At 45.8% G+C, this 60202-nt stretch overlaps 1 long non-coding RNA gene across 1 annotated transcript; it reads left to right on the top strand.

Moving 5' to 3' along the window:
• Window positions 1-7225: 7225 nt before the first annotated feature.
• LOC115458407 lies at window positions 7226-29764 on the top strand. Its single transcript, XR_003940053.1, has 4 exons — window positions 7226-7297; window positions 7538-7540; window positions 12302-12314; window positions 29754-29764. It is a non-coding gene; the product is annotated as an uncharacterized LOC115458407 (long non-coding RNA).
• Window positions 29765-60202: the final 30438 nt, after the last annotated feature.

Raw genomic sequence — 60202 nt, 5'->3', positions numbered from 1 at the left:
TCTTCAAAAGAAATTGTACAATGTGACACCCGCCAACAAGCCTTCTCAGGAGTAGCTCCCAATAGTCTAAGCATGAGGTGATAAGAGTGTGGATGAGGGTTCTGGTACTGTGCTCAGAAAGGTAAGGGCGAATTTTGGTGATATTATAGAGAAAGAAACGACAGGTTTTAGCAGTCTGCTGAATATGTGCAGAGGAGGAGAGGGAGGAGTCGAAGATGACCCCAAGGTTAGGAGCAGATGAGACAGGAAGGATGAGAGTGTTATCCACAGAAATAGAGAATGGGGGAGGAGGAGAGGTTGGTGTAGGGGGAAAGATGAGAAGCTCAGTCTTGGTCATGTTTAGTTTCAGATGGTGGTGAGACATCCAGGCAGCAATGTCAGACAGGCAGGCTGATACTTTGGCCTAGATTTCGGCTGAGATTTCTGGTGTGGAGAGGTAGATCTGGGAGTCATCAGCGTAAAGATGATACTGAAAACCATGGGATGAGATCAGAGTACCAAGGGAAGAAGTACAGATGGAGAAAGAAGAGGTCCCAGGACAGGTCCCTGAGGTACACCAACTGACAGTGGGATAGAAGTAGAGAAGGATCCACTAGAGTATACACTGAAGGTACACTGAAGCCACAATCATCGGGACATCCCTGAGAAGGCTTGGGAGAAAAAATGGGTCTTTAATGCACTTCTGAAATGAAGATTTGAGGATTCTGCCCAGACAGACAAAGGGAGATCAAATTATTCCATAGTGTTGATGCAATCAGTAAAAAACACTATACCTTATTTATTTCGTTATGAACACTTGATATACTGCCAAAAGGCCTACACATAGGCAACTAAGTGGTTTACATAACCATAAAATATACAGAAAGGAAGGAAAAGAAAAGGCGGAGGGAGACAATCTACAATCAGAAAATGAAGAGTGGAAAAAAAAAAAGACAGGTCTTGAGGGCTTGTTTGAAGGCAGGGAGAGAGGGTTGATTCCCGATGTGCAAAGGTAGGTCATTCCAGAGTTTAGGTCCAACATAGCGGAAGGCTGTGTGGCGGGAGGTAGAGAGGGGAAGCTGATTAGGGGAGGGTAGAACCAGGAGATTATTGTTAGTGGAGTGAAGGCATCATTTGTAAACCATGAGAAGAACCTTAAACATGATAGGAGCAGATAAGCAGTCAGTGTTCAGACCAGAGAAGGGGAGTGGCCTGATCGAGCAATTTGACAGCTGTGGATTGGACTAACTGAAGAGGTTTCAGGGAAAAAAGGTGAAGGCCAGTGTACCGAGAATTACAATAGTCAAGATGGGAAATAACAAGCCCTGATTCAAGTTGAGACTCGTAGGCTGAAGGAATTACAAGGTGATGTTCCTGAAGGGAACAGAGAGCTCAAGATGGGTGTAAAACATGCACAGAAATACCCCTCCCTATTTCTGTAAGACTTTATGAGACAATGTTTTATGAGGATGTCATTGCTTTGTCGGCTGATGAATCACATTGCTTGATTTCTCTCAACCAACTTGGAAAAGGTGCAGCGAAGGGCGACTAAAATGATAGCGGGGATGGGACGACTTCCCTATGAAGAAAGACTAAGGAGGCTGGGGCTTTTCAGCTTGGAGAAGAGACGGCTGAGGGGAGACATGATAGAGGTATATAAAATAGAGAGTGGAGTGGAACAGGTGGATGTGAAGCGTCTGTTCACGCTTTCCAAAAATACTAGGACTAGGGGGCATGCGATGAAACTACAGTGTAGTAAATTTAAAACAAATCGGAGAAAATTTTTCTTCACCCAACGTGTAATTAAACTCTGGAATTCGTTGCCGGAGAAAGTGGTGAAGGCGGTTAGCTTAGCAGAGTTTAAAAAGGGGTTGGACGGTTTCCTAAAGGACAAGTCCATAAACCGCTACTAAACAGACTTGGAAAAATCCAAAATTCCAGGAATAACATGTATAGAATGTTTGTACGTTTGGGAAGCTTGCCAGGTGCCCTTGGCCTGGATTGGCCGCTGTCGTGGACAGGATGCTGGGCTCGATGGACCCTTGGTCTTTTCCCAGTATGGCATTACTTATGTAACTTATAAAGTGTTGGTATGCCATAGAGAGAAAGTAAAAGGCATTGCTTCTGATTTCCTTCACCCTCATCTCCTTCACAGGACCAGTGCAAGGACATTAAGCATCCAAGGGAAATCTTCAGTCTCCCCCTCCCAACAATCAGGATATCCCTAACTCTAGCACTTCCGTAATAACCTGGGTAAATGGGCTATTTGAAAACTACCCACCCTCCTTGCTCGTAAAAGTGCCTCAAGTTTCTCTGAGGTTGTGTGGTGGTCTGGAGCTATTTTTGCTTTGACTGCAGCTTCACTTTTGAAGCCCCTAAGAGCTTCTGTCCTAGGCAACTGCCCAGCCTTGCCTAATGAAGGGCCAGACCCGCTCCTCCATTGAAGATGGTCTCAGTTTAGAGAAAATAGAAGAATGATAAAAGGCTGTAGGAAGAGAGTTTATACGCAGTTTTCCCCCCGGCTGTTAAATGTGTTTGATCATCTGTGAAGCTTCTGCCAAACCAACTGGACAACATTTCTGAGTACAGGAAGAGAAAGGGAGGGTGGAGGGCAGCGGAGGATTCCAGATGAGGGAAACCAGGCCAGGGTTTGAAGCTGCCAGTTAATTCTTGAGAACTTACAGAGCTGAACCTTTTCCTTAACAATCACAGATGTGGGAAACATACCGGGATCAGACATTTGCCACCTGCATGGAGGAGGCAGAATCAGTACACCTCTGGTAGGTTCTAGCCTAATCCACAGCTTCTACCGCCTAGCAAGGGGAAAGCAGAGCGCTTTACCAAGATATAAAGAATCTAAGAGAGGGGTGATCCTTGGGGTAGGTTGATCAGAGCTCTTTCATTCATGAAGCAGGTTTTTTGGTGAAGCATCCATCCCCTTTCCAAACTAGCAGTTCTGGAGATATTGCAGAACCCCCCCCCCACGCTTTCCCCAAATCACCTACAGCTTCTCCCAGTCCAACCTGCCACCTCAAGAGGCCAGTCACAGACAGGAGCAGAGAGCAGGGGATCTTAACTTAGATCCAGAAGGGTCCCTGAGCTTTCCATCTTGCTGCAGGCATTAAACACAGGACAAGCTCTTTCAGGACAAATACATCTCCCCTGTCAGGCTAAATATATTTGAAAGAATGGGAAGAGGCCATGTGTCTCTCCGTCTATGTGGTAAAAACGTTTTAAAATCAGCACTTAAATCCTTTCAGCTGGACACTTCAGGACACTTATTCAACCAGGAATCTCATTACTTTGGTCTGGAATTAATAAGTCAGTTTTGTTTTCCCCTTTCTTTTTTTGGTATCATGTCAGACATTTTTCCTGCGTTACTTCAGAAGGTTCTCCCTTTTGTCCACAGTCCTGGAACTTGTCCTGGCCTGCCAGACCCAGTAAAAAATCCCAGGCTGTCTGGCACAGACAAGGCTATCATGATGTCAGATTGAGTCAGGGAGGCAGAAAGGCGGAGTTGAAGACCAGCATGCCCCCCAAAAGGCGAGACCCGTCAGTCAACAGGTAGCCTCACACTCAAACCCAAGGGGCCACCAGCATCCATTCATCTGCCACCACAACCCTACTATTGGAATAAAGCCTGCAGAAAACCTGCAACTGGAAATGTGGAACAGGAAATTGATTTAGCAAAGACATATGCACAGTGCTTTGAGAACGCTGGAACGGCAGCCATTGATCAAAGAAACAGAGTTTCTGTTAGTTTCTTATTTTGCTCTGTCTTATCAATGTTTATTTTCCTTTCTTTTTAAAGTAATGTTTTCATTGTAAACTGCCTAGATAGTCTTCTTAGAGGTGGATATCAAATAAAACTGAAATCTGAATCTTGAAAGAAGCCTACACTGCACTGATAACACTGAAGGGAAGGGATTTGGGATTTAGCTCATGCCAGTTTACCAAAGGAATGAACACTGCACTGATAACCCTGAAAAGGAACTGATTTACCAACAGAGTGCACACTGCACTGATAACACTGAAGGGAAGGGATTTGGGATTTAGCTCATGCCAGTTTACCAAAGGAATGAACACTGCACTGATAACCCTGAAAAGGAACTGATTTACCAACAGAGTGCACACTGCACTGATAACACTGCATAGGGGCTGATTTACCTAAGTAAGTGGAGAAGTAGCCTAATAGTGCAGCAGACTGAGAACCTGGGGAACTGGGTTCAATTCCCACTGCAGCTCCTTGTGATTCTGGGCAACTCACTTAACCCTCCATTGCCCCTGGTACAAAATAAGTACCTGAATATATGTAAACCGTTTTGGCTGTAACCACAGAAAGGCAGTATATCATATCCGTCCCCTTTGCCTCGAGATAGATTTCATAGAAACATGACCGAAGCAGTACAAGACAGTGACCTGCAATGAGCAACTCCCGAACACTTGCCAGGTCAATCCCAAAAGGCTGATCCAGTCCTGTTTTTGTGATTCCCACATTTCTTAGGGACTGCAGGATTAAAGCCCCTGCATGCAGTGAGGAAACACTACACCCAATTCATCTTGTTCTCTGTGAGCGGAAGAGCCCCCACAAGCAGGTTTTGAGTTTTTCTCAGCTGAAGAACACACAGGAGCTGTTTGGAAACAGCTGAGTGAAAGATTAGGGGAGATGGAGCCCCCAAAACAAGGAAAGTCTCAGGAAGCTGCAGGTTTGAGCCTGACCTGAGCCACCTGCCTTCATTGGGCGCTGCTCCGAGGAGCAAATACATCAGCCAGGTTCCAAAACTAAAACAGGTGTCAAGCCTTGATTGTTAAGGATCCCACAAACTTCATCACTTGCAGATCAGTCTATTAATTATAGGCTGACTCACCCATGTAGCGTTTCAGGTAAGCTCTGCACAGTTCCACAGCCTTTGATCCACAGAAGATCTGTCCCTGTTAAGAAACAGCTGTCAAACAGCAGAGGGAGAGGTCAAAGCTGCTTTCCCTGACTCAAGGGTTCTCAAATTCTGTCAGGTATTCAGGATTTCCACAATGAATATGCATGAAATCTATTTCTGCACGCTGAAAACAGCTCTTGCAAACAGATCTCATATATATTCATGCAGAACTGCTGAAACTATGACTGGGGTGTAGACCTGGAGAAATGAGTTTGGGGTCCCCTTGTCCAGGGACTGATTTTCAGCAACTGCACAGCATGGACTACAGATCCCAGCATGCACTCGGGATGACCTTTCAGTAGGCAGGAAGTCGACTCCATGGAGACCTTTCAGCCCCTTTGCCCGTGCTAGAATTACTGTGGTTCCCCAGCTTGAGTTATCCAATGGAAAAGACCAGGTACCATGTTTTGGCAGAAATCAAAGATGCTTCTGACATTTTCATAACCCCATGTCACTAATTGGGAGATGGAAAATTGTTCTTTTGGCAGGCACCCAACCATTCAGCTGTCACCTGGATGCTCTATTACCTGGCACGTCTTACCTGGACACACACCCAAGGCCCTCAGCGATTACCTGAACGCCCAAAGGTGCTCTACCAAGACATGTATCACCTGGATACACCCTTTGTAATGGTGCTGAGTCTGCTTTTAGCCGTGAGCACTGGTCACTCCCTATTAGCCACAGCCTCAGGAGTCTTACTTGCTTTGGCAAACAGTCCCACGTTCCCGACCTTGTCTTGGTATTGCCCCAAGACACCTACAAACTTGTAATCCCATTTTTCTGGAGGGAATTTTGAACTCTAAATCCACAGAAGCCACTGAGTGAAAGCAGTTATGTCAGTCACTCGGGCTCAGGGGTCAGCCCTACATGATCGCTGCCCCTAGTAATAGTGGCCACCATGGCCTCTCAATTACCTTAGGATGCTTAGTCAGCCAAGTGGCATCCACAACAAAGAAAATGTTCCACTCAATGCGGAAACTCAGATGCGTGAAGCAATTCTTCCCGAGGGAAACATTTCACAAACTGATACAATCAGTGGTACTAAGCCACTTAGATTACTGCAATGGAATTTATGTGGGATGTAAAGAAAAAACCTTAAAGAAACTTCAGACCGCTCAAAACACGACAGCTAGGCTTATATTTGGTAAAACGCGATTTGAAAGCGCAAAACCCCTCCGCGAAAAACTACACTGGCTCCCAATCAAAGAACGCATCGCCTTCAAAATCTGCACCCTGGTTCACAAAATCATCTACGGAGAAGCCCCGAGTTACTTAACAGACTTGATCGACTTACCAATTAGAAATACATCCGAATCGACACGATCTTATCTAAATCTGCACTACCCAAGCTGCAAAGGACTTAAATACAAAACAACTTAGGCATCTAGTTTTTCCTACATAAGCACACAACTGTGGAATGCATTACCAAAAGCCTTGAAAACGACGTTCGACCACCTAAACGTCCGGAAATCACTAAAAACCAACCTGTTTAAAAAGGCATACCCTACCGATCCAACTTAAATGCCTGATCTCGGCAACACAACCAAAACTAAAGCACGTAATGGACATAACACAACTCTTCCGTTCTCCGATTCCCTAATGCGGCTGTGCCACATGAACTTGATCTTACCACAACATCACCCTGTATTTGTTCACACCGGAGCCTGCAAAGGCCTCTCCGGTACTACGTAAGCCACATTGAGCCTACAAATAGGTGGGAAAATGTGGGATACAAATGTAACAAATACAATGAATAAATAATCGACCAGTCCGCTTTTACCCCTCCTTACTAAACAATGCCAAGAGACAAATAATGTTGTTTGTGCAACGATCCCTAAAGTGCTTTAGTTATGACTAAACGCAGATCTCTGTCTCTCTTATAAACTGCAGTTAGGGTTGCCAGGTCAATCCAAAAAGGCTAATCCAGTCCTGGCTTTGCCATGGTGTATACTGGGAAATGTGGTTCCCACATTTCTTAGAGACAGCAAGATTAAAGCCCCTGCATGCAGTGAGGGAACACTAGCATCCGATTCATTAGGTGGCAGAGCGGGTGGTGGGAGGCGGGGCTGGTGGTTGGGAGGCGAGGATATGGCTGGGCAGACTTATACAGTCTGTGCCCTGAAAATGACAGATGCAAATCAAGGTCAGGTATACACAAAAAGTAGCACATATGAATTCATCTTGTTGGGCAGACTGGATGGACCATGCAGGTCTTTTTCTGCCGTCATCTACTATGTTATGTTTTTTTTTTTTGTTCAGGTTGTCCAGGAGAAATAGCAACTATTGTCCTGCATGGCAACGAGGTTCGAAGGATTCCCACAGGGACAGAAGCAGTTTTGCGGGGATCCCGTGGGGACGGAAACAGTACCTGCGGGGTTCCTGTGGAAGTGTATGCTGCACTTGCGTTAGCCTCTCACCTACCGAGTACCAAGTTCTTTCAGCGCTGTCTCCTCCTCCGTGCTTTAACAGCACAGATGCGGAACGTCTCCATTAAGGAGGTGGTAGAAACACAAATGGTGGCGGAATTCAAAAAGGCGTGGGATGAACACAGAGGATCTCTAATTAGAAAATGGAAGTTATGAAAAACCTGCATGTGTATGGATGTGTCGAGTGACGTTTAGATGGTGACTCCGGATGTGATGAACTAGGGCCGATACCAGACAGACTTGTATGGTCTGTGTCTCATATAAATAAATATACGGCAATCTGGTTTAGGATGGGCTGGAAAGGGTTTAGACAGCCACTTCAGTGGCTGAAACATGAGGACAGTGCTGGACAGACTTTTACGGTCTGTGTCCCACAAATGAGAAGATGAATAAGCTGGCGTGGGCTTCGAGGGCAACTCCAGCAGTTGGAACATAAGCAGGGCCGCCGAGAGCCGGAGCCGGGCCCGGGACAAGGCCGCCCCCCGGGCCCCCCCCCCACCCGAGGTCGCCGCCCACATGAGATCGCCGGGCCCCCCTTCACCCGCTATTGGGCAGGGCCCTCGGAACTAACCTTAAGCCTCCTTTCACTTCGCAGCAAGCAGCGGCAGGGCAGACCTCTCCTCCTTCCTTCCGTGCCCCGCCCTCGCAGGCGTTACGTCTGGCGAGGGCGGGACATGGAAGGAAGGAGTGGCCTGACCTGCTGCTGCTTGCTGCGAAGTGAAAGGAGGCTTAAGGTTAGTTCTGGGAGTGATGGAGGGTGGGCCAGGCGGCGACAGAGGGCGGGCCAGGCGGCGGCGGCGCCGGGCCCCCGTGGAGGCCCGGGCCCCGGGACTTTTGTCCCCCCCTCTCGGCGGCCCTGAACATAAGGATAGGGCCAGATAGACTTCTATGATCTATGTCCCAGGAATGCCAAAGAAAGACCACAATCAAGTCTATAATATCACGTTCAGTGTGTGAGTGTGACTGTTGGGCAGACTGGGTGGACAGTTCAGGTTTTTATCTGCTGTCACTTACAATTAATCCTCTGTGCTCCTGGGCTGATGCGCAGACCTCAGCTCTGACACAGGCACGAGCATCAGATGTCACCTGACCCTACTGGCATATGCATGTGGCAACCTCTTAGCACACAGTGCCACTGAATCAGAGACAAGTCTTACATGTGCACAGCACAGTATTCCAAGTTCCAACTTCCGTTCCTTCCTTGCCTTCCTCAGCGGCTCGAACCCAGAGAGAGACTGAGGGAGCCAACCAGAATTTTTTTTTGTAATGTACCATTAAATTCTTGCGGGACCGGGTGGGGACAGATTAAATTGTTGCGGGGGACAGGTGGGGACGGGTTAAATTCTTGCTGGGATGGGTGGAGAGGGGCAAGATTCCAGTGGGGATGGGTGGGGACGGGTAAGATTTCTGTCCCCATGCAACTCTCTAATAGCAATCTGATTTATACAATGGCCCCTCTGTGAACGGAGAGCCCCCCCCCACTCCCGGACCACTTGTTCCAGTGCTTAGCTGTACCCTCACTGTTGGAAAGCTCTTGCTAATATCACTAACCTGAACCTCCTCGCCTCAGCTGCTGTAATTTAATCAGGTCATCTTGTGCCCTGCTCCCAGCACATCAACCCCAGGCAGTCCTCATCATAACCTGGCTTTGTATATTTGAAGACTGCTCCCAAGTCACCCCTTCCCTCTTCTCTGTTCAAAGCTAAATAAACCAGCTCCCTCACTCTGTCCACACAAGTCAAATTATCGAGGCCTTTCATCATTTCTCTACCCTCCACATCCTTTCCAAATTGTTCCCCTCATCAAAGTCTTTAAACATCCAGCACCTCTGGCCTCTGGCAGTACAGTAGGGTCAAGGCCCTCTTAGCATTGTTAGAAGCCCTGAAGCAAACTGGCTGGAATTGCTTCAGGAGACCTTCAGGGACAAATGAGAAAGAGGGTGATGTGGGGATTAACCAGCTTTAAAAAAAGGCAATTAAACAAGATAAAGCCGGCACTGCCAGAGGAAACAGATTAGATTTGCCATTAGGAAAGGACTAAAACTGATCGTAAAAGATAGGGAATGTACACATCTGGAAGAAATATAGTTTTATTACGGGTTGTTTCCAAACTTCCACAGCCTGCTAAATTCTTTTGTCTTTTTCCCTTCTCTCTTGAAGCCAAGATGAATTTTAGGAGCCTGTTTACTAAGCCGCGCTATAGGCACGCTAAGGTTTTTAGCGCGTGCTAAATGCTAGAGACACCCATAGGAATAAATGGGTGGCTCTAGTGTTTCGCGCGCCTTAGTAAACAGGGGTCGTAGGTTTTTTTTTTTCAGTTTTATTTCTGTGTCTAGTTTGGTTGTAAAAAAAAATGGAACTGTTGATTTTCCAATCTCTTAACGCCAACTGGTCACTTAGGCTGTATCCTAAGATTTCTCTGTGGATACACAGACATCCCCCAGGACGAAGTGGTGGCACCTGCCCTGACACTACTACTACTATTTAGCATTTCTATAGCACTACAAGGCGTACGCAGCGCTGCACAAACATAGAAGAAAGACAGTCCCTGCTCAAAGAGCTTACAATCTAATAGACAAGAAATAAAGTAAGCAAATCAATTAATGTGAACAGGAAGGAAGAGAGGAGGGCAGGTGGAGGCGAGTGGTTACAAGTGGTTACGAGTCAAAAGCAAAGTTAAAGAGGTGGGCTTTCAGTCTAGATTTAAAGGTGGCCAAGGATGGGGCAAGATGTAGGGGCTCAGGAAGTTTATTCCAGGCGTAGGGTGCAGCGAGACAGAAGGCACGAAGTCTGGAGTTGGCAGTAGTGGAGAAGGGAACAGATAAGAAGGATTTATCCATGGAGCGGAGTGACCCTCTCGACCACCAACCCTCCCCCGCTGCCGCCTACCTTTGCTGGCGGGGAACCCCAACCCCCGCCAGCCGAGGTCCTCTTCTTCCGGCGCAAGGACGTCAGACTCACAGAAACAGAACGAAGCCTTGTGCCGGAAGAAGAGGACCTCGGCTGGCGGGGGTTGTGGTCCCCCGCCAGCAAAGGTAGCTCACAGCGACGGCGGTGGGGGGAGGGGGGTCCAGGGCCAACCGTAGCTACGCCATTGGTGTTTAGTATTGTGTTTAGTATGGCTTTACCAGGGTTTCAACACCGATCTTTTGATTGCTGTTTGATTTAGTATTACATGCAAAGATTGCTCCTAGGCCACCATCTTCTCTCTCATTCACAGTGGTAAAGTAGGCGGGGCAGGGGCACCAGTAGGCAAGTCCTGTAGGGGCACAGTTTTAGCTTGGTACAGTCTTGAAGACAACCACCCTAATCAATCAAGTAAATCTACTACAGAAATAGCTGAGCAGACGTTCCAACCTGAACCCTACCAGAATGTTGTGGCAAAACCTTATATTCTGCCAGTGTCGCTATGCTCATATTAGCCCTCTCCTCAAGTCACTTCACTGGCTTCCTATCCGTTTCCGTATACAGTTCAAACTCCTCTTATTGACCTATAAGTGCATTCACTCTGCAGCTCCTCAGTACCTCTCCACTCTCATCTCTCCCTACATTCCTCCCCGGGAACTCTGCTCACTGGGTAAATCTCTCTTATCTACACCCTTCTCCTCCACCGCTAACTCCAGACTCCATTCCTTTTATCTTGCTGCACCATATGCCTGGAATAGACTTCCTGAGCCAGTATGTCAAGCTCCATCTCTGGCCGTCTTCAAATCCAAGCTAAAAGCCCACCTTTTTGATGCTGCTTTTAACTCCTAACCCTTATTCACTTGTTCAGAACCCTTATTTTATCATCCTCACTTTAATATTTCCTTATCTCTTGTTTGTCCTGTTTGTCTGGCCTAATTAGATTGTAAGCTCTGTCGAGCAGGGACTGTCTCTTCATGTTCAAGTGTACAGCGCTGCGTACGTCTAGTAGCGCTATAGAAATTATAAGTAGTAGTAGTAGTCTTTGGGATTCGTAGTAAAACCTGAAGCAAATACTGCTTGCAAGGAGCCCTCGATTGTCACGAAGCTGAAACCATTCTGTATGGAAGAATCAGCCCAGCCGAAATTCCTCCAGGGCGATGTGGACTGATCCACAATTCCAGGAAATGTTCAGTTGAAGTTATTGCTGTTCATGGAGGTGCCCACCAGTTTCCAAATGAAGGGTTCACATAATTTTTTATACAAGGATACTTACTGTTGAAGTTTTGGGTTGAATATATACCTCTTTGAGTTCTTTATGGGGTTATTTTTCACTCAGCATTTAGATTAAGATCTAATCATTTTTTTGAGTATAAATCAGGGGCAGAGGAACTCCTTTTTGTTTGGGGGTGCCCAAACCCCACTCCCAGCTCCAACCCCACCCCCACCCCTTCTCTACCATGCCATAGTCATCCCCCCATGGCATCCAGCATCTATCTTTCCCACTCTTCCTCCCTCTCCCCCTAGTGTCCAGCATCTCCTTTCAATTCTCCCCTATTATCTCTTGTAACTCTGCCCTTCTTTCCATTCAACCCCCACCACCTTCACCACCATCACACTCTCCAGCATCTCTGTCTTCCCTCCCTTCCCCTGGTTTCCAAAATTTATTTTTTTCCCTCACTCGCAAGCCCCACATGATCTCCAGCATTTCTCTCTTCCCTCCCCACCCCCATGGCATTCAAGCATTCAGCATCTCCTTCCTTTCTTCTGTCCCCTCCCTCTGTCTTATGGTGTCCAGCATTCCCCCTCTTCAGCATCTCTCTCCTTCCCTTCTTTCTTTCCCTCTGCCCATGGTGCCCAGCATCCCCCTCCCTTTAAGCATATCTCTTTCCCTTCTTCCTTTCCCCTCCTGCCTATGGTGTCCAGCATTCCCATCTTCAGCATAACTCATTTTCTACCATCCTGTAATGCGCAGCCAGCCAGTGCGGGGCCTTGAGCATCTGCACATGCTCAAAGCCTGCTGGCTCCCACCCCCTCTGAACTTCCTGTTTTGGAGGGGATGGAAGCCGGTCAGCCTTGAGCATGCACAGATGTTCAAGGCCCCCCTCTTTCCTGACTGGCTGACCAAATGATGCCTCTTAGACAGAAGATAGAATTGCCACACCGGAAGAGTGAGGTAAGGAAGAGTAAATACCTTGCAGCGAGAGAGGCAAGGAAGAAACATTTTGGAGGTGCCACGGCACCTGTGGCTCCCCACTACCTGACACCTAATTGTGCTAAAATACAGAGCATCCTAGGGGGTTCAGAAACTTATTCTCAGTGCTGTGCATCACTGACCTATCCATCAGGGCCAGCAGGGTTTCATCACATCACACAGAATGTGACTGTCCCCCAATGTAAGAGTGAATCCTGCTTTAACGTGGGAAACATTACATTTCTCTTCCAAGGCGCTAGGGTCAGTCCTGGCTGCACTTGATTAGGCCTTAATTTCACTCCTGTGTTATTTTATGTTTTTGTATTTTTCTTGGCAAGATTTTAATAGTCCAAACTGCTGAATAGTGGAAGCATTATGACCTATCTAAAGAACAATATTTTATTATGGGAACTCTGCCCTCCCCCCCCCCCCCCACCCACGAGGTAGTCTCTCCAAGCTTCCCTTCCCCAGCTGACATGCAGTCTTAATACTGCATAAGACAGTGCTATGCTCTCTCCTTTCCCCTATTCCCCCCCATGCTGCCGCTGGATAACAGTGTGAAATTCTGGAGTGGAGGAAAACAGATGGAAAATCAACACTTATCCTTCCAGGACTGTGGTTGTCAACCCAGTCCTTGGGACACACCCAGCCAGTCAGATTTTCAGGATATCCACAAGGAATGTATACATGAGATACTTTTGCATGCTTTACTGCCATTGCATGCAAATCAATCTCATAAATATTCACTGTGAGTATCCTGAAAGAAGTGCAGTGGCGTACCAAGGGGGAGGCGGTCCGCCCCGGGTGCACACCGCTGGGGGGGGGGGGGTGCCGCGCACCTGTTGGCCGAGTCCGCTCATTCCCTCCCTGCTGCTCCCTCTGCGCGGAACAGGTTACTTCCTGTTCCGGGGCAGAGGGAGCAGCAGGGAACGAGCGGACTCGGAGCCGACAGGCGCGCGGCACCGCCCCCCAGCAGGTAAAAATGCACCCGGGGGAGGAGGGGGTAATTTCTCCGGGGGGGGCGCATCGGCGATCCACCCCGGGTGTCAGGCAGCCTAAGAACGCCACTGAAGAAGTGGCATAGCTAGGTAGGGCCCCCCAGATTTCATCTGGGCCCCTGGTTTTGCTAGTGGGGGTCCCCAACCCTCACCAGCTGCAGCCTTGTCCAGCACCGATCTCCTCAGCATGCTCAGTTTCACTTAAAGGAGTGTGCATGACATGAGGAGGAAGAGAGCGCAGGGCAAGGAACACGGAGGTGCCAGAGACCGGCGCTGGAGAAGGCTTCAGGTAGCGGGGGTTGCGGACCCCTGCCAGGCAAGGTATTTGCTGCTGTGGGGTGCGGTAGGGTGGCAGGGGGCCGGGGGGCGGTAGACTAAAATGTGCCCCACCGCCTCAGGCTCTGGCCCCCTCCTACCGCGAGGTCTTGCTACGCCCCTGCCTGAAAGCCTGACTGGTTAAATGTGCTCTGCTGCTGGTTTGAGAACCCCTGTTCTAGGGCACTAATATCCTTCCAGCTGCTTCTTCTACCTGTCCTGTCACTGGGGGTTTCTGGCCCACCACGTGCAAGGCATTTCCTTCGGGGTTATGCCAGTGGCAATCAATGATTATATCTCAGTTATCCGCCAGCCCTTTACCCAGAATACACAATGTGGTACAGCATGAACCCTCTTTTTAATACAATCACAGAATATTCTGTCAAAGGTACCCGCTGTCAAACCAGCTTCATGGTGGGAGAAAAGAACATAATCTCTCTCTTTTCTCCTTATCCATCTCAGTCTCTTTCCCTTCTTTCTCTCTCTCTCTCTCTCTTGTGTCTCTTTATTTCACTCTCTCTCCCTCCCCTTCTCTCTGTTTCCCAGAGAGACTTTCTTTTTCAGAGTGGAGCAGAGTTCTAACCTTGTCTGTTTAATCCCTTAATTAAACTCATCAAAGATCTGATTAAAAATGCTGGTATTTCTTAATGACTAAGCTGGGTGGGAGTTTGCTGGCACCAAAAGTTCATGTCATCGTGTCATCGCTGGGTTGGAAAATAGTAGTAATAATGAGACAATACAGAGAGCTACGCTGTTTTCGTTGCCTTTCAGGGCTCCCATGCTGTCTGGCCACCAGGAATAAGCTGCCCATCAATCCAGAGGCGGCTGTGTGCAGGGATTAAACTGGAAGCTTATCAGAGGAAGGGCTGGGCTCTCTCTGGATGCTGGGGATTTTTTGTTTTAATTATGTATTTTAGATCCTGCTTCCTACTGCAAGAACTGTACATGCTGGAGACCCCAGCAAAGTGAAGACTGTAGGGATTGGGGGGGGGGGGGGGTCCTGAGAGTGCTGGGGAAGATCAGCAAAAGCACAGAGAACATAGAATACAGAATGTAGTCTTTCCAGGGCAACATTCAGCTGCACAATTACCTACAACAAAAACTAGACTTCTGTTTCCTATCAGACACTTTGGCGAAATACCTTCCCAATGCTGACTCTGCAGTGACCTTCCCAACACAAGAAACCACTAACGGGCATGTATAGACTCTTAATAATCAAGGTGCAAGCATAAGGATGCAAAATACTTTATTTATTTATTTTGTTACATTTGTATCCCACATTTTCCCACCTATTTGTAGGCTCAATGTGGCTTACATAGTACCGGAGAGGCGTTTGCAGACTCCGATGTAAACAAATGCAAAGTGATATTGTGGTAAGATAAAGTTCATGTGGCACAGCCACATTACGGAATCGTACAACGGAAGAGTTGTGTTATGCCCATTACGTACTTTAGTTTTGTTGGGTTGGAGAGATCAGGCATTTGTGTTGGACTGGTAGGGTATGCCTTTTTGAACAGGTTAGTGATTTCCGGAAGCTTAGGTGATCGTACGTCGATTTCAAGGCAATGCGTTCCATAGTTGCGTGCTTATGTAGGAAAAGCTGGATGCGTAAGTTGATTTGTATTTAAGTCCTTTGCTGCTTGGGTAGTGCAGATTTAGATATGATCGTGTTGATTCTGATGTGTTTCTAGTTGGTAAGTCGATCAAGTGTGTCATGTATCCCGGGGCTTCACCGTAGATAATCTTGTGGACCAGGGTACAGATTTTGAAGGCAATGCGTTCTTTGATTGGGGAGCCAGTGCAGTTTATCACGGAGGGGTTTTGCGCTTTCAAATCGCGTTTTTCCGAATATAAGCCTAGCTGCCGTGTTTTGAGCGGTCTGGAGTTTCTTTAAGGTTTGTTCTTTGCATCCTGCATAAATTCCATTGCAGTAGTCTACGTGGCTTGGCACCATTGATTATATGAGGTTGCGGAATGTTTCCCTCGGGGAAGAATTGTTTCAGGCGTTTGAGTTTCCACATTGAGTAGAGCATTTTCTTTGTTGTGGATGCCGCTTGGCTCTCTAGTGTTAAGTTGCGGTCTATTGTAATGCCGAGGATTTTCAGGCTGTCTGATATAGGAAGGGTGTAGTTGTGCCTCTTTGATGACTGGCTATTTACCAACAGGACTGAACCCCACTGGGGTTGTGTGACGGTCAATGGCAAATGCCATATGTACAGTTTTGATTATCCAACCTTCAGTAACCCAACCATCTGGCATATCTGACAGACCCCCCCTCCCCGTGACATCATCACATTTATTTCTATTTAAAGTCTTTGTTTTAGAACAATTTTTGAAAATTGGGAACTCTTATGCATTGTTAGAGGGGTTTATACAGTATTTTCCGTATTATCCAACAACAGGTCTGTCCCGTTTACTACAGTCATCTCCCTCTAGTGGTAAGAGGAAAGAGCTGATACTAAGCAAGAACAGAGGAGCTTAGCCTGGTACAAAGCAAGGGCCTTCTTTGGTCCAGTGGTAGACCTTTTCAGGCACCCCCTCCCCGGTTCTTTATTTGTTTCATCGATTGCTGTGGTAAAATATGACCAAAGGTCCAACAAGTCCTTTAACGCAAATTCCATACCATTCTTGCAAAGAAAAGCTACGAGAATGGTATGGGATTTGCGTTACAAGACGTATGAGGAGAGACTTGCTGAACTAAACATGTATACTCTGGAGGAAAGGAGAAACAGGGGTGATATGATACAGACGTTCAAATATTTGAAAGGTATTAATCCGCAAATGAACCTTTTCCTTAGAACTGGAGGGCACGATACGAGATTGAAGGGGGGCAGACTCAAGAAAAATGTCAGGAAGTATTTTTTTCACGGAGAGAGTAGTGGATGCTTGGAATGCCCTCCCGCGGGAGGTGGTGGAAATGAAAACGGTAACGGAATTCAAACATGCGTGGGATAAGCATAAAGGAATCCTGTGCCGAAGGAATGGATCCTCAGGAGCTTAGTCAAGATCGGGAGGCGGGGCTGGTGGTTGGGAGGCGGGGATAGTGCTGGGCAGACTTATACGGTCTGTGCCAGAGCCGGTTGTTGGGAGGCGGGGCTGGTGGTTGGGAGGCGGGGATAGTGCTGGGCAGACTTGTACGGTCTGTGCCAGAGCCGGTGGTTGGGAGGCGGGGATAGTGCTGGGCAGACTTACACGGTCTGTGCCCTGAAGAGCACAGGTACAAATCAAAGTAGGGTATACACAAAAAGCAGCAAATATGAGTTATCTTGTTGGGCAGACTGGATGGACCGTGCAGGTCTTTTTCTGCCATCATCTACTATGTTACTAAGTCCAACCTTTGCTCAGTTACCTAAAAACACTCTCCACAGGGTTATCCAGGGGAAGGCTGGGCTACCTCTGAGTGGAGAAGTGGCCTAGTGGTTAGGGTGGTGGACTTTGGTCCTGGGGAACTGAGGAACTGAGTTCGATTCCCGGCACAGGCAGCTCCTTGTGACTCTGGGCAAGTCACTTAACCCGCCATTGCCTACCGCATTGAGCCTGCCATGAGTGGGAAAGCGCGGGGTACAAATGTAACAAAAAAAAAAAAAACCTGCAATAAAAGTCAGAGCTCAGTATCAAAATCTCCCTTATTAGAAAAGACCCTTCTACCATCTGCTCCCAGCCCAGTTCCCCCTAGGCACAGCTGCTTCCAATTTCCAATAACCTGTAAAAAGAATAAAACCCAACAACCCACTAACCCTTGAGGCTTTACAACCTGATCTGTAAATCTTCCCTTTTAATTGCAACAAAGAGGCCTAGAAACAAAGGCCCAAGCCCCCATCCCCGGCCTTCTCTGAGAGGAAGTTACTTTCAGCCACACTGTACTCTCTCTCTCCCTTTTGCAAAAATGAACAATTAATTCCTCTTTGTCTTATCCAGGACCATTTACTTTCTACGGTGATAGGCCTCTTACATACACACTGCAAGAATTTTCGGTTGCCCCCTCCATTAAGAAGGAGGCACATTTTTGGCTTAATAATTTGCCATGTTAGTGAAGCGTGAGGTCCCTTGTAATATGATGCCCTAGGTTGTAACTTGTCTAGTTTATAAGGAAATCCGGTCCTGACCCAGGGGATTCCAACCTTTCCAAAACACATCTAGCAGCCTACTGTTATCATAATTGCTTAGCCTTTCACGATTAAACAGCAAAGCAATTTACAATAGAATGACTTCCTTTTTTCAGAGTTTACAGTTGACATCGGATACGAATAAAAAGTGAAATATTGATTTGCTCATTTGACTCTTATACGATACAATACTAGTGCTTTTCTAAAACAATTAGAATGCTTAGGGTTCATTGAGGATTCACGATAAAGAATTTGTTTTTGATGAAACCTAATATAATTCGATTCAGATATAAATACGTTCCAAAGCTTCGCCACTTGGTTGGGGAAAAATAGTGGAAAACATTCTTTTATATTTTTTGCCGTGGGGAAAATTCAAGATGAATTGATACCTAGAACAAGATATTCGAACAAATTCTCCACACTACATAAAACATGGAAAAGAAAATAAGATGATACCTTTTTTATTGGACATAACTTAATACATTTCTTGATTAGCTTTCGAAGGTTGCCCTTCTTTGTCAGATCGGAAATAAGCAAATGTGCTAGCTGACAGTGTATATAAGTGAAAACATTCAAGCATTACTATGACAGTCTGACAGGGTGGGAGGATGTGGGTGGGTCGGAGGTATGCATGGGGACATCAAAGCATATCATTGATATTCTAACAGGATGGGTGTGGATAATTGAGGGGTGGGGTGATCAACAGAGAAATACAGCTTTATGGTTTATAATGGGCTAGGAACCCCAGGTCCTTGTTAAGTCCTTTCTGTTGGATGTTAAAATATTCAATCATTCTGACTTCAAAGATCTTACCTTCTTGTATGGTTTTAAAGTTACCTTTCAGGATTCTCACTGTGAAGTCACTGGTACAGTGTCCTGGTCCTGTAAAATGCTGACCAACAGGCGTGGGAGCCCTACTGGCAACCTTCGAAAGCTAATCAAGAAATGTATTAAGTTATGTCCAATAAAAAAGGTATCATCTTATTTTCTTTTCCATGTTTTATTTTGTTTGATTTCTATTGATAACCTTAAGAGTGGACTAACATGGCTACCACACTCCTCCACACTACATGAATCCCAATCAGGCTTCAGACCTGATCACAGCACTGAGACAGTGCTAATTATATTACTGCCAACTTCAAAAAGGAAATTTCAAATGGTAAAAAAAACATTCTTCTACTACAATTAAACATGGTCGACCATTTAATCCTCAAAAGAATACTTGATAAAATAGGCATTGGCGAGAAGGTGCTTGACTGGCTACTAGGCTTCTTCACTACAAGATGCTATCATGAAAACAAATTCTCTCTCTCCTCCATGGAAAGAGGAACGTGGGGCTCCCCAGGGCTTGCCACTATCACCAATGATATTCAACTTGATGATGGCCACTCCTTTCCTGAACACTATACAAACAAGGCTTCAACCCTTTTCAACATGAGAGTTTCTGCTCAGAAGGTGGGAAAGAGTAGGCCATGAATGTCAACCATTGTTTTTCTTCTTCAATTGTTAAGAAACTTTACAATTAAATATTATGGCAAAGAAAAACAGAGAGAATGCAGGCATTTTTCCTTTGAAGGTGAAAAGTTAAGTTTTTGCTATTGAAATCAACTGGGTCATGACCAGTGTTCTACCACCTCCCTCTCCTCTCCCCCCAACAACAGGACCTCAATGACAGGCCACAGTTCGCACTTCAATTTGCAAGTTCCTCCACTGCAATTTGAGTGTCCATCACACATAAGCTCCTCCCTTCTATCTAAACCCTGAAAGAGCTGGGCCGGAGGGGGAGAACCATCCACTGGATTCATTTCATTTCCAGGGCAGGCCAATCCAGTTCTGATTTGTACGTTTGGGTGCACAGTCCTCGGTCCTTTAATCCATGAGCTTTGCACCAGGTAGGGCTTCTTTTGAGGGGGTACTGAGTACCGGCACCTTTTCCATTGTCTGCTAAAATTGACCCATGGTCTCTGAGTTTTAATGAAAGAGCTCAGGCTCTACACACCAATTCTGCCTTGTCAATCCTGTGACTGGTTGCAGGGGGCCTGGCTATTGTGCGATGTGTCCCTCAGTGATCACTCCACCCCTGAAGGGTGGCCTAGCATTTGAGTACCGGCACCTTTTTTGCTAGAAAAAACGCACAGGTCTCAAGTTTATTGTTATTTACTATCCTGTCATGCGTAGGGTTACCATATGGCTCTAGAAAAAGGAGGACACATTGATCCAGTCTGGGTTCTGCTTCCATTGAAAGCAATGGCCGTAAAACCCAGACTGGCTCAATCTGTCCTCCTTTTTCATGCGGACACGCTATCTAGGCAGCTCACAATGTACAAAATAGGTGGAGAAAAATTACACAAGTAGTGTGGGAGAAGGGCAGAACTCCATTTAAGACAGAAAAGAGGGAGGTGGGGGGAACAAAAGGTGGGCTCTAATTCCTTCCCCAGAAGCCCCAGGCAGCATTCCGGTATATGGGTAGCATTAACAGTATGCATCATCGAAAAGAAGAGTTTTGAGATCAATTTTGAATTGGGTAAGGGAAGTTTGTGACCTCCAATGTGAAGGGCAACAAGTTCCATAATTGAGGGCCTTGTATAGAGAAAATGGATGATCTGGTGTGTTCATGTGCTCTTCATAAGTAGGTATGGAGAGCAGATTTTGATTAAGGGACCTAAGGGAACGTGAGGGCTGATATTGTATTAGGTGCCTGGAAAGATAGGTAGGTTCCCCTGAGGATAGAGTTATAAATACTAAGAGAAGCAATTTAAAAGAGATCCTATCACCCCTCTCCTCAAGTCACTTCACTGGCTTCCAATCAGATACCGCATTCTATTCAAGCTTCTCCTTACCTACAAATGCACTCAGTCTGCCGCCCCTCACTACCTTTTCTACCCTCATCTCACCTTACGTTCCCGCCCGTAACCTCCGTTCACAGGATAAATCCCTCCTCTCAGTACCCTTCTCCACCACCGCCAACTCCAGGCTCCACTCATTCTGCCTCGCCTCACCCTATGCTTGGAACAACCTTCCTGAGCCCTTACGCCAGGCCCCCTCCCTGCCCGTCTTCAAGTCTTTGCTTAAAGCCCACCTCTTCAATGCTGCGTTCGGCACCTAACTCTTACCGTTCAGTAAATCCAGACTGCCCCAATTTGACTGCCCCTTTCGGACTGACTGTTCACTTGTCTTTCAGATTGTAAGCTCCTTGAGCAGGGACTGTCCTCCTATGTTAAACTGTACAGCGCTGCGTAACCCTAGTAGCGCTTTAGAAATGTTAAGTAATAGTAGTAGTAAAAGAGACCCTATAGGGGGGTTGGGAAGCCAACCCCCCCCATTACTATTTAGTCTATTCCCACTGGGAATGGAGAAATGTCGGTCACAATTCTGTCTGAATATGGATAGCAAGTCACCATTCAGCCTTCTCTTTGGTGTAAGCTAAATTAATAGAGGTGTAATATGATCAAGTTTGCCAACCTGATTGATGACTCAGAATGCCGTATTCTGTACTAATTGAAGTCGATGAAGGTCTTCGATTCGGAGGCCCTTATATAATGAATTACAATAGTCTAATTGGGTAATTGCAAGCGAGTGAATGCGAATGTTTAATGCTGGAGGTTGTAGTAAGAGTTGAATGGATCTGATAAGACGGAGCCTGTAAAGAGCCACTTTTCCTTTGAACTGTGCAAAATTTTAAGCACTTGAGGAGTGAGCCATTTTCAAGAGATTTCTTCTTGAGTGAATCTGCATTTTTCCACATAGTCTCTAACACTTATCTTCAATGCTGCTCTTGGCTCCCTTGACCTGGATTGGCCACTGTCTGACAGGATGCTGGGCTAGATGGACCTTTGGTCTTTCCCAGTATGGCACTACTTATGTACTTATGTACTTATGTACTTTCAGGCTTATTTTCGAAAGAGAAGGGCGCCCATCTTTCGACACAAATCGAGACATGGGCGTCCTTCTCCCAGGGTCGCCCAAATTGTCATAATCGAAAGCCGATTTTGGGCGTCCTCAACTGCTTTCCATTGCGGGGATGACCAAAGTTCACGGGGGCGTGTCGGAAGCGCAGCGAAGGCGGGACTGGGGCATGCCTAACACATGGGCATCCTCGACCGATAATGGAAAAAAGAAGGGCGTCCCTGACGAGCACTTGGGCGACTTTACTTGGTCCATTTTTTCTTGCAACCCATCCTCAAAAAGGTGCCCGAATTGACCAGATGACCACCGGAGACAATCGGTAGTCACTAACCCCCTCCCACCCTCAAAAAAAAATTTTAAAATATTTTTTCCAGCCTCTATGCCAGCCTCAAATATCATACCCAGCTCCATGACAGCAGTATGCAGGTCCCTGGAGCAGTTTTAGTGGGTACTGCAGTGCACTTCAGGCAGGCGGACCCAGGCCCATCCCCCCCTATCTGTTACACTTGTGGTGGTAAATGTGAGCCCTCCAAAACCCACCACAAGCCCACTGTACCCACATGTAGGTGCCCCCCTCCATCCCTAAGGGCTATGGTAGTGGTGTACAGTTGTGGGGAGTGGGTTTTGGGGGGTTGGGGGGCTTAGCACACAAGGTAAGGGAGCTATGCACCTGGGAGCTTTTTCTGAAGTCCACTGCAGTGTCTCATAGGGTGCCCGGTTGGTGTCCTGGCATGTGAGGAGGCCAAGTGCACTATGAATGATGGCTCCTCCCACGACCAAATGGCTTGGATTTGGTCGTTTCTGAGATGGGCGTCCTCGTTTTCCATTATCGCCAAAAATCGGGGACAACCATCTCTAAGGTCGACCTAAATGTTGAGATTTGGGCGTCCCTGACCGTATTATCGAAACAAAAGATGGCCGCCCATCTTGTTTCGATAATACGGGTTTCCCGCCCCTTCGCGGGAACGTCTTGCGAGGACATCCTCAGGAAAACTTGGGCACCCCGTTCGATTATGCCCCTCCACGTGAATTATTTTTCTTCAATCTTTTCTTCTTTTTTTTTTTCTTAAAAATATAGAAATTGTGCAATGATTGAACATTTGAGGATGGAGAAATACCTTAGCGGTCGGTGTTAGTCCTTCGAGCGACATAAACATGCTATATACACACTTGTATATTACTGATTTGGTTGGACATTTGAATAATCTATCTGAGGGTGTTTAGAGACTATTGATTATAGACAATTTCCTTCAGAAATTTAAATATTCTGATCCTCTTGTGGTGGTATTTCCCCACATAAATGGCATTTGAAAGTTGTCCAGTTATGAATTTTTACAGCATTGTTCTGGGATGGGTAATGGGGGGGTCATCTTGATTGCTGAGTTGGATGGTGCATGCCCTCTGACTCAATCAAGGGGACTGGCAGAAATTCAAATGAAGGCCCCCAAGGAAAATATCAGAAAGGGCCTCCAGACTGGGTTGGGGGGGCAACCTCTACAGATATGGGAATGACTACAAGAGGGCCCCCCTTCTTCTCTTTGCCCCCCGAGTGAAATTGACATCACTTGGGAGACGGAGCTGGGATTAAGACTGAAGGTTTGCACTTGCCCTGTCTGTAGTGCAATGAGAGGTGCTCGGCACCACGGTTTTACAGTTCAGGCTGAGGCAGGGTCTGCAACACTCTCCCTGGGGAGTTTTCTGTTTCCTGGGTGAGAGATTTATTTATTTATTTGTTACATTTGTATCCCACATTTTCCCACCTAGACAATTTGTGCAGAATGTAAGACTGTAACACCTCCTCCCCAGACTGGTGGGTCCTGGGCTTCCTCTCAGTGAAAGACCTGACACAGTCCCTGTGCCCTATCAAGACTGTGGGCTGCCAAGGGGGTGGGGGTGGGGTGAGCAGAGAGCCCTAGTCCCCAGCGTGGCCTGGCCATAAATCAGCTCCCTTGGTGATATAAGAGTTGCTGCTGAGTCTGACCCCTGACTGACCTTTATTGTAACTCAGTAGGGGAAATAACAGAGCCCATAAGAACCTTTCCCTCTGGCCATCTCTCCCACCGCACACCCTCTCCCTGCTTCCAGCTCTTTCTGTGTCCTTTTCGCCCTTTGCCTCTTTTCCCAAGGGTTCTCCCTTTTCTACCTTACTCTCTCTCTCTTTTGTTGCCGTTTTGCTTCTCATACCATACAACAAGCTTATATTCCACTAATATCTTACAGTTCGAAGCGGGTAACAAAGCAAGGCAAAACCAGACTGAACCTCTGGGATAATGTTAGAAAGATAACAGAATCTACTTGAAATTAAACTGTAGAGTCTTAATCTTTCTCCTAAAGATCATATATGAGTGGGAAGAGGAGAATATCACAAGTTCTTTCCAGTACCAAGTGGCTTAAAATACCCTTTCTCTTTGCTCCCAATACTTTCACTTTTCTCACCCTCTGTCTCTTGCATTGCTTATTTTCTTCTCCTTTTCTCTACCTTCTTCTTTCTCTTTTCTCACCACTCTCTCTCTCTCTCTCTCTCTCTCTCTCTCTCTCTACCATTGGCTCTTTTCCCTTCAACCCTTTTTTTCTTCCCTTCATCTCTTTCTTTTCTTTCTCCCTTTCTCTTTCCACCTTCTCCTTACTCTCTCTCAGCCTCTCTCTTTTTCTCTGTTCTCTTTTCTCTGTATTCCCCTCTCTCTCTCTTCTGTTACCTCTTTTCTTCTCCCTTTCTCTTTGCTCCCTTTTCTTACTCTTTTCTCATCCTCTTCACTTCCATTGTCTCTGTTCTCCTCAGTTCTTTTTTTCCTCCCTTTTCTCCTCTTTCCCATTACCTCTTTTCATCTTTACTTTATCTTTTCTTATTCTATTCTCATTCTCTCTCACTTCCATTGTCTTTTCTCATCCGTTCTTTTTTTCTCCATATTCCCCTTTTGCCATCCTCTCTTTCCTGTCACCTCTTTTCATCTCCCTTTTCTTCCTTATTTCATGGTCTCTCTCATAACGTTGTCCCATCCCCCCTCTCTTTACATTTTCTCTGTCTCTCTTGCTTTCTCTTTCTTCCTCTATATTCCCCTGATTCTTTTACCAAACCTCTCTCTCTCTCTCTCAAAAAAAAAAAGCTGACTCATATTGAACCAGAGACCCAGGGGAGCAGGAGAAAAGTGCTGGGTCAAAGAAAGCTGGCAGAGGCTGTTGTAATCCTTGGCGTTTGTTAGAAGGGGTGCGTAAGAGACCAGAAACCGAATAATGGAAGCTGTGGTTGATTCGATTTTCCACTGAGTATAGAGTAGCAGAATTAAGGCGAGACATCTCAAAGTGGAGGGGTGAATAGAAAGGAAAATAACATCATTGGAAAGGAATACGTCACTTTTAAAGTATGTTCTGAAATGTCTGAAGCAGTCCCTCTGACGTTATTCCACACCCTAAGTCAGGAACACGCTGAGGCAGTCCCAGCTTTGTGGGTCTGATTTTCATAGGAAAATCGGAGGAGGAAATGCCAAACTCCAAATCCCTGAATGCACTGGGGCAAAAACCAGGAGTGGATTAACCTGTTCCCTATGCCACACAAGGAGGCAAGTGGCAACCCCAAGCCCTAATGAGCAGACACCTGGGTGAGAGTGAAATGGCATTTCACTTAAGAGACAGTACGTGTTATGAGAATTTTGCCTCTTCACAGACAGATAACTGTGCTTTAGTTTGAAGAAGTCCTAAGGAGGACAAGGATTGCAGGAGATGGGACAGAAGGAAAGAACAAGGGTGACAGCGTAAGTGCTGCCCTAAATGGGGAGCTATGCGCCCAATAGCATGCGGGGAGCGGGGTTAAGGGAAGTTCATTTTACTGGAGAGTTTACGTCTAAAAATTCATTCGGAATGAACTTTGGGGATTGGGATTGATCCGGGTTGGGCAAAGGGGCAGGGGAATGAGGGCTGATTTAAGGAGTGCCCCAAGAAGTGCAAAACCCTTAAGAGAGAAACTTCACTGGCTTCCACTGAAGGAATGCATTGCGTTCAAGATCTGCACGATCGTACACAAAATCATTCACGTAGACGCCCCAATCTACATGCTAAACCTCGTAGACCTACCTCCCAGAAATGCCACAAGATCATCCCGCAAATTTCTCAACCTGCACTACCCCAGTTGCAAAGGACTTAAATACAAGCTGATGCATGCCACTACCTTCTCCAACATGAGCACGCAGTTATGGAATGCATTACCTACAGACCTGAAAGCAATCAACGAAACAACTATCTTTCGCAAATCTCTGAAGACATACTTCTTTAACAAAGCCTATAATGAGAACCGATAACAGACAGCCTCACTAATATACCCAACCAACCCAATTAGTTATGAAAGCCCACCCTCTATAACTACCCTAATCACCCCCTTCCTTCTTCTATCCTTCTTCACTCAAACTATGCACAATTCTACTGTATCTGATAGCCTGGTACGACAATGTTAACATAATCATGTAAGCCACATTGAGCCTGCAAATAGGTGGGAAAACGTGGGATACAAATGCAATAAAATAAATAAGCAAGCAGGCCTGGTTCATGCTCCTCGAGGCGGCATTACCCACACTCCCTTCCTCCCCCTGTTAAATTGTACAGCGCTGCGTAACCCTAGTAGCGCTTTAGAAATGTTAAATAGTAGTAGTAGTAGTTCCTTATCCGGGCAGCAAACTGCTTGTTTCTATACTGGTTGGATGTGTCAAAGGAAATCACAGTATGGGGGGGGGGGGGGAGGGGGCAGTCACCTAAGCCAATTGGGCCCTTTGAAATGGGATTTAAGTGGACCATCATAGTTTTCACCCAGCGGTAGAAATTATGCAGGCAGCGGGTCAGGAGGTCCTTGTTGGGTTATGCAAGCCCTAGCTGAGGTAACAGAGTCTGGTTTACACGACTGCTTAGCTATCACGGCGAGTAGTTATTAAGTCAAGTTCTTGTTCTATGTTCAAGACAACAAAACAGAGCAGAGATAGTCCAGAGAAGGAGAAATCTCAAATTCACAAGTGAAGTTTATTGGTAAATGACCCGACTTGGCCAAGTTTTGGCACGTATGCCTTCGTCAGGGGTCTGTAAACATAAGTACATAAGTATTGCCATAGTGGGACAAACCGAAGGTCCATCAAGCCCAGCATACTGTTTCCAACAGTGGCCAATCCAGATCACAAGTACCAGAATTTAATTACATGTTGAGTGACGAAATATTTTCTCCAATTCGTTTTAAATGTACTACTTTCTAGCTTCATTGCATGCCCCCTAGTCCTAATATTTTTGCAAAGAGTAAACAAACAATTCACATCTACACTTTCCACTCCACTCATTATTTTATAGACCTCTATCATATCTCCCCTCAGCCGTCTTTTCTCCACGCTGAAGAGCCCTAACCACTTTAGTCTTCCCTCATAGGGAAGTCGTCCCATCCCCTTTTACTATTTACTGTAAGTAATAGATATAACCAGTGCATTTTGTATAGTGAAAAAGATGCCGGTACTCAAATGCCAGGCCACCCTTCAGGGGTGGGGTGATCACTGAGGGACCCACCCCACAGTAGCCAGGCCCCCTGCAACCAGTCACAGAATCTATGACAAGGCAGAATTGGTGTGTACAGCCTGAGCTCTTTCATTAAAACTTGGGGACCATGGGTCAATTGTAGCAGACAATGGAACAGGGGCGTAGCCACGGGCCCAGGCCCAGCCACTTTCCCTCCAGGCCCGCCCACCTGCCCCAGGCATGGCCTCTTTCTCCCTCCTGCCCCCTTCTCAGACCCCAGACCCAGTCCCCTTCTCATCTTCCACCTGGCACCAAGCCTTAAAAAAAAACACGGAGAAACGCCTCGCGTCTGCTGTGCGCTGCTGTAAAGCAAGCAGCAAATTGCTTCGTCACGTCGGCCCTTCCTTCACTTTGTCCCACCCTCTGATGTAACTTCCTATTTCCGCGAGGGCGGGACACAGTGAAGGAAGGGCCGACGAGACGATTTGCTGCTTGCTTTACAGCAGCGCACAGCAGACGCGAGGCGTTTCTCCGTTTTGTTTTAAGGCTTGGTGCCGGGTGGAAGATAAGGGTCATCTGCTTGTCGATCATGGAGCTGGTAGGCAGGTGGGGACTGGGTCGTGCAGGGGGGCTCAGATGGGATGTCGGGGGGGGGGGGTTCAGATGGGAGAAGGGGTCTGGGTGGGGCTCAGATGGGAGAAGGGGACAGGGACTAGGTCGGGAAGGGGAGGGCCAGATGGGATAAGGGGACTGGGTCTGGGTGGGGTGGGGCTCAGATGAGAGAAGGGGACTGGGTCTGGGGTCTGAGAAGGGGGCAGGAGAATGGGGCCATGCCTGGGGCAGGTGGGAGAACAGGTCTCGGGCTGAAAAGGGGGGGCCCTAATGCAAGGCATGTGGATGAAGGGAACTGGGGACTGAAAAGGACAGTAGGTGGGATAAAGGGGCTAGTACTGGGACTGAGGGCTGAAACAGGGCAGGGGCTGAAACTGTGCGGACTGGAGGCTGAAAAGGGGACAGGGAGAAAAGTGGCTGGGGGCTGAAGCTCTGGACTGGTAGGAGAAAAGTGCTGGGGTTGAAACTGGGGACTGAAAAGGGAACAGGGAGAAGTGGCTGGGGGCTGAAGCTCCGGACTGTTGGGAGAAAAGGGCTGGGGCTGAAACTGGGGGCTGAAAAGGAGGGGCAGGTGGGAGAAGTGTGCTGGGGCTGGAACTAGGGGCAGGTGGGATAATGGGGCTGGAGCTGGGGGCCGAAAAGAAGGGGCAGCGAGAGGGAGGGCAGACCCTGGATGGAAGGGACGGCAGAGAGGGCGGACACTGGATGGCAGAGAGTGAAGACAGATGCTGGATGGAAGGAAGACAGTGAAAAGAAGATGAGGAAAGCGGAAACCAGAGACAACAAACTGTAAATAAAATATATATTTTTATTTTTTTGCTTTAGGATAAAGTAGTATTGTAGATGTGTTAATAAATATTTATAAATAGAACTTGTAAATAAGGTAATCTTTTTATTGGACTAATTTTAATATATTTTGACTAACCTTTGGAGAACAAAACCCCCTTTCTCAGGTTAGGATAGGATACTGTAACAGCACTATACTGTATTGACCTGAGGACAGAGCTTTTGGCCTCTGAAAGCTAAATGTATTAGTCTAATAAAAAGGTATTATTTTATTTTCTATATTTGTTTTTTTTTCTATTTCTTAATTTGTAAAGTGGTGATTGGTATTTGTTAGTGTTTTCAAATTTACATCTGCTGTCTTTATATTTTGCACAGTACTAGGGGACAGTTTCTGTTTCTGTGGCGTTGCATTGTATGCAGAGTCTGGCATTGGGGGTTCAGTTTAATTTTTGTCTAAATAGAAAGTTTATGATTACTTATTCTATAGTGGATTAGGGTGTATCTGTGTTTGTGAAAAAGACATGGCTTTCAGTTGGCATTGACTGTGCAGGATCAACGATCTGTATTATTCTGCCTGGTTTCGTTTTACAGTAGGTGAATTGATGTTCTAGGGCTCACTGTAGTGTTTAAGATGCTTTCCTTTTCCTTATGTGACTTGTAGAAATGACTGCTTATGGTATGCTAGAATTGCTCTATAGGTCCTGAGTGTTTTGTATTCTAGGTATGCCTAGTACTGGATTTTGGAGGGAGGTGTTAAAAAATGACCAGCCCGGGGTGTCAACTACCCTAGGTGCACCACTGCTTTGATCGCTGTCGCTGATGCCAAACTATGGGGGAGGGGAAAGGGCAGGGTTTTGGGACAGTCCTGCATTTCTGACCACCCCATTGTTATGGGACTTGCTGCACTGATTTCCATGGGCAGAATCAGACATTGCAAATCTCACACTGATTTGGGTTATAAAGTTTAAATCAGGACTGCACAAAATCTCAAGCCTGGAACTGGGTAATTTGCCATCTCTGTGATTTCTAATTTTTTGTGTTTTATTCTGCAATTTGTAAGGGGTGGTCTGTGTTCTGCATGTGACCGATGTAAAAGATACTGTGTGCATGTAGTTCATGTGGGGATCTATATGAGTCTGACTTCTCTGGCTTTTTAAATGGGAATGTCAGTTTCAGAATTTACCTGTTTTATGAATACAGCTTAATCAGGCATTTGCATTTGTTACAAAGCAAAGTTTGAAGGATATGTGCCATTGACATGTTTGCCTTTATAGCAGTCATATTTGGTCAAGTTTAAGGTATGGGATAAAATCACTATATTTAAAAATGTTGGTGTTCCATGAACCAGGTATGTGGTTTGTGTTAATGCAGGAGACCTGTTGCACAGACTGTTTACTTAGAAATACTACTACTACTACTACTACTTAACATTTCTAAAGCGCTACTAGGGTTACGCAGCGCTGTACAATTTAACATGGAAGGACAGTCCCTGTTCAAGGAGCTTACAATCTAAAAAGACAGGTGTACAATCTAAAGACAAGTGTAGAGTCCGTCTGGTAGGTGATACTATATTTCATGAGAGGTTAGGTGCCGAACGCGGCATTGAAGAGGTGAGTTTTAAGCAGAGATTTGAAAATGGGTAGGGAGGGAGCTTGGCTTAGGGGTTGAGGAAGATTGTTCCAGGCAAAGGGTGAGGCAAGGCAGAATGAGCGGAGCCTGGAGTTGGCAGTGGTGGAGAAGGGAACTGACAGGAGGGATTTGTCCTGTGAGCGGAGGTTACGGGCGGGGACATAGGGGGAGATGAGGGTAGAGAGGTAGTGAGGAGCCGCAGATCGGGTGCATTTGTAGGTAAGGAGGAGAAGCTTGAATTGTATGCGGTATCTGATCGGAAGCCAGTGAAGTGATTTGAGGAGAGGAGTGATGTGAGTATATCGGTTCTGGCGGAATATAAGACGTGCGGCAGCGTTCTGAACGGATTGAAGGGGGGATAGATGGCTACGTGGGAGGCCGGTGAGGAGTAGGTTGCAGTAGTCGAGGCGAGAGGTAATGAGAGCATGGACGAGAGTTCGTGTGGTTTGCTCAGATAAGAAAGGGCGAATTTTGCTGATGTTGAAAAGGAAGAAGCCACAGGTCTTGGCAGTCTGTTGGATATGCGCAGAGAAGGAGAGGGAGGAGTCAAAGATGACTCCGAGGTTGCGGGCAGATGGGACAGGGAGGATGAGGGTGTTATCAACTGAGATAGAGAGTGGAGGAAGAGGAGAGGTGGGTTTGGGTGGGAAGACGAGGAGCTCGGTTTTGGCCATGTTTAGCTTCAGGTGGCGGTTGGACATCCAGGCTGCAATGTCAGATAAGCAGGCCGATACCTTGGCCTGGGTCTCCGTGGTGATGTCTGGTGTGGAGAGATATAGCTGGGTGTCATCAGCATAAAGATGATACTGAAAACCATGAGATGAGATCAGTGAGCCTAGGGAGGAGGTGTAGATTGAGAAGAGAAGCGGTCCAAGGACAGATCCCTGGGGAACTCCAACAGATAGTGGGATGGAAGTGGAGGAGGATCCATGAGAGTGTACTCTGAAGGTGCGGTGGGAGAGATAAGAGGAGAACCAGGAGAGGACAGAGCCTTGGAACCCAAAAGAGGACAATGTGGTAAGAAGTAAATCATGATTGACAGTGTCAAACGCAGCGGATAGATCGAGCAGGATGAGGATGGAATAGTGGCCTCTGGATTTGGCGAGGAGGAGGTCGTTGCAGACTTTAGAGAGTGCTGTTTCTGTCGAGTGGAGAGGGCGAAAGCCGGATTGAAGTGGATCTAGGATGGCATGAGAGGAGAGAAAATCAAGGCAGCGACTGTGAACGGCGCGTTCAAGAATTTTGGAGAGGAAGGGGAGGAGAGAGATGGGGCACTCACCATCATCAAGTGCACTCGAAGGCATTATTAAGGAGTATCCCAAGAAACACTACTCACACCGAGTAGTGCCCATCCAAAATGTCAGGTCTGGCTACGCCACTGCGAATGGAAAAGGTGTCGGTACTCAGTACCCCCAAGTACCCCCTCAAAAAAGCCTTGGATATAACTGAGTAAGAGCAGTAAAATTTGGTGAAATTACTGGGGTAAAAGGAAAAGTAACAAAAGTTGTCTATACTTCTTTACAAGTAAAAATGACAAAAACGTTTACTTAAGTACAGTAACTGGTTACATTTTCTTAGTTACTACACAACCCTGTGTGTGGATAGTCCCAAGGGCAACTGGTCAGTTCAACAACTTCCTCTTTCCTGACCCAAGAAAGTAAATCCTTTAATGAAGGCTCTTCAGCACATTTCCTCCTTCTTCCCATTTCTTATTCCTGAGTCTGGTAATAAATAGAAGCACTATCCCTTGTTATTGTCCTCTTACGGTTAAAGGGGACTAACGCAGCAGTCAAACCACTTTATCCTGAGTCTGGGAGGTGTGTCAGATCTCAGGGCATTTGCAGACTTAGAGGCTCATTGCTTCTGCACCGCCTCAAGCCTGGACTTTTTTGAAGGCAAGATGCCAGAGAGAAGGTAGAAGTGTTTTTCTGGGGTGTCCTATTTCCTCCTCTGGAATGCAGAAGGATTAAGGTAATCCCTCTCCTGGAGCATTAAGAGTGCATTGCCGTAAAGAGAAATATCGGTTGATGTGTCTGTCACAGGTTCCCCCTGTTCTCGCACGTTAAACTGTAGCCGCAGGGATTAGTTGTACGTATAAACAGTCTGAACTGGTCCAGGGCTGACACCTCTCCCCTACTGTGAAAATAAACTAGCATAGAAAGTTCTGGAGTACACGGAAGTTCCAAATACATTAGGACTTTGTAACTGGCAGAATATATTCATATGGGCATCTCTATCATTTAGCGAACACTAAAAACAGTACTGTGGCTTAGTAAAAGACCCCCACCCCTGTCCAAGCACTGGCACTAAATATCTGGGTTTTTAGCAGTGGCCAGAAGTTATGCGGGTATGGCTGATATTCAGTGCCATAGTAACATAGTAGATGACGGCAGAGAAAGACCTGTACGGTCCATCCAGTCTGCCATACCCATATAGCTAACTGGGTAAAGTTAGGGCTGCTATTTACATGGTCTTACTTAACTGGTTAACTGCTCCTGGCTCCACCCAGACTCCACCTCCGGACAGCCCTGGCACTAACCATGGCGTGCCGTGACAGTCGGAGGGGAAATTCAGTGGAACTGCCCAGTTAAGTGCCACCGGATATCCCCTCCCGACCTGCTCAGCACAATTTAAGTGGGCAGAAGCCTCTACTGCCCGCTTAAAGCATTTTGAATATCAGGCCCTATATGATTTGTGGGATATCATGTCTAATAAATAAGTATTACCACACTGGGACAGACCAAAGGTCCATCAAGCCCAGCATCCTGTTTCCAACAGTGGCCAACCCAGGTCACAAATACCTGGCAAGATCCCCCAAAAAGTTCAAAACATTTATGCTGCTTATCCCAGAAATATTTTCTCCATAAGAGGGGCGACAAGGGTATATGAAAGGCGTGAGTAATAATATAATAAAATTAGTAGGGATGTGCATTCATTTGAAATGACATAAGAAACATGGATAGCAGAGCACGGCAATGGCAGATCCACAAGGACCTCCATGGGCGTAGGGTTTTTCTCTGGTTCTGTTGGTAAGAAACATGGATAACATTTCCCATGTCGTTAAAAAAATGAAACAATTAAAAAACAAAAAAAAAAACATGTTGGTTTCTTTGTTGAGTCATCAAGAGCATACGCTATTTCTCAATAACGTGCATTGTGTATTTTAATTGTTTTAATGTTATATTTGATTGTAAACCGCTCTGATTTATTCTGTAATAAGAAACGGTCTAGTAAATAAATAAACGATAAACGATTAGACCGTGAAGAATAGAGTGTGCTATCCATGACCCAACAACCTGAAACAAAAACGTTCTACAACAGAAAACCAGAAACAAGAAAGAAATTGTAACAACACAAAAAAAAATGTAACTAAACAAATAATATTCCAATTTTTCCTACATAAACATGAAGTTCAAATACCTTGAGAGTATCAGTAACACCCAAGCGCGAGAGACAATATACTAGAACAAGAAGTCACGGTAGGATGCTCCAAGGGAGTAAACTCAAGGGCAACATCAGGAAATACTTGTTTGTAGAAAGGGTGAAGAGTGCATGGAATGGTCTTCCAGGGGAGGTGATGGAGACAGAAACAATGAGAGAATCCAAGACATCATGAGATAAGCACAGAGGATCAAGGGCTGAGAGAAACGCCACAGCTAAATTTGGATCTCTTGCACCATACCAGGAACAAAGCTTGGCAGACAAGATGGACTTTAAGGTCCATCAAAATCTAGGATTTTGTGTTTCAGTACAGGAGAAGGAAGATAATGGAGAAAAAGGAAAGAGAAAGTGGATAAGAATTGTAAAAAAGCAAAGCCTAAAGAGACTGGAAAAGAAAACAGAGAAATGTGGAGTGTCTTTGTTCTGTCACCCTTTTCTTCATTATGTTTCTCCTTCTTCTCTTCCCATCTTCTCCTTATCTTGAGGGAACAGAAAATGGTGTGGGAGCTTCAATTTGTTTTGACTGATGAAATGTTGGCAGTGGCCACCAGGTATGTTATCGATCAAAGCAACGTGAAAACTCAAAACAAAACAGCCAGACTGGAACGTGACACGTCACACACATAACTACACGCCACATTGAGCAAGGACAGATAAGATATTGTTGAACAGAACAATGAGCCTTCTTGTAGAGCAAGTGATGTTTCCAGCAGCTGAATCATAATTGAGACTTGAGAGGGCTATCAAAGGTAAGTCATCCTGAGCTCATGGCCTCTACACTCATCTCAGAAACTAGAAATTAATCATGGCCCTATTGTTTTGCCAGATTTAGCAAAGGTCAAGTAGTGACTCAATAGAGATTCCCCTCAGTCAGTCAACCCCTATGAATCTTGTTGGAGTTGGGCGAAAATGAAAAATGTGACATGTTCACTAGATGAATTTTATCCAGAAATGTTCAAAGTGGTCCAGGTTTAAGTGGATGGAGAAGTGTTGAACTCTGTTCTCAGGAGCAAGAAAGGAGTGGGAACGGAACCAGGCTCTTCGGTGAACGAACCTGAGATTATCCGTGGGACGTTGTTGTTCTTTATCCACTCTGGTGGATTTGAACTCTGTTCTCATCCTTACTTCATGGCGCAGAGTGGAGGCACATTAGCTGAATAGAACGCCCACTGTCCAGGCTTCCCATCACTGATATAGGGTTTTGTCATTGTCAGTCTGGTAGCATTCATTCACCAGCAACAGTAGATATAGCAGTTTATAAGAAATGGCTAAAGAGTCATCCTAGCTTATAGGGCTACTTAATTTGATATGACGATTGTTCTACTCAGAGGTAGATTAAAATAGGCACAGGTTTCTGCTTAAAAAATACTTTCTTGTTGAATTCTGGTAGCCTGCGTCTGTATTGCATTGTTTATTTCAACATATTGTATTATTTATTTGGGTGAGTTCCATTCAGGTACACTGGATATTTCTCTGTCCCAGGAGGGCTCACAATCTAAGTTTGTACCTGAGGCAATGGAGGGTTAAGTGACTTGCCCAAGATCACAAGGAGCAGCAGTGGGATTTGAACCGGCCACCTCTGGATTGCAAGACCGGTGCTCTAACCACTAGGCCACTCCTCCACTCGGCAACATTCCGTGTAGAATCACCAATAATAGCAACATTCCATCTAGAATCTCAAATAGTAGCAACGTTCAATGTTCCACTGCACTAACCACTAGGCTACTCCTCCGTTAGCAACATTCCATGTAGAAGCCTGCCCTTGCAGATCAGCAATGCGGCCGCGCAGGCTTCTGTTTCTGTGAGTCTGACGTCCTGCACGTACGTGCAGGACGTCAGACTCGCAGAAGCAGAAGCCTGCGCAGCCGCGTTGCTGATCTGCAAGGGCAGGCTTCTGTTTCTCTGTCCCAGGAGGGCTCACAATCTAAGTTTGTACCTGAGGCAATGGAGGGTTAAGTGACTTGCCTCCACTTTTTATGTTGTCTGTTTTTATCTGAATTATGTATGTTTTTTATTGTAATCTCACTTTGGATATAAGCATTATCTGCTCCCTAACTCACAAAATCATATATGGGTTGGCTCCGGAATATATGCTTCGCCTTATCGACCTGCCTCCCAGGAATGCAGTTGCCACCTCGAGGTCGTATCTCAACCTGAATTTCCAAAATGCAGAGGCGTTAGATACAAGAAAATCTTCACTTCGTCCTTCCAATACTCCTGTGCCAAGAATTAGAATGGTTTGCCGAAATGCTTAAAGCTGCAAAATGATCACCAGCTGTTCAAAAGGCTGCTGAAAACCCACCTATTTGGACTGGTCTACTCCCCCCACTCTCTTACCGATCAATAGTCCCACTTACTTACCCCTGCATCTGTTATGCCCCCTTCCCCTTCCTTGCCTATTCTTGTCTCTCACCATTTTCTCTTATTGCATTGTCATTTTTAATTCTCCTATGTAAGCCACATTGTGCCTGCGTGTGTGGGAAAAAGTGGGGTAGAAATGTACTATAAATAAATAAACCATAATCCATAGTAGGGTGCCTAACTGAAAAGCTGCACCTGTAATTTTACATACAAATAAATCAACCCCATTTTCAAAAACAAGGCACTCGCTTCCATTGTGGTTGAACATTGAATTTCTGTAGCGAAGCATAATGCATAACTTGACCCCATTTCAATGCAATTTCTGAAAATTAAAATCACGCCTATAAATACACAACTCTCCAAAACGTCTTTCCTCCTCCGCAAACCACCACTTTTTCTGTAATCAAAACTCAATTTTATACAAACACTAGGAAAACAGGCCCGTTTCAGGAGCAAACGAAACGGGCGCTAGCAAGGTTTTCCTCCCCAACCCCCCCTTCACCCTCCCTCCCTACCTACCGATCCATTCGTCGCCCCCTTCTCCCTCCCTACCTACCTACCTACGGACCCCTTCGTCGTTCTGACGGCATCGCTCCGCATTCCGCGCCTCTTGGACGCACCGAACGCCATTGCTCCGCCCTCAACGTCATGACTTTGACGCGAGGGCAGGGCCCCTAGCCTGGGCGATTTCGGTGGCTTCACCACCATGGTCTTACGAACCGTTCTGGATGGAAGCTGAAAATCCACTTAAGTGCTAGGAATGGGTATTTGTTTGCAATGATATGGGATATGTCAATGAATATCCCATGTCATTGCATGCTGTTATCAAATGAAAATGAGCAGAAAAGACAAGAAGATTTACGTTTTATTGTTTGTTGATATAGCGCGCCCTCTTTCAGTACCAACTTCACTGGCTCCCTGTGAGATATCGTCATCAGTTGAAAATGCTCATGTTGACAACACATAGTGTTTTCTTCACAGATCTTCCCCCTCACCTCGCTACTGCCGGAGTCCCTTACAAACCTGAGTCACATGCTCTTCATCGGAATTTCTTCTTACACTTCCTTCACTCTACTCATTCATTTGCCTTCTTTTTTCTCACTCCCTCTCTCTGGAATTCCCTTCTTCGTCTTCTGAATAGGAAATTTAAGAAAGCCCTCAAAACCACATATTTGAATTGGCTGTCAATTCTAATTCTTAGACTGCACAGATGACCTTGTGTGCATCACCTGGTACCTGGATTTTCCCTTCCCCATAGTTCTGTTATTTTCCTTCCCCTTTCCCTCCTTGTTCCCCTCCCTCCTTCTTCCATTCAGGCATAGCCAGACCTTGATTTTGGAGAGGCCACATTTTGCCCAACCTCCCTGCCACTCTCCACCCCATATACCTGGGCTGGCAGAAGCCTTCCTGTGGTGATACACAGCACTATACTGCCTGCCCTAGCATGCATGCTCAGTTTGACAGCTGGGATTTTTGCTTTTGGTATTTGCAGAACGCTATATAGCCATACAACTATGTTTTACAGGGACTCCTGAAGCAGGCCTTTGTGGCCGAAACACGATTTCTTTTGTCGAATCCATTTTACTTTGAATAAAGCATCTGATATGAACTTTGTAGCTCATTGGATACATTTGCTCTGTATCATCCTTCGTGTCACCCCCGCTGTGTTTGCCTATCTGGTGCATTTGTGCGGAGGTTTCGTGTTCTTCTGTGGTTGTCATTTGTTCCACTGGAAGCCAGTGAGAGGCGCTGTAAGGGCCCAGTGGCAGAAGGAGGGGGGTGGGTGGAGGGGGGAGCGGCGGCAGCGATGACCTCAAGGGGGGGGCAGCGGGGAAGCTGTCATTTCAAGGAAGGAAGGAAAGAGTAAAGTTCTGATTTCAATGCAGGGGGTAGGGCGGCGGCGACCTCGGGCGGGGGGGGGGGGGGCCAAGGATGTCCATAAAGGACGTGTTTTTTTTTAACGTCCTTGGCATGCGCAGAGCAGCCAGCATAATGCTTTGCTGCTCTGCGCATGTTTGACCGGCCGATTCTCCGACTGTTTTAAGAAGGAATAGAGAATGCAAGTGAGCTACAACGAGTAGCTCATTTGCATTCCCTTTCCTTGATGCATAGCCGTTCCCTACCGATTTGCTATGGAATTCGGTTTCGGAACGGCTCTAACGACGACTTTAGTGCATCCCCCCCCCCCCCAAAAGTTCAAGCTTTTTTTCCCCTTTCCATCTCCATCTCTCCCCTCCCCTCGGTAACTGTGATCCTCAGCACTGACACTCTATAATCCTCCCACCTCACCAGGCTGGCCAGCCCTTACATCTCCTCTGTCTCACTCCCCCTCCCCCTGTGGTTTTGCAGGAAGTGGGGGGGGGGGGCACCAAACTGGTCCGCACCAAAGCTGGCCCTGCTCTTGAAGTGGCAATTTAATCCTAAGATCATGAAACAATGCACCTCCTCCCCCAGCCCCCCAACCTCTTCAGAAGCTGGCCAGAGAGTCCCAGGAAGTATTATAGGGCCCAGTAGCTCCCAGAAGTGCCCCCTTGTCTGAGGGGAGCTGCTAGGGGAGTTTATATAAGCTTTTTAAAAAATATACCTCTAAATCCACTAAACATTTCTATAACAAACAAAAGAATTCCGGGAGAAAACGGATCAAAGAACAGCAGAAAGACAGAAAGGAATGGGATAAACCAAGGAGACAATCAGTAATATTACCGTTTAATGGGAAACAGATAAGACTGTTTGCAATTGCTGATGAGCACACTCACAAAACATGATTCCAGAAATGACAAGTGGAAGCAATTTCTGGAGGACGTGGTAAGATGAAGACGCCTCACGGTTTGTTCTGGGAATGGGAGAATTGTGCCACAATCAAACCACGCTAGAGCAAAACTTGTTCTTCAGAGATGCTCCTGTAACAATTCACAGGAGCCCTGGAGGGTCTGAAGCTGGAACTGTGCCCTGTGCAACACGCCTCCTAGGCCCCCATCCCACCCACTGTGCCGCAACCACTGCAGGGGAGACAATGGATAGGGAGTGATTTTTAAACCCCCCCCCCCCCTCACACCCTGGGTGGTTGCACCACCTGGACAGCTCTCAGGACCTCATCCTGAGGTTCCCTCAGCTTTCTTTTAGAAAATTCACTTGAAGAAACCAAGCTGCAAAATGCTACAGCTGGAAAAGGTTAACAGAAACCCAAAATATATCACAGACTATCTATAACTCCTTCCAAAAGCTCCTTGAACTCATGAACCCTACCCCTCAAAAAGGAGTTTCGACCGCTCTGTAACTCCCTTGAGCTACCTCCCATTCTTGCTCCCCTTCCAGAGAGCTGCAGGTGGAAGGGACCCATGGGAGAGAATATTGGGTAGAAATGTTGTTACAGGCTCTTGTTTGTGTTATTCTTGAGCCTCTGCCATGAAGCTTGGACCAATTTCTTCCTCTGTTGCTCTTGGAGCTGGTATTCAGATATCAACCCCTATCAAGCTTCCCAGGAAAAACAATTCTCTGCCTATCTATGGCCGTCTATGCCTCTTCTTTCCATGAGGAGAAACAGAAAAATGATGAAGGATTAAAGTAACAGGAATAAATCGTTTATTGAACGATTTTCTATACCACCTAATTTGGAAAACAAAGTCAAGGCGGTCTACAAACTAAGTAAAAAAAAAAAACGAATAGAGTGACAATTAATAGGGCAGTTACATGCAAACAAGATAATTGCACAGTAACACAGTAAATGACGGTAGATAAAGACCTGCATGGTCCATCCAGTCTGCCCATCAAGGTGAAGCTGCACCCGTCACTCTGTGCAGGTTATAGTCATTCATGCTTAAACACTGGTTGACAATTTGTCATCACGCCAACCACATATCGGTAAATATGATGCAGTCTTGGGACACTATTTTATACCCAAAAGTATTACTAACTTTAACATGTTAATCTTAACATTAAGATGTTTTCCCCTCCCCCTTGGGATGCACATTTTTTCACGGAAGTATTTTTTCACGGAAAGGGTGGTAGATACGTGGAATGCCCTCCCGTGGGAAGTGGTGGAGATGAAAACGGTAATAGAATTCAAACATGCGTGGGATAAACACAAAGGAATCCTGTTGAGAAGGAATGGATCCACGGAATTACTACTACTACTACTACTATTTAGCATTTCTATAGCGCTACAAGGCATACGCAGCGCTGCACAAACATAGAAGAAAGACAGTCCCTGCTCAAAGAGCTTACAATCTAATAAGCGGAGATTGGGTGGCAACACCGGTAATTGGGAAGCAAAACCAGTGCTGGGCAGACTTCTATGGTCTACACCCTGATCGTAACTGAATAGATATGGATGGGCTGGAGTGTAAATTTTAAGGGGCTTCGATGTTAGCTTCAGAACCTTTAGTACAAGAACAGTACTGGGCGGACTTCTACGGTCTGTGTCCTGAGAAAGGCAAGGACAAATCAAACTCGGGTATACATATAAAGTATATAAAGTATTGCATACCATGTAAAATGAGTTTATCTTGTTGGGCAGACTGGATGGACCGTTCAGGTCTTTATCTGTCGTCATTTACTATGTTACATAATAATTTTTCAGGGGTCATCTAGAGAGGAAAGCAGATGTTTAGGTCTGTGCATTTAAAACTATGCTTAGTATTTCATCACAAGATCAAACCTTGCAAAAGCACAAATAAACATCACAGACTACCTCTACAGGACTGCGAAACACACGACAACCACACCGCAGCAGACAGAATATGGACCACGTTCAAACCACCCCAACTAGACACAGTAAAGACACTATTGACAAAATACTTGACAAATGTCCCAATTACATGATGAAAAACCCATCAGACTGGTTCATCAAGTACCTCATCAAACATAGCACATAAGTTTGAAAGAGGTCAATTTCCAACAGACAAAGGCAACATAGTTCTCACACCCATCACCAAAAAATACTACCAGCAAGATCAGCAATATCACAAATTGCAGACCAGTAGCCTCAACACCACTACTGACCAAAACAATGGAAGGTCTAGTAACACAGCAACTAACGGAATACTTGACAAACTTTTCAATTCTTCATAAATTCCTATCAGGTTTCAGACCACTACTCGACACTGAAACAGTCATAACCACCCTGATAACAGAATTCAGACGCATAATATGCCAAGGACAAAATAGATTACTACTACAATTCGACATGTCAAGTGCATTCAACCTAGTAGACCACACCACACTAATGACACTGCTCAACAACGTAGGAATCAGCGGTGCAGTGGCAACATGGTTCAACGGCTTCCTAAAGACCAGATCTTGCATTGTAAAGATGTCCAACCAAACATCAGCCTCATACCATGTGGTTCCTTTCCATTCCTGACAACATCGATTTTTATTTATGTAAATCACTCTGAAAGCTCACTAAAGGGTGATATATTAAATCCTACTAAACTTGAAGCTTAAAATATGGATTATACGTACACTTTGAAGGACAGCCCAAGCCACTACTACTACTACTACTACTTGTCCTTTCTAAAGCGCTACTAGACTTACGCAGCGCTGTACACTTCAACATGAAGAGACAGTCCCTGCTCGACAGACTTACAATCTAATTAGGCCAGACAAACAGGACAAATAAGGGATAAGGACAAAGAGTAGCAAGATTCCGTGCAGAATCCCAAACAGTAACAAGATTCCAGAATCCCACTGTAGCAACATTCTGTGCGGAATCCCAAAGAGCAGAAAGATTCCGGGATCCCAAAGACTACTACTACTAATAATCATTTCTAAAGCGCTCCTAGACGTACGCGGCGCTGTACACTTCAACATGAAGAGACAGTCCCTGCTCGACAAAGCTTACAATCTAATTAGGCCAGACAAACAGGACAAATAAGGGATAAGGACAAAGAGTAGCAAGATTCCGTGCAGAATCCCAAACACTAGCAAGATTCCGGAATCCCACTGCAGCAACATTCTGTGCGGAATCCCAAAGAGCAGCAAGATTCCGGAATCCCAAAGACTACTACTACTACTAATCATTTCTAAAGCGCTACTAGACGTACGCGGCGCTGTACACTTCAACATGAAGAGACAGTCCCTGCTCGACAAAGCTTACAATCTAATTAGGCCAGACAAACAGGACAAATAAGGGATAAGGACAAAGAGTAGCAAGATTCCATGCAGAATCCTAAACAGTAGCAAGATTCCGGAATCCCACTGTAGCAACATTCTGTGAGGAATCCCAAAGAGCAGCAAGGTTCCAGAATCCCAAAGACTACTACTACTACTACTAATCATTTCTAAAGCGCTACTAGACGTACGCAGCGCTGTACACTTCAACATGAATAGATAGTCCCTGCTCGACAGAGCTTACAATCTAATTAGGACAAACAGCCACACCCAGAACATGCCTCCGTGTGCTGCCTCATATGCCTTTTTTTTTTTTTTTTAAATCATAGGTATATCATGATTTGCACAAATACATTTTTTCAAGCTGGCATTTGGCTTCAAATGATAAGAACCTAACCGACCTGCTCTTCACTCTACATATGAGATAAGAATAGATTGTAATTGTGTTATTTTGTTTTACCCTAATGTTTATGCTTGTTTCAGTTGTAGCTTTGGTGTTTGTTTGCTGTGTGAATATTTACTCTCTCCTATTTTGATTCTGACGCTCCTTTCTGATTTTCTTATTGTTTTTAGAATTGTAAACTGCAAAGACCAATTTTTTTGAATTTTAGTGGGATACTTCTATCCCTCTTCTATCCTTCTATCTCGCTGCGTACACCTTGTAGCGCTATAGAAATGCTAAATAGTAGTAGTAGTAGTTATCAAGCACCTAATAAACATAAAGACGCCAAACCTGTCTCATCTACTTGTTATCCCTTTGTGTTATTTTAAAGTACATGGATCAGGGATTCACTCCTAAAGGAGCACTCTTGCATGCTGGGATTTCAGGATATCCATAATGAACATGCATAAATTATCATGGGCTACAAACTCTTCAACTGTGAACAAATATTCACAAATTTCTGCCTATATTTTGAGGACTCTCAAACACCTCCAAATTGAATTACAAAATGTATTCCGACCTGCATAATTCGCATATAATCATTAACATATCACCACATTTTTGAAATTCAATTTGGAGAGTTTGAGAGTCCTCAAAATATAGGCAGAAATTTATGAACATGAATGAGGTAATTTGCATGTGCTGTCTCTACTATATTCATAGATGCCAACATTCAAAACAATTAGGGGTTGTCAAACACATTTGGCCGATTATTCGTATTCAAATACAATTGAATACGAATAATCCGGGGCTCTACTATGCTAAATCCTACTGAAATATACACTTGATCTTTGATTTCACATGGCTTCTTTATTATTTACTAGTAAAAAAGGCCCGTTTCCGTGAGAGATGAAACGGGCGCTAGCAAGGTTTTCGGTGTGCAGTGATCCTCCTGTCTCCTGGGCCCCCCTGCAGGCATCGTCAGCGACGCAGCTGTCCCCAACCCCGCTCCACACCTGTGCAGTCGCGTTTCGAGCCTCCTGTCCCCCAGGCCCCTCTGCAGCGAGCCCCACCGTAAGCGACCCAGCTGTAGCTGCAGTTTCCGTTTGACGGGCGTCCGCTAGAGGAAGGAAAACAACCCCCTCGCCCATGTGTGTTGAAAAACAAAACAGCTGACGTCGGGACGGAGGGGGGGAGCGTCGGCGATCTGTGCTGGAGGGTTCAGTAGTGGGTGCGACTATGCGATTCGCTGAGTGTCATAGCCCCGCCCTCCACGTCATCACGTTGTGACGCGAGGGCGGGGCAGACACTCATGGGGAAAAATTCCGATCCTCTGCCACCTCGGAAGTTGTAGCTTCATTAGAACGTTGGGGTTGGGAATTATGTCTGGAAGGGGCTGTGGCTGAGGGCAGGTCTATGAGTGACAGTGAGTGGTGCTGACAGCCTAGCCATACCAACAGTGCAGGGCTTCAGTGTTCCCTGCCACAGAGTGAGATTCAGAATGTTTGGAGGTGAGAATATTTATATAGATGGTAAAGCTCAATGCCCGTTATTCGTATTTGGCTGAATATTTTTCATTATTCATAATGGCTGAGTCGATACAGCTCTAATACAAACTGCCCCTTCTCTGGACTCAGTGAAGGAGTTTGTTCAATATTGCGGGTGCTCAGCGTTCACTGGCATCCATATGCTGTATGATTGTTGTTAGAATGCAAACCTGTTTCATGGGGACATCCTGAAAATCGACAGGTCACTCTCTTCCCCTCCCATTGTTCTAGCCACCTGCCATGACTCCAGGTTCTAGGATACCTTTTTGCCTCTTAGAACTGCAACCTGACCTAGTGGTCAGAGCACCGGTCTTGCCATCCAGAGGTGGCCAGTTCAAACCCCATTGCTGCTGCTTGTGATCTGCGGCAAGTCACTTAACCCTCCGTTGCCTCAGATACAAACTTAGATTGTGAGCCCTCCAAGGACCGGGGAAACACCAGTGTACCTGAATGTAACTCACCTTGAGCTACTACCGAAAAGGTTGTGAGCAAAATCCAAATAAACCTGGCATGTGGCTCAGGTTCCAGAAGAGTCATCAGCCCACATCCTACTCCTGATGGATTTGTTGCATTTTCACAAAAGAAGTCTACCTTACGCATCCAAGTCTCCAGATATATCACCATAGTCTTCATGCTTGGCGTTTTTCAACTTTTTTTTTTTTTAAGTGCACAAACCTGAATAACATTATCCTAATTCCTCTAAAGCCACTGCCCCAAAAGTTGACCTTCAGGTTGCATGTCTGTGTGTGTGTGCACACGGGGAGGGGAGGGGGGTGTTGTTTCAAGTCTTTTTGGGAAACTCTGCCCAACCCAGGACCCCCCACCTGGTTAATAGTCTTGCTCTGAACTTGTGAGTTCATAAAGTATCCCTGACTGTAGATCAAAGGATGGCTTGTTAATTATCCAGACCTTCCTTACCAGCACCCCCCTCCTCCCACAATTCCTCTGTTCTTGGAACTTAAGCCCAGTGAACAGCCACATGTGGTATATGTTTGCTGCTGAGGGTTTGGACTATTCTTTCCTGTCCCCCTTAACATCTGGATCTCTGCGCTAGCCTGACTCTCACCAACAAAATTGTTGCAGCAACAGGAAAAGTCTGCCCCGGAGGCATCTCTCAGACAGGCCTTTGTATACAGAGTGGGATTAAGTCAATGAGGTCATCCCCCCGGTGACCTTGAATTAAACTCTTCTGTGCTCTCCGACAGGAGTAGCAGGAGGAATGATTTCAATTTCCTTCCTCCACCCTCCTGAACCCTCTTCTTCGGTGATGCCCACCCACAAAGAATTCAAGGGATGCTTTCTATGAGGGGAGAGTCAGGGAGGGTTTACAGAGGTTCCAATCCCATCACTCTGATTTGCATATCATTGCTGCTGCATTCCTCTCCCTCCCTCCTCCCCCCATCCCCAAGATGAGTGAAAGGTTAAGCAGAAGTGTCAATCCAAGGGAACAAATGGTGGGTGGAAATGGGGAAGAGATCTCTGAAAAATGTTTGGAAACCTTTTTCCCTTATCCCTTTAGGTTACTAACAAACATTAACCTGATGGGCAGATGATCAGAAGCAAACGCGGGGCGCTAGAGGCTATTAGCGCCATACTAATGCCTGTGTTTGCTACCACCCCATGATCAGAGCCCCCCAGCACGTGAACAACGCACTTGCAGGCTCTGAACGCAATTACCATGCAAATGCATGCTAAACAGGGCCTCGTAGCTCATATTCCTCCCCAATGATCAGCGATCCAAACATTTGAATGCTAGCAGGCCCCCCATTCTCCCCAAAACACCACCCCACAGAAGCAGAACCCCGACCCCCCAGCCAGCAACACGGGGGCTGGAGGTCCAGCGGACCTCCAATCCCCTTGGCCCCCAACACAAGTTCAGGGAGGCTGGAGATCAGGTGGGTCTACAGCCCCTAACCCCCCTCAGAACACCCCCAAAAAGCCCTGCTGGCCCAGTGGCCACAAATCAAACTTCTCCAAACCTGGTACCTTTGTTTGAGGAGGGAGGTTTCACTCCCTCCTCTTCCAGCAGCACCACCTTGAAAATGGGCCACCCAGCCCTGCCCAGTGCATCCTGGGATGCGACGGACAGGGCTTCACACCAATCCCTTATATGCCCATTCCACTAGCTATGCTCTGCATGCTTTCTCCGCTTGTTCTTAATTGTTAATCTTTTCATTAGAGAAGAGCAGAATGGACACTAACAAGCGAGACTCTTGCCCCGGACTGCCTTGACGGAGGAAGAGTCAACTGCAAAGATCTTCAAAACCCTGCTAGCCACAGGAGGTGGAAAAGCAGAAAAGATAGAAATGTAGGTCACGGACTGAGTGAAGAACCCAAGACCATGCATCCTTGTTCAGAAACAAGTACGAGTACCAAGTTAGAACTGTGTCTGCCGAGCTTGGATCAGTTTCAACTGTCATCTTTGGATTCTAATCAGGAAAGACCACCATCCTTGAAATGTCGGAGACAACTTCACGAGTAAAGAGTGACCCAAAGACGATCAAACCATTTGAGACAGAATAATGTGTGCCCGCAAAGAGAAAAGGACAAGATTGTCATTCATTCTCCATACTATGGATCACAACGGATTTCCAGTCCACATCTTGCCATCGTGATATGATGATATGAGATGAATACTTTTATATCGCGTTAGCCAAATGTTGCTACAGTGGGATTCCAGAATCTTGCATACTCTTGGGATTCTGCACGGAATCTTTGGGATTCTGCATGGAATCTTGCTACTCTTTGTCCTTTTCCCGTGATTTGTCCTGTTTGTCTGTCCTAATTAAGTGTAAGCTCTGTTGAGCAGGGACTGTCTCTTCATGTTCAAGTGTACAGCACTGCGTACATCTAGTAGCGCTATAGAAATGATAAGTAGTAGTAGTAGTCTTTGGGATTCCGGAATGTTGCTACTCTTTGTCCTTTTCCCTTATTTGTCCTGTTTGTCTGTCCTAATTAGATTGTAAGCTCTGTTGAGCAGGGACTGTCTCTTCATGTTCAAGTGTACAGCACTGCGTACGTCTAGTAGCGCTATAGAAATGATAAGTAGTAGTAGTAGTACTGATGAATCAAAGATTCTAAACTCTCTCATTACCATAAAAAATAAATAAAACCACAAAAAACCCCCATAACAATAGAAACAGTTTAAAATAAATAAAATCAAATAAAAAATCAATTGCATTAAGGGTGCTATCTCCATCAGAGCAACTTATGTCCAATGTTAATTGACAGAGATACTGAGAACTCTACTGATTTCCAGCTGAGTGTAAGAGGCTCCAGGTTTTGTCTATGCTTTGCAAAGTCTTACATGGCCATATCTGAAGGATCAGGTCTGTCAGCACTTTCCCCTGAAGCACCTGAGGGCTTCAGTGAGAGTCCCTCTTTGTTCTCCCTCTGTGGCCCTGTGTGAAACTGGCCAGAACCAAAAAGAGAGCCTTGTGTCACTGCTAAAGCTGTAGAAGACTTTAACATAATCACTAAGCCCCCCCCCCCCCCCGTTAGCTCCAGCGCTGTTCGCTTCAGCGCCAGCTCCATACCGCAGGAAAAAGAGCATTACATAGCTCTCCAATGCTCAAAGCTAATAGCATTATATATAGGCTTCCTCTGACCTCATGTGCCAACTTTCTTTAAATCAATCACCTTACTTTCTAACTCTTCCTACTTTCTTACCCTTCTATATGTTACATCTTTGCTTTACCCTTCGCTATCACTTATAAAATGTTCTGTTACGTATGTGTTGACATTGGCAAGTAGTATACTGTGTATTAGAATAGTTTTTACTGCTGTAATTGCCTATTGCTCATGTTTGATCTATTCTTACTGACAGCCGCCTTGAGTGAATTCCTTCAAAAAAGGCGGTAAATAAATCCTAATAAATAAAATAAATAAATAAACATGTAAGCCACATTGAACCTACCAATGGGTGAGAAAATGTGGGGTATAAATGATATAAATAAATAAAATAAAATCAATCAATCATGTTTTTCATTTACTGATACTAGCACACACTCTTTTGAAAGAGGACTCATTATATTGACAAGAGCATGCTCTTCGGAACCTCTTTTCCAGATAGTACTACTACTTAACATTTCTAGAGCGCTACTAGGGTTACGCAGCGCTGTACAGATTAAGAAAAAGGACAGTCCCTGCTCCAAGGAGCTTACAATCTAAAGGCAAAATGTCAAGTTGGGGCAGTCAAGATTTCCTGAATACAGGTGTAGTGGTTAGGTGCTGAAGGCGACATTGAAGAGTTGGGCTTTGAGCAAGGTTTTGAAGATGGGCAGGGAGGGGCCTGGCGTATGGGCTCAGGGAGTTTATTCCAGGCATGGGGTGAGGCGAGGCAGAAAGGGCGGAGCCTGGAGTTGGCGGTGGTGGAGAAGGGTACCGACAGGAGGGATTTATCTTGAGTTACGGTAGGAACGTAAGGGGAGATGTCAAGTCTCTCGAGACTTGTATAGCTGTTTCTTAAGAGTTATTTAGCTGTAAGTCTCACTATACCCTGTTTCCCCGAAAGTAAGACATCCCCTGAAAATAAGACCTAGTAGAGGTTTTCCTGAATTGGTAGATATAAGGCCTCCCCACCGAAAGTAAGACCTAGCAAATTTTGTGTTGAAAGCAGGGCCACCGAGAGCCAACAAGGCTGCCCCCCCCCACCCGAGGTCGCCGGGCCCCCCCCTCCACCGCTCCCGGAACTAACCTTAAACGCCTCCTTTCACCTTCGCAGCAAGCAGCAGCAGGGCAGACCTCTCCTTCCTTCCGTGCCCCGCCCATCACGGACGTTACGTCAAGCGAGGGCGGGACACGGAAGGAAGGAGTCGCCTGCCCTGCTGCTGCTTGCTGCGAAAGGGAAAGGAGGCATTTAAGGTTAGTTCCGGGAGGGCGGGTGGGCCAACCCCGATGTTTCCCCGAAAATAAGACAGCCTCTGAAAATAAGACCTAGCGCATTTTGGGGGGGCAAAAATTAATATAAGACAGTGTCTTATTTTCGGGGAAACACGGTATCTTGAAGTATAAACCCCTAGTACATCAACACACCTAAACCTCTTTCCAGATAGAGCACCCACTGCACAGGCAGAAAGGTGTGTTGTACAATACTATCAGGAAAGGATGTGCGTTGAGAGCAAAGGGTGATTTTGCTCCAAGAGGAACCAAATGGCCAAGGAAAGCAATGGAAATGAGCATTCCTGGAAAGGAGTCAAAAGGAACTTATTCTAGCTGCCCATCCCTCCTCTTTTCCCATTGATATGTACACCCTGAATACTGGGGGGTGCTTTCACCCCCTGCCTCCCTCTCCTCCTGTTGCCCTTTGTCGATGCTTCCCCCTCTTTGTCTGCCATTCTTAAGGGCTGCTTGTGTTGCAAACAAAACATTTGTTTTGTGTGACAAAGATGCAATCTGTGCATAGTTTTCCAAATCACTGGTTTGGGAGGAGGGAGTTTGTATGTACTGAAAACATTCCTTTTAAGAGGAAGGTGCCTTGCGGCCACTGAGCAGATGAGAATGGTATTTGGTTAAGTGGAGGAGTGGCCTAGTGGTTAGAGCACTGGTCTTGCAATCCAGAGATGGCCAGCTCAAATCCCACCACTGCTCCTTGTGATCTTGGGCAAGTCCCTTAACCCTCCATTGCCTCAGGTACAAACTTAGATGTGAGCCCTCCTGGGACAGAGAAATATTCAGAGTACCTGAAAGTATTTTTTCACAGAGAGAGTGTGGATGCTGTGGAATGCCCTCCGGCGGGGAGGTGGTGGAGAGGAAAGGGTAACGGAATTCAAACATGCGTGGGATAAACATAAAGGAATCCTGCTCAGAAAGAAGGGAATCCCCAGAAGCTTAGCCAGTGGTGGAGGCGGGGCTGGATGGTTGTGGGAGGCGGGGATAGTGCTGAGGCAAGACTTCTACGGTCTGTGTCCCTGAAAGGACAGGGTACCAATCAAGGTAAGGTATGTACACAAAAAATAGCACATAATGAGTTTATCTTGTTGGGCAGACTGGATGGACCGTAACGGTAACAGTTAATACATATTATAGTACATACTAGTTGCCCTACCCTTGTCCCTCCTTCCTTCCTTCTCACCCAGTACTTCCCTCAACCGGTAACTGTCTTGTCTGTCTGTATTTTTAGATTGTAAGCTCTTTTGAGCAGGGACTGTCTCTTTATGTCAGGTGTTCAGTGCTGCTGTGCGGGGGTCTTAGTGCTGGGCAGACTTCTACAGTCGACTGTGCCCTGAAAATGGTAGATACAAATGAAAGTCAGGTATACCTATAAAGTAGCGCATATGAGTTTATCTTGTTGGGCAGACTGGATGGAACCGTACAGGTCTTTTTCTGCATCACCTACTATGTTACTCTTGGATAGCGGTGGTGTCCACTTTGCAACTCTCCTATGAAGCCCATTTTCATCCAGTCTCGTTCTTATTACACACTGACCTTAGCTGAGGATAGAGGGGCTTGCAGTTCTTTGGTTGTACTTCCAAGATGTTTTGTGACTTGACTTCCTGGATAAATTGTTACTGTGCCCTTGGAGTAATTTTGGCAGACTGGCTGCATCTGGTAAGATTCACCATGTACCAGGGAGTTTTTGTGGGGTTTTTTCCTACTCATTTTGGATTTTTAATGACATGCAATATGTCATTGGCAAATGACACTCACCTCTGGTTAGAAGTGGAGGGGCCAAAGGAAGAAGGAAAATTAATCCCCAGAAGAGACAGGATTTTATTTATTTATATCATTTATATCAGCATGAGCGATACACAATTACAGCAGTAAAAATATTCAAATAACAATACAAAGTATGGCACGGTATACTATTTACAATGTCAACACAATACGTAATAGAACATTATAGGTGATAGCGAGGGTAAGCACAGATGTAACATATAGAAGGGTAAGAAAGTGTAAGGTGATTGATTTAAAGAAAGTTGCACGAGGTCAGAGGAATCATTTATATCAGCTTCACTTACGTACATCAATGTGTCGTAATTAGAATAATTTTTTATTTTATTAATTTTGGTTCTTACGGCCCACGTAATCCGAATGCCAATTATTCAGCTCTATGTGGCTTACAACAGTTAAGTAAAAGCAGATATAACACATTGATGTAAAGATCGATCCGTTACAGCAATTTAGTTACAGTTCATAGGCTTTTACTAAATACTAGAGAGGTGTGGAAGCCGTGTTAGTCCACTTTTAAAGGTAATCAATAGAAATAAAACAAAATAAAACAATGGCAAAGAAAATAAGATGATACCTTTTTTATTGGACATAACTTAATACATTTCTTGATTAGCTTTCGAAGGTTGCCCTTCTTCGTCAGATCGGAAATAAGCAAATGTTGGTAGATGACAGTATATATGAGTGAAACATCAAAGCATTTCAGTGATAGTCTAACAGGATGGGGTGGATAGGTGAGAGACAGGAAGAGTTGGGTGGATGAGGGACAGCGAGATAGGAGGGTGACAAAGCTAGTACATGTGTATGTACTAAAATACTAGAATTTGGATGCGGTCACGTGGTGCCATGCTAGGGAGCGGTCGCTGAAAAGTGGAGCTCCTGAACTTCCCCTAATCAAACTATTTAATCCAGCAGTAAACGCTTTTTGCAGACATAGCAGACTTGGTGCAGTTACCTCTGAGAAGCAGGCAAGTGTTTGATGGTAATATCGCTGGCGCCGGTTCACGGAATGGCAGCCAAAATACACAGAAAGGAGAAGGAGAGGGGAAGAACAACTTGAAAGCAAAATGGCGGTCGCGCAGATTCCGCTGGACGGTATGGTTTGCTCTGCATGGACGGCGGAGGTTACTGCAAGCAGTGGAAGCAAGCTTTGGATAAGAAGTTACAGGCATTGTATGATCGGGCAGAGGCGGCTCATGAAAGACTGGATGGGTTCCATTTAGATGTGGACCAGATGCAGCAAAGAGATCAGCGACTTGGAGGCTCGGATGACGGAGCCTGCGGAGCCTGCAGGAGCAACACAGAAAAAGCTGCTAGAGCCAGAAACGAAGTTGGACGACTGGGAGAAATAGGTCCAGACGCAATAATCTGAGATTGAGGTGGCCTCTCTGAACAATTAAGCGACTCAGACCTGGTGACTGTTCTTGAAAATTGTTGCCGAAAACCTTTAAATTCTTAATAAGCTGTCAGGGTCCCTGAGAGTTGAGAGGAGAACATGAGGGTAGGCCCACGCATTGCAACTTCCCAGCCAAGCCACGTGCGGTGATCATGAGAATACTACATTAGTGGACATAAGCAATACTGCAGTCATTGCGAGCTGGGTCTTGTCTTTCCTATGAAGGCCAAAAAATACTGTGCTTTCAAGATTACTCGGCAAGGGTGGCCGAAGCAAGAAGGGCTTTTGCACCAATCTGTACTGCCTTATACGAACGGAGGCTGAAATTTTCCTTAGTATACCCTGCTAAACTGAGAGTGTTCCATGAGAGAGCAGACAAAGTATTCGAGTCAGCAGAAGCAGCGAAAGAGTTCCTGGAGACCCTGAATGGGGGTCCCTCGAGGTGATTACAAGTGCGACTAATCCGCTGAGCGGAGGAGCGGCAATTTCAGACTTTGAAATTTGGCCAGTGCCACATATACTTGGATATTCTCTCTTTCTGCCTCGCCTCACCCCATGCTTGGAATAAACTCCCTGAGCCCATACACCAGGCCCCCTCCCTGCCCATCTTCAAAGCCTTGCTCAAAGCCCACCTATTCAATGTCGCCTTCTGCACCTAACCACTTTACCTCTATTCAGGAAATCTAGACTGCCCCAACTTGACATTTCGTCCTTTAGATTGTAAGCTCCTTCGAGCAGGGACTGTCCTTCCTTGTTAAACTGTACAGCGCTCTAGAAATGTTAAGTAGTAGTAGTAGTTTCTCTTCGTGGATGACATCATTTCAGGATGGTATGCCTTGGTCTGGATGTGCTGGCTACTGGAGGGGATATCTTTTTATGACTGATCTGAAGGGGCCTTGGAAAAATCTCCTGATATCACAGCAACTCAAAGCCATTTTTTCTCCCCTTGTGGAGGGGGAGGTTGGGGATGTTATGTACATTCACCATTTGATTGTTGCATGCTAGAGGGGGTATTGACTTGCAGTCAAAGATACAAAGCTGTTCTTGGATTGAAACTGTTTGAACTGAATTGAGATGATATAGCTGAGTTTATCTACTGTTTCTGTACCTCCCCCTTTTTAGTTCATTTGAGTTCTTCTTCGCTTGCATGCTAATTAGGGCAGGTGTTGAGCCCATCCATCCCAGCAGGGTTTTGTGGACTATTCGGTTTGATGGAATATGTTTTGAATTTGGAGCAGAGAAACATGAAGTTGAATGCGATTGTCTGAGGGGGGTCTTATTGAATTTGTTGGAGGAGGGTTTGGGGGGGGGGAGAGATAGGATACTGCACCACCATTATTGAAATACTCAGTGCAAAAGGACCTATTGTAGGAGGGGGGAAGAGGGGGGTTGTTTGGGGTTTGGGTGGGGAAGGGGTGGGGGGAGTTAGGGGAGGGGAACGGGTCAGCGCCAGAATTTACAAAGGGAGGTCATGGATGTTGTCTGTACCTCATGCAAGAAGGGAGGGTGTAGGCTTGGACACTCTTCCATGAGTTTTAGAAAAGGTTCTTCGTGGGATTTTCTCATCAAGCTAAGCGCAGGAACCGGGGGGGGGGGGGGGGTATGGTTAAATTGGTGTCTTGGAATGTAGGAGGTATCTCCGCCCCTATTAAACATTGCAGGTTTTGAAGAGGCAAAAAATACACATTGCAATGCTCCAAGAAACGCATTTGACTTCTTTAGAACATAAAAAATTGTGACGTTGGTGGGTTGGTGACTACTTAGAAGGCCCTGCGAAACAAAGGAAAGCAGGGGTAATCATACTATTTCGAAAAGGGCTTCAAGTGGAAAAGCAGCATTTAATAGTGGATCCCATGGGCCGATAGATCATTGTGAAGGTGCTTCTGAATATGAAGCCTTTGTTATTAATGAACGTCTATGTGCCCAACCAATATGACAAAAGCTTTTATCAGAACATATTTAAACATATAGAATCCTTTGATCAGATTCAATTGCTATGGGAGGAGATTTTAATGCGGTCTTTGACCCTTTGGTGGACAGTTCTGGCTCCTCGAGGGGGGTCCTGTGAACTACAGTCGAGGTATTCTTTGGTTGTGTAATGCTTTGGAGTTAATAGACTCGTGACGTTTGCTTCATCCGGGGGAGCGAGATTATACGCATCTTTCCAGAGCACATGATACACAATCGCAGATAGACTATTTTTTGATTTCAAAGTGTTGTTCAGGAGCGCTACTTTAGGTGGAGATAGGGCCTACCCAAGTGTCTGATTATGCACTGATCTGGATCTCCCTCTCTTGGAACACAGAACCAAGGGGACACTTTCAATAGAAATTTCTCCTCTTCAATCTGTTCAAAATTCTGCTGCACGACTAATATTCTGCCAATGTCGTTATGCTCATATTAGCCCTCTCCTCAAGTCACTTCACTGGCTTCCTATCCGTTTCCGCATACAGTTTAAACTCCTCTTGTTGACCTATAAGTGCATTCACTCTGCAGCTCCTCAGTACCTCTCCACTCTCATCTCTACCTACATTCCTCCCCGCGAACTCCGTTCACTGGGTAAATCTCTCTTATCTACTCCCTTCTCCTCCACTGCTAACTCCAGACTCTGTTCCTTTTATCTTGCTGCACCATATGCCTGGAATAGACTTCCTGAGCCGGTATGTCAAGCTCCATCTCTGGCCATCTTCAAGTCTAAACTAAAAGCCCACCTTTTGATGCTGCTTTTAACTCCTAACCCTTACTCACTTGTTCAGTACCTTTACTTTATCATCCTCACTTTAATATTCCCTTATCTCTTGTTTGTCCTGTTGTCTGTCCTAATTAGATTGCAAGCTTTGTTGAGCAGGGACTGTCTCTTCATGTTCAGTGTACAGCACTGCGTACGTCTAGTAGCGCTTTAGAAATGATAAGTAGTAGTAGTAGTCTTTGGGATTCCGGAATGTTGCTACTCTTTAGGATTCTACACAGAATCTTGCTACTCTTTGGATTCCGGAATGTTGCTACTCTTTGTCCTTTTCCCTTATTTGTCCTGTTTGCCTGTTCCTATTAGATTGTAAGCTCTGTCGAGCAGGGACTGCCTCTTCATGTTCAAGTGTACAGCACTGTGTACGTCTAGTAGCGCTTTAGAAATAATAAGTAGTAGTAGTAGAAGCAGTATGGGACCTTCCAGCACAGGTTGGTGCTCAAGCACAACCAAGGGGTCAGGATGCAAGCAAGGATTGAGCACAGGCCTCTACCCTAGGAGGCTGCCTAGCCCGCAGTTGTAAGACTGACCCCCAGAGGTTTGTGATACTTTCAAAAAGACCAACATATTAAACAATTTTGCTTCTCCTTTCTCAAAAAATAAAAAAAATTCAAAATCGAACTCTGAAGAATATAACAGCTGTGTCAAGAAACTGAAATATCACAGCGCTGCGTATGCCTTGTAGTGCTTTAGAAATGCTAATAGTAGTAGTAGTAGTTGTAAAATGGTTTCAAAACTCATGTGACTGCCTGGAGAGGGAGAATCTCTGGGAATATCCAGACTTAGGTGAGCGTGTCTACCCCTCACCTACAGGGAACCGTATCAAGTGCTTTTCTGATGTCCATCTAGGCCAGGGGTAGGCAACTCCGGTCCTCGAGAGCCGCAGGCAGGTCGGGTTTTCAGGATATCCACAATGAATATGCAGGAGATAGATTTGCAAGCACTGCCTCCATGGTATGCAAATCTATCTCCTGCATATTCATTGTGGATATCCTGAAAACCTGACCTGCCTGCGGCTCTCGAGGACCGGAGTTGCCTACCACTGACCTAGGCCCTACAACACCTACCCTGTACCTCCCCAGCCCACCATGCTTGGCACCTCTTGAAAAACTCAATCCCCAGCGCTTCTGCTTAGATTCAGCTGTCAGGATGGAGGCGGATGGGTCAGAGTGTAACTTTCACTCCCTTTCCAGGGATACAGTTTCACTGAGGGAATGCCTCCACTTAGTTTAGGGTGGAATTGAGAAGATCTGTAATTACACCTGGTCATGCAAGTTCACTAGACCTGAGTATTATGTTTCCACAAAAGACATTTTCTACCCAACTGACGCCTTTCAAACTCTACATTTTTTTGTCTGATTAGAGAAAAAAAAAAGGCATTCTGACATGCTAATCCTTTTTTTAAATAAAAACATAGCCTGCAAAAGTAAACGTTTTCTCAGGAGCCCGTGTGCACCTTTCCGCAGAATATGTTTTTAATAAGTGGGAAGGAAAACCCACCTTAAAGTGATGACAACTTGTTTTTCACAGGGCTGCAAAGACATGAAATAAGAAACCCTAACTGCATTCATTTTTCCATAAGTCCGGATATGGAACCGATAGCCAGAGCCTGCCGAGTGATCCAGTTCCTGGAGGGAGATTGTGGGCTAGTGCTTCTGGGCTTTTGGGTCTCCCGCTCCTCCCTTCCTAAAACACCCCTCAATACATATTCTGGCACTTGAAGTGCAGTGCTTTGCAGCCCTCCCCTGTAGCTCCTCTTATAAGTGCATTCACTTTGCTGCCCCTCACTACCTCTCCACCCTCATCTCTCCCTACACTTCTCCCCGGGAACTCCATTCACTAGGCAAATCTCTCCTAATTGCACCCTTCTCCTCCATCGCTAACTCCAGACTCCGATCCGTTTGTCTCGCCGCACCTTATGCCTGGAATAGGCTTCCTGAGCCGTTAAGTCAAGCTCCATCCCTGGCCGCCTTCAAATCTGGGCTAAAGGCCTACCTGTTTGATGCTGCTTTTGACTCCTAACTTGTCACTTGCTCGTAACCTTTATCTTGTCTTCCTCTCTTCAATAGTCCCCTTTCCTTGTGTGTCCTATCTGTCTGTCCTACCCTTACTACTACTACTTAACATTTCTAGAGCGCTACTAGGGTTACGCAGCGCTGTACAGTTTAACAAAGAAGGACAGTCCCTGCTCGAAGGAGCTTACAATCTAAAGGACGAAATGTCAAGTTGGGGCAGTCTAGATTTCCTGAATAGATGTGTAGTGGTTAGGTGCCGTCTGTCTGTCTGTCCTGATTTAGATTGTAAGCTCTTTTGAGCAGGGACTGTCTTTTCTTCATGTTCAATTGTGAAGCGCTGCGTACGAGTGGTAGTGCTATAGAAATGATTTATAGTAGTAGTAGGCAGCCAGGCCAGGGGGGTATTCAGGATATCCACAATAAATTTCCATGAGAGAGTTTTGAATGCAAGACTCACAACGGATGCAAATATATGTTACGTATATTCATTCTGGATATCCTGAATACCTGCCTGGCTAAGGGGTCCTTTTACTAAGGTGCACTGAAAAAAGGCGCGTGTTTTGTGCGCTCGCAGATCCATTCGCGTCCATTTTGGGTCTGAGACCTTACCGCCAGCCATTGACCTAGTGGTAAAGTCTCACTCGGTAAGCGGGCGGTAACTCCATTTTGGGGCGCAAGGGCGTAGCTAGGTGGGGACATGGGAGCCTGGCCCCCCCAAAAATTTTGTTCCAGGTCCCTCGTTTCACTGGTGGGGGTCCCCAACTCCCACCAGCCGAAGCCTTCGGTGTGCCGCGTTCCCTACCCTGTGCTCTTTCTTCCTCCTGATGTCCTGCACGTTCCTTTAAGTGAAACTGAGCATGCTCAGTTTCACGTAAAGGAGCGTGCACAGGGCGTCAGCAAGAAGAAAGAGCAGGGCAGTGAATGCGGCTGCGCCGGAGACAACCCCCGCCAGTAAAGGTATTTGCTTTTTCAGGGGGAACGATGAGGCAGCGAGGTGAGGGGGAGTAACGAGGCATTGGGGGAGGGGGTGAGACTAGAATGTGCCCTCCCACCTCGGGCTCTGGCCCCCTCCCACCGTGAGGTCTGGCTACGCTCCTGATTGGGCACGAGTAGATACTTACGCGGCTTAGTAAAAGGGCCCCTAATCTGCCTCCAGAAGACAGCAGAGAAGCACTGCTGTAGTCAGGGCAACTAGGCACTTTTGCCTTCATGGGCCCCTCCCTCATGGTATTTAATATATGCCCAAGATTTAAATTCGGATTGTATGTATATTTGATTTGTATTTTGTGTATTTGTATTCTATCATTGAATTATCCCCACGTAATGCTGTATCATCATGCAGAGAATATCTCATTCTGCATTTCCCTATTAGTAGAAATGTAATCTATAAAAAAATTCACAATGCCTTGACTACTGCAACCTCACTGGCCTCTCACTTAGCCATCTATCCCCCCTTCAATCCGTTCAGAACTCTGCTGCGCGTCTTATCTTCCGCCTTGACCGATACGCTCATATCACCCCTCTCCTCAAGTCACTTCACTGGCTTCCGATCAGGTACCGCATACAGTTCAAGCTTCTCCTCCTAACCTACAAATGCACTCGATCCGCAGCCCCTCCTTACCTCTCTACCCTCATCTCCCCTTACGTTCCTACCCGTAACCTCCGCTCTCTAGACAAATCCCTCCTTTCAGTACCCTTCTCCACCACCGCCAACTCCAGGCTCCGCCCTTTCTGCCTCGCCTCACCTCAAGCGTGGAACAAACTCCCCGAGCCCATACGCCAAGCCCCCTCCCTGCCCATCTTCAAATCACTGCTCAAAGCCCACCTCTTCAATGTCGCCTTTGGCACCTAACCATCACACCTATGCTCAGAAATCTAGACTACACCAACTTGACATTTTGTCCTTTAGATTGTAAGCTCACCTGAGCAGGGACCGTCCTTCTTTGTTAAATTGTACAGCGCTGCGTAACCCTAGTAGCGCTCTAGAAATGTTAAGTAGTAGTAGTAGTAAGTAGTAATGCCAGTTTCTCATATCAAGATACTAAAATTTGGACTTCTCTCCCAAAACCAATTAAATGCACAAATGATTACCTGTCCTTCAGAAACCTACAGAAAACTAATTTTTTCAATTTAGCCTTTCAGAAAACAAAGAATTCTATTTGAACATTATTCATTCATACAATTAATTTCACTTCTTCTTTCCTCCCTAATCCCATCTAGCCCTAATTGTACCCATATTTATTCATTTCTTTGTTTACAGACTTAATTATGATTTAATCTTCTTCTCTATTCATCTACCCTTAAGAACAGTTGCATCCAGGTTAATTCACCACATGTTATGTTTGTTTTACAAAGCCAATGTTATAGCATTGTTTATTGTACTTTATAATCTGTTTATGTAATGTTTAATATGTATCATTCATTTAATTGTTATGTAAGGCACACACTGAACCTAAGTCACTCTCGAGCTAATGTGGAGTAAAAACAGTGGTGTGCTGGAGCAGGCTCTCACAGGCTCGCAAGAGCCGGTTGTTAAGTTTTTAAGAATCTTGGGAGCCGGTTGTTAAAGTAGGGCCCTCCATGGCTACTTTAACAACTGGCTCCCAAAATGTGGGCTTGGGCCCCCTGCTGAATTCTCTTTTACTTTGCTGGTGGGGATGCTGAGCCCTGCCAGCCAAGTAAATAGACTGCTGCTGCTCCCCGCTCCTTGTTTCCAGCTCTGGGCAGCAGGCTGGGACTTCTCCAGCATGTGAGAGAAGTTCCAGCATGCTGCTCAGAGCAAGACGTTGGGAGTGGTGGCAGTCCATTTATTGGCTGCCAGCAAATGTATGCCTAACGTGCCCGCATGAAGGGAGGGAGGAGAGAGAGGCAAGTGTTTCTCAACCCCCCCCCCCCCCCCCCGGCCCTTTTAACTGCAGAGCTGGCTACGTCCGGAGAAAGAGCCTGTTGTTAAAATTTACCAGCACACCCCTGAGTAAAAATGTCATATTAATAATAATAATATTTACTGTGTACATTTTCAAGGTATGAAAAAGAATAACTTCTAGTTCATTTTTATTCTTTCTGCTTTAAAAAAAAATTAAACATTTTTGTGGGCCCTAGACACTGTACCTATTATGCCTAATGAATAAGTCTGCCCTGGCTGTAGTGGCTGACTTCAAAATGTAGGCCATGGGAACTACAAACCCCACAATGCCCTGAGTGCTATTTAAAAAAAAAAAAACAGGCCTTGCTCAAAGCTTCCCTTCCCAAATGTGAATCACTT

This window comes from Microcaecilia unicolor, chromosome 14 (genome assembly GCF_901765095.1).
Source record: "Microcaecilia unicolor chromosome 14, aMicUni1.1, whole genome shotgun sequence".
NCBI classification, from domain to species: domain Eukaryota; kingdom Metazoa; phylum Chordata; class Amphibia; order Gymnophiona; family Siphonopidae; genus Microcaecilia; species Microcaecilia unicolor.
The sequence above is the reverse complement of the archived record's forward strand: the minus strand, read 5'-3'. Positions and strand labels throughout refer to the sequence as shown.